This window comes from Nicotiana sylvestris, chromosome 11, assembly GCF_000393655.2.
Source record: "Nicotiana sylvestris chromosome 11, ASM39365v2, whole genome shotgun sequence".
NCBI classification, from domain to species: Eukaryota; Viridiplantae; Streptophyta; class Magnoliopsida; order Solanales; family Solanaceae; genus Nicotiana; species Nicotiana sylvestris.
The window spans coordinates 136572573-136644661 of NC_091067.1; the positions used below are offsets into that span (position 1 = coordinate 136572573).

General features: G+C 39.4%; 2 protein-coding genes across 2 annotated transcripts; both read right to left on the minus strand.

Annotated features, from left to right (window-relative positions):
- Positions 1-23375: 23375 nt before the first annotated feature.
- Positions 23376-25136, minus strand: LOC138881701 (uncharacterized). Its single transcript, XM_070161950.1, has 3 exons — positions 24758-25136; positions 24561-24646; positions 23376-24491 (listed from the first exon to the last, which is right to left on the minus strand). Exons 1-3 carry the CDS (start codon positions 25134-25136, stop codon positions 23376-23378), a joined length of 1581 nt encoding a protein of 526 aa, XP_070018051.1.
- An 888-nt stretch (positions 25137-26024) lies between these two features.
- Positions 26025-26483, minus strand: LOC138881702 (secreted RxLR effector protein 161-like). Its single transcript, XM_070161951.1, has 2 exons — positions 26339-26483; positions 26025-26233 (listed from the first exon to the last, which is right to left on the minus strand). The coding sequence occupies exons 1-2, from the start codon at positions 26481-26483 to the stop codon at positions 26025-26027; spliced, it is 354 nt and encodes a 117-aa protein (XP_070018052.1).
- Positions 26484-72089: the final 45606 nt, after the last annotated feature.

Below are 72089 nucleotides of genomic sequence, written 5' to 3' on the forward strand. Positions count from 1 at the left end.
TCGGCATTGTTTAGTGACTATCGGTGTTTGGAGACCTGAGCGGATCTTTTGTGCTTGGCATGTTAGATTCTGGATGGGATACTAGGTTCAAACTGGTTGTCTCCGTGTTGTGTCATTCTGGACTATTGCGCTAAGGTGGCACTGTTGGCTATGCCGGAAATGCCACGGATTGAGTGACGAGGTCCGTAGGATTATGCCCTAGTGGAGTGGTTTTATATTTCGAAGGCCCAGTAGATGGCTGGGAAGGATTGTCTTTCTTATTTGGGCTTTCGTGATGGATGTCAGTGTAGAGGCTTCTACCATTGATTCAGTTCCGGTAGTGAGGACTTTTCGGATGTGTTTCTTGTGGTCAGGCATGTCGCCGGGCAGGGTTGTTGATTTCGGTATTGATTTGATGTCGGGCACCATATCGTATGGCACCGACAGAGTTAAAGGGGTGGAATGAGTAGATTCACCTTGATAAGGAGTTTGTTGGCAGGCCAATATAGATGCGTGTTCTAATTTGAGTCGGCTTGGTTGGCTCCGAATTGTACTATTGAGTGATGTGTTGATTCGAGTGTTATTGAGCTTAGTAGTAATCAGGGGAGATCAATGAGTTACCTTTCTGTGTTGCGAGATGTTATGATTTGTTGGTTATGGGCACATATGCTGCGGTTCTATTGGGGTTTCATAGTGGAAGTCGAGCGGGAAGAGTGATTGGGTGTTGCTCAGTGAATGGCGTATCAGTTATGTCCTTTCGGGTTAGTATGGTGTATGTTATTTGATTCAGTGTGGGTATGATGATTTGTTTTGGTTCCAGACATCAAATTGTGCGTGGTTGTCGATTTCGAGAAATGTGACTAATGTGGTTCATGTGGAGCAGTGTTAGATATGATCGCACATCGCAGTGAAGTTATGTGGAGGTATGACCTTGCAGGTTAGATTCATGTGTTCTTTTCCTATGATGTGAGATGGGTTCTTAGCATTGTGTTGTGGTGGTACTAGTGAACTTGAGGTTCAACTCTTTCATTTGAGTCATTTTCATGATTTGAGTATGTTCGGACTATTGCGTATTGATGCGTGTATTATGCAAGTTGTGGATTAGGCCTGTATGGATATGTCACGTCACCAAAATCATGTGTTGGATTAGAGGAGATCGTTGGGATCATTAATAAATGCGAACAAATGCGATTTTAGCATTTTGGAAGGATAATATCGAGGTTCGGGTTGGAGATTTGCTATGGTATTTGCCAAGAAGTGGCTTCATGAATGGTTGATCTAAGAGATGGTTATGGTTTATTGCGTGTTTCATTGATCGTTGGCAGTATATGAAAGTGTTGGAATGAGACTTTAGTTGATAGGAGGTTTTCTACCGGTATTCGGTTGTTGTGGGCAGCTGCTGTGAATAGAAGTTATCGCTGCAAGTGTTGAGTTATGTGGTATATCATGTAATTGCACCGGAGATAGCATATATGGTTTGTTACAGCATGTTCGAACTTATTCACAATATAAATGTGAGATTCTGATCGTGTGGAGATTTTAGAAGAGGAAATGTGGTTCTATGGTTTATGGACTAGGATGGATTGTGAAATTTCAGTTATATTGTGTTATCGAACCTATGTAGATAGGGTGACGTGGGATCAACCCCGGGTACGTGCATGGTGAGGTTATTCAACAATTGGTTGGCTTTTGGAATAACTCTGGGCACGTTCGAGGACGAACGCATACTTAAGTGGGTGAGGATGTAACGACCCGACCGGTCGTTTTGAGCTTTTTCATTTCGCTCTCTAGTTCTCGGGCATGACTTGCCCCGTGTAATGCAATGTGACTTATGTAAATCATTGGTGCTGGGTTTCAGGTTAATCAGAATTTAATTTGCAAGAACAGTCTCAGTTGAAAGCTTAAAATTTGAAAGGTTTGACCAATATTTGACTTGTTTGTATATGATCTCAGATTGGAATTTTTATGATTTGGTTAGCTCCGTTAGGTGATTTGGGACTTAGGAGCATGATCAGAATGCTTTTTAGAAGTCTGTGGAAGGTTTAGGCTTGGATTGGCGAAATTGAGATTTCGGCGCTTTCCGGTTGATAGGTGAGATTTTGATATAGGGATCGGAATGGAATTCCGAGAGTTGTAGTAGTTTCGTTGTTTATTTGGGATGTGTGGGCAAAATTTTAGGTCATTCGGACAAGATTTGATAGACTTTTTGATCGAAAGCATAATTTAAGAGTTCTTAGGCTTGAATCATATGTTAAATTGGTGATTTGATGTTGTTGTGAGTGTTCCGAAGTTTTGAACAAGTTTGAACGATGTCATAAGATGTGTTGATACAATTGGTTTGAAGTTCCGGGAGTTCCGGGTAGGTTCCGGGATGTTTCAGGTCAAAAATCATAGTTCTAGCAGGTCCAGAAGGGTTGCAGGCCTCGGAACTCACCCACGCGGTCCACACAAAAAGAAGTGCGACTGCAGTATGTGTTGTGCAGACCGAACAAAAAGAAGTGCAGCCGTGGTAGGTGTCATGCGGACCGCACAAAATGGTGTGCGGCCGCGGTGGGGAATGATTTGCTGGTCCTAATTCGGAAGCTCATATATTTTGATCTACAAGGAATTTCGAGATGAATTAAAATCGAATGTTGTAGCCTTTCGTGTCTAGTTTCCAGAAAGGTAAAGATAACGCAATTTGGACATCTGTAATAAATGTTATGGCCAAAATACTAAAGCCTGTCACTGCAGAGGAAGGCCTGTGCGGCCGCGGTTGTTTTTGCGCGGACCGCACTGGCTTGTGCGGACCGCGGTTGATTTGGTGCGGTCCGCGGAGGTGAAAATCTGTGGGGTACTGTATAAATACGAGATTTTGGGTTTTATTTGATATTTTGACCTAGAGAGCTAGGATTTTGGCAATTTTTCGAAGGTTTTTCAAGAAATTCATCGGGGTAAGTGATTCTAACTCAGATTTGGTTAGAGTACATGAATTTATCATTGAATTCATCATTTAATCCGTGATTTGGGATGGAATTTGGGAAGAAAATTGTGAAATCTTTCAAAAACATAAAATGATGATTTAAAAGGACCAAATGGTATCGGAATTGGATAATTTTGGTATGGTTAGACTCGTGAGGGTATGAGAATTCTGAAAATATAAATTTTACCCTATTCCGAGACGTGGGCCCAAGGCTCGGGTTTTGGTAATTTCGGGAATCGTGCCCTTTGTTGATTGTTTTCGCTTGGGCTTTGTTTCCTTAGCATATTGTGACGTATTCGTTCTGATTTTGGATGGATTCGATGCTTGTGGAGGCCGATTTGAGGGGCAAAGGCGCCGCGAACTAGAGATTTAGCCGCTTCGAGGTGAGTAATGATTGTAAATGATGTCTTGAGGGTTTGAAACCCTGGATTACACTTCGTAGTGATATATTGAGGCAAGATACGCGCTGGATGATGAGTGTGGGGTCTTTTACTACTGGGGATTGTGACTTGGTCCGTCCCGATTGATGATTTTGCCGCGTATTTTGCTGAAATTCATTTGGTATCATCATAATTTGGGCGGATTGCCATATTTGGGCTTCGTGCCAACTATTTGAACCCTTCGGGGATTTTTATCACTGTTTCCTCACTGCTTGACTTATTATTGGAACTCAGTCCTGTTGATATCTACTGTTTTACAAACTTAACCACTTTTACTCAGATTTGAAACTTAAATGATACTTTTACATCATATTTTGGGTTGAGAACTATTGTTTTACTAATGCCCAAGGGGCTTGCGATGATTTTTGGACTAAGTGAGGCCGAGGTCATATGTGAGGATATGCTGAGTGATATGAGGCCGAGGGCCTGAGATACTTTATATGCCACGAGGTGGCTTGAGTGATGTGAGGCCGAGTGCCGAGTGATGTGAGTCCGAGTGCTGAGTGATGATGCCACGAGGTGGCTTGATATAGCGCTTGGGCCGTAAGGGGCCCCTCCGGAGTCTGCACACCCACAATGAGCGCGGGTACCCATTATGATCTAAGAGTGAGCCCGAGGGGCTGATACTGTTCTGAGTGATTGATACTAAGCCCGAGGGGCTGATACTATACTGAGAGTGAGCCCGAGGGGATGATACTATTCCGAGTGATTGATACTGAGCCTGAGGGGCTGATACTGTACTAAGAGTGAGCCCGAGGGGCTGATACTGATCTGAGCAATTGATACTGTGCCCGAGAGGCGGATTTCTACTTGTTATTTACCCGTTAAATTACTTGTTTTACTTGTTTAAAAAAGGGATATCATTTGATTTCTTCACTGATTTACTACTTTAAGTGATTTTACTGATTGATATGGAATTGCTTTGTGCCTTTATGTGTTTTCATACTTTCAGCCATTATTTATAATTGTTACTCACTGAGTCGGAGTACTCACATTACTCCCTGCACCATGTGTGTAGATTCAGGCATTGCAGAGTCTGCTCCTGAGTGCTGATTATCCCAGTCCAGGCAGTGATTCGGAGACTACGAGGTAGCTGTTGGTGTTCGCAGCCCCGTGCCTCCCTTATCTTATCATTTTTATGTTTGTTAGAACTATTGTATCGGATTTAGTGTTCAGTAGACTTGTATCCAGATTTCTTAGTTGCTCATGACTTGTGACACCCCGGTTTGGGCTGTGTCGGAATGGTTCTTACTGAGGTTATCATTAATTCCACAAATTTTGGATATTATATCATGCTTTAGAACTATTTATGATATTTAACTATTTAAAAGAGGCGTTCTGTTTGGTCGGCTGGCCTTGTCTTCACGAGAGGCGCCATCACGACCAGGTTCGAAAATTGGGTCGTGACAATACGCTACAAATATAAATTAACTAATTTGCCAGACACATAATTCTTCAGAGACACAATACGCGACATACATGAATAAACTTTAGAGAAATAAAATTATCAAATTATGAATCCCAACCTAATAATCTTTCCATTGATTAATTGACCTACACATGTATATTGTATCTTTTGTCATCTACCCAGCTTCTTAGGCGATTAGCATATCGAGTAGGTGGAATTCGAGAGAATATTCAATGCCATATTATCAATATTTCTACGGAAGCTTTCTTAGGCCCAATTGTTAAAATGGTATTCTTGTTTGACAATGCCAATTTTTTGTTCGATTTAATTCTCTGTAGGTGCTAATGTAATCCATGCTATAATTCACATACAGGTGAAGCTAAGTCAAATTTAAAAGTTTCCTACACGGCAAGATTCTTATTTGTGATCATGTCTAAGTTTGTCCCAACAGCTGATGGGGGTGAATAAACCTGATAGTTTTAGTATTTTGTTATTTATCAAGGAGAAGAAAAACTCAGAATGAAATTATGAAAAAGAGCAACTCAGAAAAGAGGTATACCTGAGATTGGCAAACGAGCGAGGTTGAAAACTAGGGTAGACCTGCGATTCACAAATCAACAAATTTGTAACCTTTGCTTTGAGAAAATCAAATTTTGAGAGATGGATGGAGGGAAGCAGAGAGGCGTGCGTTATTGTGGAAACTAGGGCAGATCGATGAGTTGTGTTTGTGTTTTGGGAAAACAGAGTCTTTTTAGTTTTTGGAATTTTTAATTTTAGAATATTAGTTTTGGCGTCTATTTTTTAGAAAATAATTTTTTTAACATTTCAATATTATATTTGGCGGCATTCTCTCCCGCTCATGGCCCTCAATTAGAATTTGGGACCAGTTTTTAATTTTTTCAGGGGCCAGATTTAGCACATTCGCAATAAAATACAGATTTAAGGACCACAATATAATTTCATCCCAATACATATACTTTTAGAGACGGGATTATTAACTCGTCCCTAAATGTTGGTCGCAGATATGCCTTTTTCTTGTAGTGCAATTTCGCTTCTGCGGCCTCTTAGCTGCTTCTGCGACGCCGCATCTACGGTCCCCAAACCACAGATACAAAAATACCAGAAGCAGCAAAAATACAGCAGCTGCAACATTTTCTAAATTGCCTCGTTAACCATCCGAAATCACCCCGAGGCCCCGGGGACCTCAACCAAAGGCATCAACATATCCTAAAACCTTATTCAAACTTATACCAATCTTCAAAACACCTCAAACAACATCAAAACAACCAAAACACATCGGATTCAAGCCTAAGTTTCTAAAATATTCCGAATTCGACTTTTGATAAAAAACCCAACCAAACCACGTCCGAGTGACCTGAAATTTTGCACACACATCCTAAATGACACAACAGAACTACTGCAACTCTAGGAATTCCATTCCGACACTCAGATATAAATCTTGCTATCGAACCGGAAACTTCAAAAACTCAACCTTCGGCATTTCAAGCCTAAATTGGCTAGGACCTCCAAAACACAATCTGAACAAGCTCCTAACCCCAAAATAACCCAACGGAGCTAACGGAACCATCGAATTTCCATTACGAGGCCGTCTTCACACTGTTCCAACTATAGTCAACTTTCCAACACTTAAGCTCTCATTTAGGGACTAAGTGTCCCAACACTCTCCGAAACTTAAAACCGGACATCCCAGTGAAAATAGTAGAAATAAACTTGGCAAAAGTAGTTAATAGGGGATCGGGGCATTAATTTTTAAGACGGCCGGCCGGGTCGTCACATCCTCCTACACTTAAACATTCGTTCGTCCTCGAACGAGTATAGAGACATACCTGAAGTAGTGAAAAGATGCGGGTAACAATGCACATATTTTGCTCGGTCTCCCAGGTCGTCTTCTCGACCGACTGACCCCGCCACTGAACCTTCACTAATGCAATGTTCTTTGACCTCAACTTTCTGACCTGCCTGACCAATATTTATACTGGCTCCTCAACTTAAGATAGATCCTTTTCCAATTGGACTGAACTGAAATCCAACACGTGTGACGGATCATCGTGATACCTCCGGAGCATCGAAACATAAAATACCGGATGAACTCCTGCCAAGCTGGGAGGTAAGGCAAGATCATAAGCAACCTCCCCAAGACGCCTTAATATCTCAAAAGGGCCAATAAACCTTGGACTCAACTTCCCTTTCTTCCCAAATCTCATAACACCTTTCATAGGCGAAACTCGAAGCAGACCCCGCTCTCTAACCATATACGAAACATCGCGAACCTTCTGGTCCGCGTAACTCTTCTGTCTGGACTGGGCTGTATGGAGTCTATCCTGAATCACCTTAACCTTCTCCAAAGCATCCTGAACCAAGTCGGTGCCCAATAGTCTAGCCTCGCCCGGCTCAAACCACCCCACTGGAGATCTACACCGCCTGCCATATAAAGCCTCATACGGTGCCATCTGAATGCTGGGCTGATAGGTGTTGTTATAAGCAAACTCCGCCAATGGCAAGAACTGATCCCAAGACCCTCCAACCTCAATCACACATACACGAAGCATATCCTCAAGAATCTAAATAGTGCGCTCGGACTGTCCGCCCGTCTAAGGGTGAAATGTTGTACTCAACTCCACTTGAGTACCCAACTCATGTTGAACGGCTCTCCAGAACCGTGATGTGAATTGAGTACCTCTATCTGAAATGATGGACACTGGAATACCATGCAGACGAACAATCTCCCGGATATAAATCTCTGCCAGCCGCTCTAAAGAATAAGTAGTACACACAAGAATAAAATGAGCGGACTTGGTCAGCCGATCCACAATCACCCAAATAGCATCAAACTTCCTCAAAGTCTGTGTCCAACTACAAAGTCCATGGTGATCCGCTCCCACCTCCACTCCAGAATTTCTATCTGCTGAAGCAACCCACCCTGTCTTTGGTGCTCATACTTCACCTGTTGACAGTGGAGACACCGAGCTATGAATCTAACTATATCTTTCTTCATCCGCCTCCACCAATAATGCTGCCTCAAATCCTGATACATCTTCGCGGCACCCGGATGGATGGAATACCGCGAACTATGGGCCTCCTCTAGAATCAACTCTCGCAGCCCATCAACATTGGGTACATAAATCCGACCCTGCATCCTCAATATATCATCACCAATATTCACATTTCTGACATCACCATGCTGAACCTTGTCCTTGAGGACAAACAAATAAGGGTCATCATACTACTTCTCCCTAATACAATCAAATAAGGAAGACCGAGAAACCACACAAGCTAGAACCCGACTGGGCTCCGAAAGATCCAATCTCACAAATTGGCTGGCTATGGCCTGAACATCCATTGCCAAAGGCCTCTCCGATGCTGGTAAATAAGACAAACTCCCCAAACTCTCTGCCCGATGACTCAAAGCATCAGCCACCACATTAGCCTTGCTCGAGTGGTACAAAATAGTGATATCATAGTCCTTTAGCAACTCCAACTACCTCCTCTGGTGCAAATTTAGATCCTTTTGCTTGAACAAGTGCTGTAAGCTCCGATAGTCAGTATAAATCTCAAAGGGAACACAATATAAGTAATGGCGCCAAATCTTCAAGGTGTGAATAGTGGAAACTAACTCAAGGTCATGAACAGGGTAGTTCTTCTCATGTATCTTCAATTGTCTGGACATGTAGGCAATCACCCTACCGTCCTACATCAACATCTCTCTGAGGCCAACCCTCGAGGTATCACAATAGACCGTATAAGGCCCCGAACCTGTAGGCAGTATCAAAATTGTGGCTGTGATCAAAGCTGTCTTGAGCTTCTGAATGCTCTCCTCACACTCCTCCGTCCACTGAAATAGATCACCCTTTTGGGTCAACCTGGTCATATAGGCTGCAATCGATGAAAAACCCTCTACAAAATGATGGTAGTAGCCCGCCAAACCAAGGAAACTACGGATCTTGGTAGCTGAGGATGGTCCGGGCCAACTCTGCACGGCCTCTATCTTCTTTGGATCCACCTGAATACCCCCACTCGATACCACATGGCCTAAGAATGCCACTGAATCCAACCAAAACTCACATTTCGAGAACTTAGCATATAACTTCTTCTCTCTCAAAGTCTAAAGCACAACCCTCAGGTGCTGCTCATGATCTTCCCGACTCCGGGAATACACCAGGATATCATCAATAAAGACAATAACGAACGAGTCAAGATACAGTCGAAACACACTGTGCATCAAGTGCATAAAGGGTACTGGGGCATTGGTCAGCCCAAATGACATGATAAGGAACTCGTAATGACCATACCAAGTCATGAAAGTAGTGTTCGGGATGTCTGGCTCCCGAATCTTGAATTGGTGGTAACTTGAGTGCAAATCAATCTTAGAAAATACTTGTGCGCCCTGAAGCTGGCCAAACATATCATCAATACGAGGCAAAGGATAAAGGTTCTTCACTGTAACCTTGTTCAACTGGCAATAATCAATACACATGCGCATAGAACCATACGTTTTCTTCACAAACAAGACAAAAACACCCCAAGGTGATACACTGGGCCAAATAAAACCCTTATCAAGCAATTCTTGTAACTGATCCTTCAACTCCTTCAACTCAGGAAGAGCCATACGATATGGAGGAATAGAAATGGGCTGAGTGCCCGACAACAGATTAATGCCAAAATCAATATCTCTATCAGGAGGCATGCTTGAAAGTTCAGCTAGAAATACATCAAGAAAATCCCATACTACTAGAACTGAATCAACTGAAGGGGTATCAATACTGATATCTCTCACATAAGCTAAATACGCGTCACACCCCTTCTCAACCATACACTGAGCTTTAAGAAAAGAAATAACTCTACTGGGGGTGTAATCTAAAGTACCTCTCCACTCAACACGTGGTACACCTGGCATAGCTAGCATCACGGTTTTGGCGTGACAATCAAGAATAGCATAATGAGGCGACAACCAGTCCATGCCAAAGATAATATCAAAATCAACCATGCTGAGTAACAATAAATCGGCTCTGGTCTCAAACCATTAAGAGCAACCAAATACGACCGATAAATGCGGTCCACAACGAGAGAATCTCCAACAGGAGTAGAAACATAAACAGGGGAACTCAAAGAATCCCGAGGTACAACCAAATTCAGAGCAAAATAAGAAGACACATAAGAGTAAGTAGAGCCTGGATCAAATAGAACTGATGCATCTCTGTAGCAAACCAATATAATACCTATGATGATGGAATTAGAGGTAAAAGCCTCGGTACTGGAAGGAAGGGCATAGTATCTGGCTTGACCTCCCCCTCTAGGGCTACCTCTACCTCCTCGACCTCCACCTCTAGCTGACTGAGCAGGTAGGGTAGCAACTGGAGCTGTAATCATAGCCTGATAACTCTACGGGCACACTGTGGCTGAGAAGTCTGTGGAGGTGCACTCCTCCCAAGTCTAGGGCAATCCCTCACCATGTGGCATGTGTCACCACACTCAAAACAAGCTCTGGGAGGACGTGGTGGCTATGACTGGCTAGGGCCAGGTCTGCTATAATGACCTCTGAAAGCACCCAGCGCAGGAGGTGCGCTAGATACCGGTGGTGAATAATAAGGCTCCTGAGGTCTAGGAGGAGTTGGAGCACTACTGGCTGCTGGAAGAGCTGAATGAACATGGCGACTCATATAACCCCTACCATAATGACCTGAAGCTGGGGTACGGGCACCATAATAATGGTCCGACTCTCGAAACCTCTTGGCCTCCCTCTCCTCTCTCTCCCTAGCATACATACCCTCAATCTTCCTCGCAATGCTCACCACCTGGTGATAAGAAATATCCATCTCCAACTCACAAGCCATGCTAGATCTGATGCTGGGAATAAGCCCTTCAATAAACTGGCAAACCCTCTTGCGAACAGTAGAAACCAAGGCTGGTGCATGCCTAGCCAAACTGGTGTAACGGACAATATACTCTGAAACAGTCATAGAACCCTGGCGCAAATGCTCAAACTCTGTGCGCCATGCATCCCTGAGGCTTTGAGGAACATACTCTCTCGGGAACAGATATGAAAACTGAGTCCAAGTAAGTGAAGTAGCCTCATCCGGAATGTCTAACTCATAGGCGGCTCCTCAAAGCTGGAAGGTAGTGAAAGAAACCCTACTCGATCTTGAGATACCCATGGTATGGAGAATGCGGTAACACTCATCAAGAAATCACAAAGAATCCTTCGATGCTAGACCATTAAATACAGGAGGCTTGTACTTCTTGAACCTCTCAAGCCTCAACTGCTCATCCTCGGAAGCCGCTGCCCTTTCCTCGGGCTAAACTGGCACTACAAGTGGTACAGGAATAATCTCAGGGACCTGATCGACATGCACTCGCTGCTCAGGAGTGCAGGCGGTGGGAGTCTGTGCTCCTCTCCCGGCCTGAAAAGTAGCTGTATCAAAGGGAAGCAACCCTGCTTGAGCCAAAGTGGTGTAAAATTCTCATGAACTATGCTAAAGTCTCCTGAAGACTGGGGTAGTAGTAGCAGTAGGTGTGTTAGGTGCCTGGACTCCGGCTGGAACTACTGGTGGTACCTCGGCGACAGCTCGCGCAGGTGCTCTGGCTGCACCACGTGTGCGTCCTCGACCTCTACCCCGGCCCCGGCCTCTGACAGCTGTAGTAGGGGCGTGGGTGCCTGATCATCTCGGGTAGCACGTGTCCTCACCATCTGTGAGAGAATAGAAGACAAAAGTTTAGAATTGTGATGCCAAAATATCGCACGACAAGTAAATCAAATGAAGTGGAATCTTCCTAACAGTTACATATCCTCTCGTAGATAAGTACAAACGTCTCTGTACTGATCAGTGAGACTCTAATAAATCGGCTTGTGATCCATGACTCCTATGAACCTAGAGCTCTGATACCAACTTGTCACGACCCCGGTTCGCCCTCCTTGAACCATCGTAATAGCACCTACTCTCTACGACTAGTTAAGCCTAAATTGCGGAAGATAACCAAAACTTGCGGAAGTAAACAATTTAAAAACAGAAATAAGGCAATAACAGTATTTAATATGCCGTTCGGCATACACCATATATAAATCTCAAAACCAATATCCAAATCCAAGACCCGGAAACCCACGAATCACAAGCTAAGAAAAAGAAATACTACATAGCTCTAACTTCGGAATTTTGTCTAGTAAGAACAGAAGTATAGAAGGGAAAAATAGTAAAAGCAGGAATAGAAAGGGACTTCTCGGTATGCGGACACGGCAGATGTACCTCGGAGTCTTTAAGCAATCGCCTCCCTCTAGGATGGTAGGACTAAGTAGAAGTACCTGGATCTGCACATGAAAAATATGCGCAGAAGAGGCATGAGTACACCACATCGGTACTTAGTAAGTGCCAAGCCTAACCTCGGTTGGGTAGTGATGAGGAAGGTCAGTGCCCTACTGAGATTAAATAAATATAGAGATGACAGGATAAGATAAGCAGTATAATTGAGAATCTACAGTAAGAATCTACATAGGATAATAAGAGTACAATAATGGAAACAAAGATGAAGTCAAACAACAAGGAAGTAACCGGGGATCTCACAGTATCCCGACGATCTCTTAGTACCCTCAATATATGCCAGGGATCTCTTGGTATCCCGAGGATCTCTCGGTATCCTCAATATATGCTAGGGATCTCTTGGTATCTCGAGGATCTCTCGTTATCCTCAATATATGCTAGGGATCTCTTGGTATCCCTAGGATCTCTTGGTATCCTCAACATATGATAGGGATCTCTTTGTATCCTGCACCTTAGTCCAGATCATAAATACGTACAGGGGATCTCCCGGGATGCCGTCCCGCAGTCCCAAATTTAAAACACATAGAAGCAACACAAGAATACTCAATTAAATGCAAAATTTCGTACCAAGTAAACAGTTAATTCTAGCCTAACATGCTTCACTTAATGCAATTAAGGCAGTTTAAGCAAATAAGCAATTAAATCAACTAAACGTGCTTTTCTAAACAACAACAGGCTAAATTCGCAAGTAGAATAAAGCAGGAAAAAGGAACTCAATTGAAATACTTAAAGTAAAATCGGATTTTTCAACAATTAGCTCAAGTACGCACTCGTCACCTCACATACAAGGCATTTCAATTACAAAATATATCATATCCTAAGGGGAAGGTCCCCCACATAAGGTTAGACAAGCCACTTACCTCGAACCGACTCAAAGTCAACCCGAAACCACGCTTTTGCCACGAGTACTCGACTCCAAATGGCCCAAATCTATTCAATTCAATTGCATAATGTAAATAACACCTCAAGTAACTGATTCTATAATTAAAGTCTAAGTTAATACGCGAAATTATGTAAAATGACCAAAACGCCCCTCGGGTCCACGTCTCGGAATCGGGTGAAATTTATAATTTCAGAAACCTCGTACTCTCACGAGTCTATTCATAATAAGAACACTGAAATCAGAATCTAAATGACCCCTCAAATCCTCATTTAAAGGCCTCTTAAACTCAAGCCCTAATTAACCATTTTTTCTCAATTTCTCACCACTAATTAGGTCTTTAATCACATAAAAATGAGTTATGAAGTCAAGGATGTTACCTCCAAGCGATTCCCCTTTGTTTTCCAAAAAAAGCTCTCTCAAAAGCTTCAAACCCGGATGAAAATGGTTAAAGAATCCCTCAAATTCGCGAAGGCAACTATTTATATGTTCTGCCCAGCGATTTCCGCATTTGCGCTTCTGCAGAGACTTAGTCACATCTATGACTTTTCATTAAATGGCCAATTTCCACACCTGCGGTCTCCAACTCGCAGGTGCAATTCCGCTTCTGCGGAAATATCCCTCGCATCTGTGGAACCTGCTAACCTCCCTCAATTTCAATTCTGCGCCGCCGCATCTGCGGTTCTGTAGTCCCCAAACCACAGATGCAAAAATACCAGAAGCAACAAAAATACAGCAGCTGCAACAATTTCTAAATTTCCTCGTTAACCATCCGAAATCACTCCGAGGCCCCCAGGACCTCAACCAAAGGCATCAACATATCCTTAAACCTTATTAAAACTTATACCAATCTTCAAAACACCTCAAACAACATCAAAACAACCAAAACACATCGGATTCAAGCCTAAGTTTCTAAAATCCTCCGAATTCCGCTTTTGATCAAAAACCCAACCAAACCATGTCTGAATGACCTGAAATTTTACACACACATCCTCAATGACACAACAGAACTATTGCAACTCTCGGAATTCCATTCCGACCTTCGGATAAAAATCTCTCTATTGAACCGGAAACTTCAAAAACTCAACCTTCGGCATTTCAAGACTAAATTGGGTACGGACCTCCAAAACACAATCCGACCACGGTCCTAACCCCAAAATCACCAAACGGAGCTAACAAAACCATCATATTTCCATTCTGAGGCCGTCTTCACGCTGTTCCGACTACGGTCAACTTTCCAACACTTAAGCTCTTATTTAGGGACTAAGTGTCCCAAAATTCTCCGAAACTTAAAATCGAATATCCTGGCAAATCAAAATACCAAAAATAAACTCGGGGAAAGCAGTTAATAGGGGATCGGGGCGTTAATTCTTACGATGACCGGCCGGGTCGTCATAGTTCACCCTCTATCTGTTTTTCCGTTTTTTTAAAATTTGAATTCATATGAGTTTAGTTGCTCTTAGGATATGGAAAAGGATGGGGCCTGTTTTGGTGTATTCAGTTGACTTAATGAAGAAGCAATAGGAGCTCCAAGTTCTTTGGAAGAAGAAGGAGCTCAACGTTTTTTTGTAGGTCTTTTTATAATAAAAAAGAAAAGGCGCTCAGCTCCTTAGGCGTCAAGGTATGTGTGTCATTCCGTCCATGTTGTTGAAGCTTAGGGGTCATTTTTGGGGTGGGGTCTATCGAGGAAGATGAACTTCAGGGGGGGAGGGTCGTTTGTGTGATGAAAAACAGCGCTTAGAAACGGTTGATTGTATGTCTAGGGTCTTAGAGTCTAGGTATTTTTAGGCTAATTTTGGTTATATAGAGAGGGTTTTAGGTTAAGGGGTATGGGTTTGGTATTATTGGGCCTTAAAATTGGGCCAAAGACTAAAAAAATGGACTACAAGATTAAAATGGGACAAACTAACCCAAGACTAACTCTTCCTTCTAAATATACAATTTTTAATATAAAAATATAAAACTAGTCTTAATTAATTGAACTAAACTATATTAAAACATGAAAATATTTTTGTGTTTTCAAGATTATATGAAAATAAAGATAAGGTACTATATTGTATATTTTTTATTTAAATTTATGAAAGATACTAAAATATTTTTGTAATTTTCATTTTTTGTCACGAAATAAAGTAAAAGAGTCAAAATTAGTTAAAATAGCGATATTAGGCCTAAACTAAATATTTACACTAAAAATGTGTTAAATCTTGGGGAGGGTCAAAAATTACATGTCTACATCAATTTCTAGAGGGGTTCACAACCACCTCGGTACTTCAGGATGCTTTGATCCGTCTAGTGGGCCTTATGGAGAGTGTTACTCAGGCATGCATACTTCCTGTAGCACCAGCCTTCTCTCGGGCTGAGGGAGGAGCACAGACTCCCACTACTCACACTTCGGAGCAGATGGCTCCCCAGTTTCAGACTCCAACATCTCAGCCAGTTAGGGTAGTCCCGCCGAGTATTGTACCACAGACCGGTGATGTAGCATCTATGTCTACAGATGCTTTGTGGAGGTTGAAAAGGTTCACCAAGATTTTCATAAGCACCTATGGCGGTACATCTTTAGAGGATCCCCAAGACTATTTGGATAGTTTCCATGAGGTTGTACGGAACATGGGGATAGTTCATAAGACCAATGGGGTCGACTTTGCTGCTTTTCGCTTATCAGGTTCTACCAAGAAATGGTGGAGGGATTTTTGTTTGGCTAGGCCAGCTGGGTTGCCTGCTTTGACTTAGGGTCAGTTTTCTCAGCTATTTCTAGAGAAATTTCTCCCTATCACTCAAAGAGAGGACTATCGGAGGCAGTTTGGGCGCCTTCAGCAGGGTTCTATGACCGTCACTCAGTACGAGACCAGATTTATTGACTTGTCCTGTCATGCTCTTCTTATACTTCCCACAGAGAGAGAGATAGGGTGAGGAGGTTTATTAAGGTACTCGCTCAGCTTATCAGATTGCAGATGGCTAAGGACACAGGGAGCGAGATTTCTTTCTAGGATGCGGCCAATATGGCCCGGCGAGTTGAGGCAGTTCTATATTAGGGGAGTGGTCAGGGGTTTGACAAGAGGCCTCGTCATTCGGGTATATTCAATGGTGCCTCGTTTAGAGGTAGAGATTCTTTTGGTAGGGGCCATTCTCCTAGGCCGTTTCACTCAGCACTTCAGGCATCTCATGGAGCTTTAGGGGATCGTGGTCCTTATGTACCTCCCTCAGGACAGTCAGCTCATAGTGCACCGCCAGTTCCTATCAGAGCACCTCCTCTTCAGAGCTATTATTATGGTCAGTCGGCCCACCTGGTTCAGTGTACGTTTCCTCAGCTGTAGTATTTAGATGGATGTTTTGAGTGCGGTGAGCATGGTCATATCTGTAGGGCTTGTCTGAGATTAGTGGTTCTTCGATCGCAACACCAAAGTTCTCGTGGAGGCCACTAGAGGTAGAGGCCAGCCAGCAGGAGGCTGTCCCAGAGATATAGTTCAGGGTGGTGGGCCCCAACCCCAATGTTATGCTTTCCCAGCCAGTCCTGAGGTTGAGTCCTCCGATGCTGTTATCACAAGTACTGTATTGGTTTGTAGTAGAGATGCTTCAGTTCTATTTGATCCAGGGTCTACATACTCCTATGTGTCTTCTTATTTTGCTTCATATTTGGTTGTGCCTCATGGTTCTTTGAGTGCTCCCGTATATGTGTCCACGTTAGTTGGTGATTCTATTGTAGTAGATCGTGTCTATCATTTGTGTGCGGTTGTTACTGGGGGTATTGAGACTAGCATAGACCTCCTACTCCTTGATATGGTTGATTTCGATGTTATTTTGGGGATGGATTGGTTGTCACCTTACCACGCTATATTGGAATGTCATGCCAAGACTGTGACCCTAGCCTTGCTGGGTTTGCCTCGATTGGAGTAGAGAGGGACACCTGGTGATTCTCTCAGTAGGGTTATTTCTTATATGAAGGCTCGGCGTATGATTACAAAGGGGTGTTTGGCTTACTTGGCATATGTTTGTGATTCTAGTGCTGAGATTCCTTCTATGGATTCCATGCCAGTTGTTCGGGAGTTTTCAGAAGTATTTCCTGCAGACCTGCTAGAGATGCCACTCTATAGGGATATCAACTTTTGCATTGATTTGGCTCCTGGCACCTAGACCATTTCTATTTCGCCATACTGTATAGCCCCGCCAGAGTTGAAAGAATTGAAGAAGTAGCTACAAGACTTGTTTGATAAGGGCTTTATTAGACCTAGTGTCTCGCCCTGGGGTATGCCAGTGTTGTTTGTTAAGAAGAAGGATGGGTTGATGAGAATGTGCACAGATTATCGGCAGTTGAATAAGGTAACCATCAAGAATAAGTATCCATTGCTGAGGATTGATCAGTTGTCTGATCATCTTTAGGGTGTCAAAGTGTTTTTGAAGATCGATTTGAGATCTAGCTACCATTAGTTGAGTATTAGGGCATCTGATGTCCCTAAGACAGCTTTTCGCACTCGGTATGGGCATTATAAGTTCCTAGTAATGTCATTTGGGTTGACAAATGCCCCAAAAACTTTTGTGGATTTGATGAACTGGGTGTTCAAGCCCTATCTAGATTCCTTTATGATTGTTTTCATTGATGATATCTTGATCTACTCCCATAGTAGAGAGGAGCATGAGCAACATCTTTGAGTCATTCTTAAGACTTTAAGGGACAGCCAGTTATATGCTAAGTTTTCAAAATGTGAATTTTGGTTGAGTTTAGTAGTATTCCTGGGTCAGGTTGTATCAGTAGAGGGTATTCAGGTGGATCCTAAGAATATTGAGGCAGTCAAGGACTGGCCTAGACCTATATCAGCTACAGAGATCTGGAGTTTCTTGGGTTTTGCGGGTTATTACTGTCGGTTTGTGGATGAGTTTTCATCTATTGTAGCCCCGATGACTAGGTTAATCTAGAAGGGTGCCCAGTTTAGGTGCTCGAACGAGTGTAAGGCGAACTTTGAGAAGCTCAAGACTGTTATGACTACGACGCCAGTGTTGGTGTTGCCCACAGGTTCAGGGCCATATACAGTTTATTGTGAGGCATATCGTATTGGACTATGTGCAGTGTTGATGCAGAATGGCAAGGTTATTGCATATGCTTCACGGCAGTTGAGGATTCACGAGAAGAATTACCCAGTTCATGATTTGGAGCTAGCAGCCATTGTTCACACGCTGAAAATTTGGAGGCATTATTTATATGGCGTGTCATGTGAGGTGTTCACAGATCATAAGAGTTTATAGTATTTGTTCAAGAAGAAGGAGCTAAATTTGAGGCAGAGAAGGTGGTTGGAGCTAGTAAAAGACTATGATATCACCATCTTATACCACCCCGGGAAGGCCAATGTTGTTGTTGATGCTTTGAGTATGAAATCAACCAGTATGGGCAGCCTTGTATATATTCCAGTCGGTGAGAGACCGCTTGCTTTGGATGTTCAGGCTTTAGCTAATCAGTTCGTGATGTTGGATATCTCTGAGCCCAATCGTGTTTTAGCTCGCACAGTCGCTCGATCTTCATTATTTGAGCGTATCATGGATCGGTAGTATGATGACCCTCATTTGCATGTCCTTAAGGACACAGTGCGGCACTGTGGTGCCAATAAGGTTGCAGTCAGAGATGATAGAGTTTTGAGGATGCAAGGTCGTGTGTTGTGTGCCTAATGTGGATGGATTTCGTGAGTTGATTCTAGAAGAGGCCCATAGTTCCCGATATTCTATTCATCCGAGCACCGCTAAGATGTATCAGGATTTGTGGTAGCATTATTGGTGGAATGAAGAAGGATATTGTTGCATAAGTAGCTCGGTGTTAGAATTATCAGCAGGTAAAGTATGAGCATCAGAGACCTGGTGGTTTGTTTCGGAAGATTGAGATTCCTGAGTGGAAGTGAAAGTGGGAGCGTATCATTATGGACTTCATTGTTGAACTTCCATGGACTCAGAGGAAGTTTGACACAGTATAGGTTATTGTGGATAGGCTGATTAAGTCAACGCATTTCATTCCTGTGGCAGTTTCCTATATTTTGGAGCGGTTGTCAGAGATCTATATCTGTGAGATCGTTCATCTTCATGGTGTGCCTGTGTCTATCATTTCTGACCGAGGTACGCAGTTTATCTCGCACTTTTGAAGGGAAGTACAACGTGAGTTGGGTACGTGGGTCGAACTGAGTACAATATTTCATCCTCAGACGGACGGACAGTCCCAGCGTACTATTCAGATTTTGGAGGATATGCTCCGGGCATGTGTTATTGACTTTGGAGGTTCTTGGGATCAGTTCTTGCCGTTAGCGGAGATTGCCTACAACAACAGCTACCAATCGAGCATTCAGATGGACCCTTATGAGGCACTATATAGTAGACGGTGTCGATCGCCAATTGGGTGGTTTGAGCCGGGAGAGGCTCAGTTATTGGGTACAGATCTAGTACAGGATGCCTTGGACAAGGTTAAGATCATTCATGATAAGCTTCGTACAGCTTAGTCTAGGCAAAAGAGTTATGTTGATCGTAAGGTTCGTGATGTGGCATTAATGGTCGAAGAACGAGTGTTGCTTTGGGTGTCGCCCATGAAGGGCGTGATGAGATTTGGAAAGAAGGGCAAGCTAAGCCCTAGGTTCATCGGCCCTTTTGAGATTCTTGATCAAGTGGGAGAGGTGACTTACAGACTTGTGTTACCGCCGAGTTTATTAGCTGTGCATCCAGTATTTCATGTTTCCATGCATTAGAAGTATCATGGCGATCCATCCCACATGTTACACTTTAGCACTGTCCAGTTGGACAGAGATTTGACCTATAAGGAGGAGCCGGTAGATATTCTAGACCGGAAGGTTAGTCAGTTGAGATCGAAGAGTTATCCGTCGGGTCGTGTGCAATGAAGAGATCAGCCTGTAAAGGTAGCTACTTGGGAGTCCGAGTCCGATATGCGGAGCCGATAACCCCATCTTTTTACCAACTTAGGTACTTTTCTATGTCCGTTCGAGGATGAATGGTTGTTTTAGAGGTGGAGAATGTGATGACCCAAAAGGTCATCTTTTGTTTTAGAACCCGTTTCCATATTCTAAGGCCTTGAACCTCCTTTCATCTCTTATCGATTTGCGTGCGTAGTCCTGACCCGATACCAGAAAGCTTTTGTATGAAAAAATTGAGAAATAATGATTTATGGCTTAAAAAGTTGATTTTAGTTAACCTCCGTTAACATTTTGGGTAAATAGACCCAGACCCATATTCCGATGGTCCTAGAGGGTCCGTAGTAAAATATGGGACTTGGGCGTATACCCAGAATTGAATTCCGATGCCCTTAGCCCGAGAAAAGAATTTTTAAAGAAAATTGTTTCCTGGAAAATATAAGGACTTTTTGAAATAAAATGGTGTGTGATATTGATGGTATCAGGCCCGTATTTTGGTTCCGGAGCCCGATACATGTTTAATATAATGTTTAAGTAGTATATGTGAAATTTGGTAAGAACCAGAGTTGATTTGATGTAAATCAGACCCTTGGTTGAGTAAATAGAAATTTTGAACTATCTTATGAATTTCTTGAATTTGAGATTAAATTCATAGTTGTTGATGTTATTTTTATGATTTGATCGTACGAGCAAGTCTGTATAATGTTTTTAGACTTGCGTGCATGTTTGGTTTGGAGCCCCGAGGGCTCGAGTGAGTTTTGGATAGGCCACGAAGTGTTTTGGGACTTAGAGAAAATTGGTTGTTGCATCTGGTATTGTTGCAGGCTCTGATCTTGCAATTGCGAAGTCAGGCTTAGCAATGCGAGCCTAACAGGCTTGACAATTGCGAGGGCTTTATCACAATTGCGAAGAAGCCCATGCCTGCCTTGTTCGCATTTGCGAACCTCCCTTCGCAATTGCGAAGTCAACATGGAAGGGCCAGTCATCGCAATTGCGACAAAATGCTCGCAATTGCGAGAGGAGCAGACATGCAGCAGGTTCGCAATTGATCTGCACCTGATCAAAACATCTTTTGGACGGGATTTTCACTTCATTCTTAAAAATTTCGAACCCTAAACATCCCTAGGAAGTGTTTCAAAGACCCAGACTTCTCCAAATCATAGGTATGTGATTTATAACTCCTCTTCTTTAATCTAATTCATCTTTTTACATGATTTCATCTCAAAATCTAGGGGTTTTCATGGAAAATTGGGTGTTCTTGGGTAGAAATTAGGATTTTCAAATTTTGGGTATTTGAACCTCAAATTGACGTCGGATTCCAAAAATAAATTGCATATTCGAGCTCAAGCATGAATGGGTAATCGAGTTTTGGTCCGAACCTCGAGTTTTGACCAAGCGGGCCCTAGGTCGATTTTTGACTTTTTGGGGGAAATGGTAGAGAAACTTTAATTATACATTGGAGTTGAATTATTTAGCACTTATTGATGTTATTGAGTTAATTATGACTAGATACGGGTGAATTGGTGGTAGAATCGAGAGGTAAAGCGGTGATTGAGTGTTGAATTACCCATTGGTTTGAGGTAAGTGTTTGGTTTAACCTTGACTTGAGGGAATAGGAATCCCTGACTTATGTTTTATGTGAAAATTCATGTGTGTGGCGTATAGGTGTGGTGACGAGTATCCATGCGCCACCAAATTTTCATTTTTAGTTTGTTCCTTGATGTTTTAGACTTCAATACCACACAAGAGGGGGGGGGGTGTGTGATTTGTGTGGTACCCAATTTTTGCTTAACTTGATTATAGAAGAACCTGGTTCTTCTATGTGTTCCAACTACTACTGTTGCGGAATAATAAGTATAGAAAATAAAGAACACAGAGATTTTACGTGGAAAACACGTGGCTCAAAAGGTGAAAAAACCACGACCTACCTTCCAGTAGGATTTTTCCAAACTCTCCACTAGAATCACTGAGCAAAAAAATGCATTTACAAACACTCTTTTGTAAACCTAGGATTAACTCTAATCCCATTGTGGCACACAACCTCAACTGTTGCGACAACTTCAAGTTAACTCTAACTTAAAAACTCTAAGTACCTAATACAATTGCTTCTATAAAAGCTGAAAGGTACAATGTAAAATCACCTACTACAATTGAACTAGAATAAAAGATAGTAACTAGGAACTGCTTCTTCTATCTGGTTCAAGTAGTTTTAGGATTGCACGCTTGAATCACACATAAATTGCTTGCAAAATTACCTTGCTATTTTGCTCTCAATTCACGTTTAACTTCTGCATATGTGCATTGCCTGTAAAAGAGAACAACACTAATATTTAAGGAGTTAGTAATTCGAGATTGACTAGGATGCAGATGCTACTCTTACATGGTGGAAGGGTTCTAGTTGATCTCATACTCTAACTCAATCCTCTTCCTAAACTGTGTTCTCTTTGTGTAAGGAGTCTTTCTCCATATCCAATATGCAACCTTTTCGATCATGATCAGGAGATATTACTTCTGATAAGTTCGATTTATCTCCTTCATGTGCATCTCACATGTTTGAGTTGATCACGATTGTGCTTCACAAGATGGACCTGGTCCATGTCTGAGTTCTTTTGTCAGTCTTCAAAACTTCATATTTACTTGGGCCAACAAATTCTCCCTTTTTGATGATGACAAATTATGTGCTTTTCCCTCACTTAGACCTTGTAAGAACTAAGCTTATTCATCAATACAAAGTTTATAAAAATTCATTTATCATCAAGGACCGGGTTAATTAGGTTATAAACATCACATATTCATAATATGTAAAGTACAACATCTCTTCCCCCTTTTGGCATCATCGAAAAGTTGCATAAAAAAAGTGTGAGTCCCAGATTTTAATAAGTACTCATGGCCACTGGGGCAACTGCAAGTGCAATCATGGATTAATCATCAGTAATTAGGTAAACATATTTAAACTATCAAGGAAATATTAATAGTCTATAATAGCAAAAACAGTAGATATCATTGATAGAAGATATGTTGATACCACAATCCACAAACAAAAAGCAAAAATATTCAAAACATGAGCAAAAAGAAAGAGAAATCCCTAATCTGGGTCACTGATGGTACTAGACAGGTTCAGGAGATAATGGCTAGAATTCCTAAGGCTTGGGGGAGCTAGAGGGTTTATTTTCGGCTTGGAGAAGATTTAACATATTGTGAAGAATCCCATCATTCTTCTCCTTTTCCTTGGTAAGCTCAGTTCTGAGAGCATCACTCTTAGATTCAACCTCTGCTAAGCGAGCCTTCAGCCTAGCTATCTCAACATTCTCTGCCTCACTTTCCTGAACTAAAGCCCTGACTTTACTGTTGATAGGTGTCTTCTTGGATGAACTAGGTTCATTTGTAATGGCATTAACTAGATAGTCACAAGCAATCAGAGTATTAATCCCAAAGTAGTCCTTGCTTGTGGCCATTTCCCATTTCTTCAGAGGCACCTTTCATCGATCCAGAACAGTAGTCAGAATAAATCCATAGGGGGTGGCATGGGCCTTGGAGCCATTGATAACCCTGTCTAGTTGCTTGATGATGAATGCAGGCCAGTTGATTTGCCTTCCACATTCAAGGCACTCCATTAGAACAAAATCCATATAGTTAGCAATATGCCTTCTTTCCTGCCTAGGCAGTAGGCACTTGTTGACAAACTCAAAGAGGACTTTGTGTTGTGGCTTCATTTCACTCTTGTGCACAAACTTGGCCTCGTTCACTTCTTCAACATCACAGAATCTCCTAGTGATTTCCAGGGCAGTAGGAAGGGAATCCAAACTTGGCCATCTTTGCATGGTGTAGTCATCACATCCCTCTGTAGGGATGTCAAGAATCCCTCCCAGCTTCTCTGCATCAAATGTCACTTGAACTCCTTTTACTTGGCTGGTCACTCTGCCATCTTTGACATCAGCATTTGCCATAAATTTAATGATCTCATTCCTGGCCAGCCTTCCATCCATCTGAAAGACCATGTCCTTCCAGCCCTGAATAGCTAGGGCATCAACCAAACGAACCATTCCTGGTTCCACTAAGTCTTTCAGCAATCTTCCCTTCAAAAATATTCTTTTGACAAACTTGGCCAGTTTGTCTTGTTCAACATCAGACTCACTTTCTTCTTCACCACTCCATTCCTCATCTTTAGAAACTCTAACTTGTTTGCTTTTCACTGTAGACCTTGTCCTTTTGGCCAACGGAGGTTTAGCAGCCTTAGACACAGATGAAGACTTCTTGGAAGAGGTCTTGGTCTTTTTGGGCTTGGGAGTCTGAAACTCCATTGTTGTATGTTCCTCTTGATGGACCTGTTCCATCTCCTCAACATCAACAGCTTCAGAGGACTCTGCAACCTTACCTTTTCCTTTATCCATCCTCTTCTTCTTACTTTCAACCAAAGCCTTTTGTAGTTCACTCTCACTCTGTTTCACCCTGCTTCTTGGGTCTCTTCCCTTTGGTAAGGGAGTTTCAGTAGTTGTTGGGGAGAAAGCCTTTCGTTTCTTAGAAGGTTTAGTAGCACTGGGGGCTTTTGATGTTGGAGTTCTCCTTTTCTTTGGATCATAACTGGCACCTACTTTCTATAGAAGGTCTGCTAGGGTCTCCTCAATAAATGAACCAGGTTCATCTGCCTGTTAACTTAGATTAACCAAATCTTTAGCAGCCTCCCCTGAACCACTTCCCCCTGACTTCTTGCCACTTTCTTCCACTGTTCCATGTGCAACCCCACAGATAGCTAGTAACGATAATTCAGAAGTGGGTGAAGAACCAGCCACTCCTTTCCCTTTTCCCCTCACATCACCACATATACCCTCTCTCTCTTTTTATTTTGCAATTTTCTTTTTACCTCCACTTCTTCCCAATTCAGTCATTTCCACATCCTTGATAGTCCCAACCAAAACAAACCTATTTTCTAAATTTTCAGCCAAAGCGGAACTTACATTAGAAGGGGGGTTTTGAGTCTTCTCAAAGTCAGAAGACCCAGGTCCTCCCCCCTCACTCATAGATTTGAATGAATTGTCTGAGTTATCAGAATCTTGGGCTTGGGCAGCCTTCAATTGTGCGTTTAATTTCTTTGACAATGCACCAGAGGCTGTAGTTTTTCTAGCTAGCATTTTAATACGTCTTTTCTTAGGCTGGGGGTTTGTACTGGGTGGAAAAGGCGTAGAGGAACCAGAAGGGGATGATGGTGGAGGAGTCCCTGAGTTATCTTGAGGGTTCGACATTGTAGCTGAAGGCTTGAGAGATTTTGTGAGTTAGGCTTTTAGAAAAGAAAACAATTTAGAGTGAAAAAGAATTTTTGACGGTTTGGAATAATGAGGGTGGAAGAAGGTAATAATGGGTATTTAAAGAGGAGTCATTTAATGGATACCGTAGCTTTAGTAGTCAATTAGAGGTATAATCAACCTGAAATTACAAGTTGAACGAACGGTTAGGCTTCCCTAAATTTTAGGCATTTTTTGTGGTGATAATTCTAATAAGGGCGGAACTGGTTCAAAAACAAACGGATAGGATTTTATAATGTGTTGAACAATGGTAGGACTATGCTCATGATTTAAATATCTAAATTTCTAATTGTGCAGATTATAGAAAACATACCTTGTCAGGCAGATGAACCAATACTGATGAACTAGGTTCTTCATTTAAAATTCTCTTGATCATACATCAATTTACCACAATAGAGAAAATTTTGTTAGAGACCAGTGAGTCATATTAACACATGTCACAGGAGTATAATATTTACAGTATGAAGCTAAGTAAAAAATTAATCTAGATATTTACACATGTTCTAAATTTCCTAGCCAATTTTTTTTTTCATTTTTTATTCTGAGCTGGTCCCATTAGGTGATCTTAATCATCCCTAATTCTACCCTGTTCCTTTCAAAGCTTTCTCTACTCAGTGCTTTAGTAAAGATGTTAGAAATTTATTTATCGGTAGCACAAAATTCTATGGTAATCAATCCTTTCTCATAGTTTTCCCTTAAGAAGTGATGTCTAACATCTATGTGCTTAGTCCTCTTATGATGAACTAGGTTCTTTTTCATACTTATAGCACTAGTGTTATCACAAAAGATAGTAATGCAACTAACTTCAATGCCAAAATCTATCAGCTGCTATTTGATCCATAATAATTGAGCACAACAAGAGGCAGCAACAACATATTCAGCCTCAGCAGTGGATAAAGCCACTGAATTATGCTTTTTAGTGGCCCATGATACCAGACATGAACCAAGAAAATGAGCCATACCTGAGGTGCTTTTTCTATCCACAAGGAAACCTGCATAGTCAACATCATCATATCCTACTAGATTAAAGTTAGTACCTTTACGGTATCAAAGACAAATATCAGTAGTGCCTTTCAAATATCTCAGTATCCTCTTGACAACAGTCAAGTGAGATTCCTTAGGATTTTCCTAAAAATGAGCACAAAGTCCTACACTAAAAACTATGTCAGGTCTGCCAGCAGTAAGATACAAAAGTGAACCAATCATAACCTTACACAACTTCTGATCAATAGATGAACCATGTTCATCTATGTCTAATTTAGTAGCTATTGCAATGGATTTCTCCATTTTATTTGATTCATCCATTTAAAACTTCTTAATCAACTCTTTTGCATATTTTTGCTGATGGATCATGGTTATATTTGGGTTTTGATTGATCTATAAGCCTAAGAAAAAATTAAGTTCACCAATCATACTCATTTCAAACTCACTCCCCATTAATTTGGCAAAGTCCTTACTGACTTTGTCAGTGGTTTCCCCAAAAATTATGTCATCAACATATATTTGTACTACAAGAAGATCCTTACCTTTTTTCCCTCAAGAATAGAGTACTGTCAATTTTACCTCTCCTATAGTCATGTTCAAGCAGGAATTTGGATAGTCATTCATACCATGCTCCAGGAGCCTGCTTGAGTCCATAGAGAGCCTTGCCTAATTTGTACACGCGTTCCGGACACTCTTTGCTCTCAAGACCTAGAGGTTAATTGACAAACACTTCTTCTTTTAGGTAGCCATTCAGAAAGGTACTTTTGACATCCATCTGATGAAGAGTGAATTCCATGTGTGCTGCAAAGGCTATGAGGTGTCTTATTTCCTCCAATCTTGCAACTGGAGCAAAGGTCTTATCATAATATATACCCTCATCTTGGCTATAACCTTGGACCACCAGTCTTACCTTGTTCCTTGTAATTGTTCCATCTTCATCAAGCTTGATTCTGAAGACCCATTTAGTGCCAATTACTGATCTTTCCTTGGGTCTTGTAACTAGATGCTAAACTTGACTTCTCTCAAACTGATTGAGTTCATCTTGCATTGCATTTACCCAATCTGCATCCTGCAAACCCTCAGCAATATTTTTAGGTTCAATAAGAGATAAGAAAGCATCAAAAGCACATAGATTCTTTAATTGTGATCTAATTTTAACTCTAAATGTTGGGTAAGTAATTATGTTCTCAATGGGATGAGAACTTTGATACTTGTAAGGTTTCACAACCAACTGGTTTCTGTTTGATGTTTCTCCCATGTTTTGTTGCTGAGGAACATGCTCATGGACAGGTTCCATTAGGGGATTGGTTTCAGTTCTTCTTTGTTCAATTCCCCTTGTTAAGTTGACTTGGATGGAAGAACCTGTTCCATCACCTGTTCCTTCTTTTGGTGCATCTTCAACTTGAGCTGTGACTTCACTCAATTATTTTACCAGCCCAATAGCGTCATCTTCATGTTCCTGTCTCTCAGAAAGAATGTTAGTTTCATCAAAAACTACATGTACAATTTCTTCTACACACAAAGTTCATTTGTTGTACACTTTATAAGCTTTTCTATGTGAAGAATATCCCAAGAATACTCCCTCATCACTTCTGGGATCAAACTTACCTAGGGAGTCTTTTCTATTATTGTGTACAAAGCACTTACATCCAAATGCCCTAAGATGGGATATATTTGGTTTTCTCCCTTTAAGTAACTCATAGGGAGTCTTCTCTACAAGAGGTCTAGTTATACATCTATTAATGATGTAACATGCAGTATTTACAGCCTCTACCCAGAAGCTATGCGGCAGTTTACTAGAAAGAAGCATAGTCCTAACCATATCTTCAAGAGTTCTATTCTTTATTTCAACTACTCCATTTTGTTGAGGAGTCCTAGGGGCAGAGAAATTATGATCTATACCATGCATATCACAAAATTCAGCATTTTCAAATTCAGTTTCATGATCAGACCTAATTGATGCAAGTTGATTACCTAGTTGTTTCTGAGTTTTCTAACAAAGGTAGCAAACATGTCAAATGCTTCATCCTTAGATGTTAAAAACAGTACCCAGGTAAACCTAGAATAATCGTCAACAAGTACCATCACATATTTCTTACCACATCCGCTCAATGTTCTCATTGGACCACAGAGATCCATATGAACCAGTTCCATCGTACTGGTTGTGCTTACCATTTCTTGCTTTTAAAAGATGATCTTAACTACTTCCCCCTTGCACAAGCCTCACAAGCTTTGTCTTCCTTGAACTTGATATTAGGTAACCCTATCACCAGGCCCTTGGAGAATAATTTGTTGAGTTGATTCAGACTTGCATGACAAAGTCTTTTGTGCCACAAGAGGGGATCATTGTCTAACACACTCAAGCAAGTGAGTTCATTTTCTAAAACAGTAGACAAATATACAATGTAAACATTATTAACTCTTTTTCCCTGCAAAATAATCTTGTCAGTGGTAAGATTAATCACAAAACATTTGGTAGAGTTGAATGCTACCAGGTTACCTCTGTCACATAGTTGTGATACACTAACTATGCTATATTTCAAGCCATCTATCAAGTAGACATTCTCAATGGAATGTGTGTCTGTCTTACCTACCTTTCCAACCCCAATGATCTCACCTTTCTTCCCATTTCCAAAGGAGAAATTACCTCCTTTTAGATCCTCAAGTGAAAGGAATTGGTTCTTGCTTCCAGTCATATGCTTTGAGCATCCACTATCCATGTACCATATTTGGCTACTTCCCTTCACTTAGACCTGCAAAACGAAATCAGGGGTTAGTCTTAGGAACCCAAACTAGTTTGGGTCCCTTTCTATACGCAAAGGGGTGAATTAAATTCCTTTTGGCCCATCCAAGTAGCCTATTTTTCTCTTAAACAAATGTTTTGTTCTTTTGACTGGCCTTTTCTTTTGCATTACATTCACTTTTGTAATGATCTATCTTGCCACAGTGTGTGCAGATTTTGTTTTTAGGAAGTGTGATGTATTTGCTTTTGGTATCCCACTTAGGTGCTGGGGTCTTATAGCCAAGTCCTCTCTTGTTGCTACTGTGGTGCTCTTGTAGCCAAGATAGTGCATCAGAGGATTTATTCCATTTGCAAGTTCTATCTAGTTCATGCTTCACCTTGCCTAGATCTTCTTTTAGAACTCATATCTGCTCATCTTTCTTGTACAACTCATCCTTCATCTTTCCTATATTTTCTTCTAAGGTCAGATGTGTGTGATCATCTTTCTTCTTATATGTTCCTAATTTTAGTTTTAAATTTTCAGACCTAAGTTCTAAGACACTGGTGTCAAGTTCAACAACCTGGTTCTTCAACTTAGCATTTTTACTATCACTTTCACTAACCCTAAATTCCAGATTTTTGCACTTGGCTTTTAGGATCACACATTCCCTAGACAATTGTTCCTTCTCATTGTTTATGACCTCAGACTCATCAATTAAGTCTAGCAATAATTCAGATAGTCTTTCTTTAGACAAAAATTTAATCTTATCTTTAAGATGAATAACACTTACCTCTTATTCATCGTCTAATTTTCCAATGGCCATAAGTGCTTGTTCATCACCAGCTTCATCTTCTGAATCCTCCCCAAGCAACAACTATAGCCTTTGTTAATCCTTTGTTCCTTTTGGGTTGAACCTATTCCTTCTTCCTATTTTTTTTTGTTCAACCCTTTCCTCCTTCCATTCAATTTCCCACTAGGGATAATTTTTGATCATGTGGTCAGTCTTACCACATTTGTAGCAGCCCTCATTGGTCTATTTTTCAGGAGCCCTTGGTTTGTTGAAGGTTGCACCTCTTGAAGAACCCTTTCTTCTCATTAGGTAGCAGCCTTCGTTGGTCTATTTTCAGGAGCCCTTGGTTTGTTGAAGGTTGCACCTTTTGAAGAACCCTTTCTTCTCATTAGGTCAGTCTTACCACATTTGTAGCAGCCCTCGTTGGTCTATTTTTTAGGAGCCCTTGGTTTGTTGAAGGTTGCACCTCTTGAAGAACCCTTTCTTCTCATTAGGTACTTCTTGAATGTCATGACCCAAATCGATAGGTCGCGACGGGTGCCTGAGTCCTATCTGTTAAACACCCTAAGCATGCGTCTAAGATATGAACCTGTATAACATCTGTTGCATTACAAAAATAACATACGTGAAGGAAACCTGCCATCAACTCATAGGTACATATACATGTAGAATATAGTGGGTGAGCCGTCAAGGCTGCTATACACAACTATACATCCAAAACCGAAAGCCGATAAGGCCACATACAACCCAACTAGATTGACTGTCCACAGACCTCTAATAGAAACATAAATATACAAATACGGGACTGAGCCACATCATACCCATATACATATATATAAATATATACAAACGTATCGCACCAAAATCAAAAGCAGATCCGGAATAATTGGAGCACGCAAACTCTCGCTGATCAGGGATCCTAAGAAGGGGGACAGTCAGCTTGCCTACCTGCACCTACGGGCATGAAACACAGGCCCCGTGCAATAGGGTGTCAGTATGAAAAATATACTGAGTACGTAAGGCATGAAAATTAGTACGTAAATGACATAGATGAAACATGGAATAGGGAAACACATATTTAAATATGAATAACTTTATAAATTCTGAAACGTTTATAATGTCATGCACGTGCGTATAAATGTCATGTCATGCATAAGTATGGGCGTACATAATATCATCAATCCACTGAGGGCATCCCATCATATTATCTTGGCCACTGTGGGCAACATCATCAATATATACCCTCTGATCAAGTGGTGCTGCGTATATAACGTCGTAACCTTTTCCCACATCCCATATACATATATTTACATATATACGTGTATAAAATGACATCTGGTCATGGGTCAATGCACATGTATAAATGAGTGAAATGCATGAAAATACATAATAATCTCAGCATTCCTTCTGGATAAACTTTTTCAACCGTGTCTTATTCTGAGACCCATGAACAGAAGATAATAATATTTTTCATGGGGAATCAAGAATATAGACACCCCTACCATTTCTATGAATAGAGTAATTTATGGAAACTGTGTGTTTGCTTATTTTTCCAGTATAATTTGGACCATGCCAAAAGAAAGAAGGATGACCTTAACTTACCTGGAGTAGGGAAAACTCTGTATAATATTTCGCTAGAAAACCTTCGTTGACTGAATGAAATTTTCCCCTGCTTCTTATAAATTCACATAAGAAATTGCTTCTTGTTCTAATTTTGGAATTGAAGAAAACGTTTATGGGTTCCTTGAATTTTTGAGAGGAAAACATTTCTTTTTTGTTCCTTGAGAATTTGAAAGGACTAATGTTTCTGTTCTTTGAAGTTTGGAAAGAACAAAATTGTTTTGGATTCATTTAGTTCATTTTGAATCTTAGCAGATACTTAGTTAGTCATCATTTTTCATTTATGCCTAGGTTGCTACCTAGGCATAAGTGACTTCTTAGTCACATTCTTGACATGGTGGATTCTTGCCACGTGATTGGGGGATAATTATTACGTTTTTATCCACTTATTAGTTAATCAGGTAATGTCCCATTACCCGGTAATTAATCAATTACCCGCATAATTTAAAGATTGCCCCAAATTACTTAAAATTCAACTTATTTTTAATATATATATATATTCTGTACATTATACTACCATGGTCATATGGTACCTTGTATGATACTAGTTCATAATTATCGGGTATTATTGCTCGACCCGTATTTTATTCCAAATTGGCCACTTTCAATGAAACTCGTTTTCTTTAATCCGTGTACCCCTTTATACTTCTTAACACTTATTTATTGTTTTTTATAAATAGCGTAAGTACGTTAACGTCAAGATGATCTCATCCCCGAGTCTACGTCGGTTAACTGAAAATAAAATTTTAACGTACGAAAACGCGAGATTGTAACATCCTCCCCCCCCCCTTAGAAACATTCGTCCTCGAATGTTTAACTCTCCAAGATTTATTTAACCTTGGAAGCGTCGCCTTTGTAACAACGCTACTACCAACTCTTCTTGTAGAAACTCAATAATTTAACGCCATATAGGACCACAATCATTAATAACGACGATGGCCTCACTCGACCAATAACAATAGCTAGCACAAGAATTCGTACACACACCTTCAGATTATGACCTCTTAGTCAGACCCTTCTCTAGAGGAGGAAATAAGTAGGGATATCTAGACTTCATGTCTTCCTCTACCTCCCAAGTCATTTCTTCCACATTATTGTTGCTCCAAAGTAATTTCACGAAGGTTACCTCCTTGTTTCGTAGCTTGCAGATTTGTTGGTATAGAATTGCAACCGGAATTTGAATTTCCTCGTATGACAAGTCCTCTATAATCTGGACATTATTTGTGGGCACCACTCGGGTAGGATTGCCAATGCACTTCCGTAACATAGATACGTGAAAAACCGGATGGATAGACTCCAATTCTGAGGGCAATTCTAACTCATAAGCTACTTGTCCCACTCTCCGAATGATCCTATAAGGCCCAATATACCGTGGGCTAAGTTTACCTTTCTTGCCAAGCCTCATCACACCCTTTATAGGTGACACCTTTAAGAATACCCAGTTATCAACCCTGAACTCTAAATCTCATCGCCGCACGTCAGAATATGACTTCTGACGACTTTGAGCTGTCAATAGTCGATACCAGATAAGCTTTACTTTTATAGAGCTTACTGAACCAGGTCTGGACCATGTAATCTAGATTCTCCAATATCAAACCAGCCTATAGGCGACCTACACTTCTATCCATAAAAAGCTTCATATGGAGCCATCTGAATACTGGAATGGTAGCTATTATTATATGCGAACTCAACAAGCAACAGATGATCATCCCAGCTACCTTTAAAGTCCATTACATAAGCTCGTAACATATCCTCCAGTGTCTGAATATTACGCTTAGCCTGTCCATCCGTCTGGGGATGAAATGTTGTACTAAGACTTACTTGATTCCCCAATCCTTTTTGGAAGGACCTCCAGAAGTTAGCTGTAAATTGAGCTCCTCTATCCGAGATAATAGATATAGGGACACCATGCAGTCGTACTATTTCCTCAATATGAAGTCTTGCATAATCCTCTGAGGAATATGTAGTTCTAACGAGTAGAAAATGGGTTGACTTTGTAAGCCTATCAACAATCATCCATATTGAATCGAACTTACGCTGGGTACGAGGTAAGCCTACGATGAAGTCCATATTGATTACTTCCTATTTCCAAATTGAAATCTCCATAGCTTGCAATAACCCACCGGGTTTCTCATGCTCAATCTTAACTTGCTGATAGTATGACACTAGGCAACAAATTCTGCTATATCCTTTTTCATTCCATCCCACCAATACACTTCTCTGATATCATGATACATCTTTGTTGCTCCTGGATGGATAGAATAATGAGAATAGTGAGTTTCTCCAATAATCTGCCGACATAGCCCTGGAACATTAGGCAGACATAATCGTCCACGATATCAGAGGACCCCATCTTCTATAATTTCAAACGGCGTCTTCTCTTTCTGAAGGGTGGTATCCCTATAATGAACTAACACAGGATCCTCGTACTGGCGTTCCTTTACTTCAGTTACTAAAGAGGATGTTGTCGTATCCTGAAGAGTAATTCCAACGTCACCTGAGTCCAGTAACCGAACTCCAAGACTAGCTAGTTGATGAAACTCATGGGATATTCCCCTCTTTTCTGGCTGTAAATATGACAGGCTACCCATAGATCAATGGCTGAGGGCGTTGGCTACTACGTTTGCCTTCCCTGGATGGTATAAAATATCAATGTCATAGTCTTTAAGTAGCACCAACCATCTCCTTTATCGTAGATTCAATTCCTTTTGCTTGAAGATGTACTAGAGGCTCCTATGGTCCGTATAGATATCAAAATGAATGTCATACAAGTAGTGCCTCCACATCTTTAGTGCATGAATCACCGCAACTAACTCTAAATTGTGGGTCGGGTAGTTCTTCTCGTGCTTTCTTAGTTGTCTAGAAACATAAGCCATAACCTTACAATGCTGCGTCAACACACAACCTAATCCAACACCTGAAGCGTCACAATAGATCACATAACCATCGGTCCCTTCTGGAAGCGTTAGAACTGGTGCTGACGTTAATCTGTCCTTTAATACCTGGAAACTCCATTCGCAAGCATCAGTCCATTGAAACTTTGCTCCCTTCTGAGTCAACTTTGTCAAAGGTGCTGAAAAGGAAGAAAATCCTTCCACAAACCTCTTGTAATAACCTGTCAAACCGCGAAAGCTACGAACCTCCATCGGTGTTGTGTGTCTATGCCAAGTTTTTACTGCCTCAATATTTTGTGTACCAACCCCGATACCTTTACTCGAAATAACATGCCCAAGGAAAGCTACAGAGTTCAACTAGAATTCACATTTAGAAATTTTGCATACAACTTTCCTTCTTGTAGAACTCTGAGCACAGTACGCATGCTCATCCTCTGAATGAGAATACACCAATATATCATCGATAAATACAATTACGAACAGATCAAAAAAGGGCTAGAACACACGGTTCATCAAATCCATGAATATTGTTGGGGCATTGGCCAGACCGAATGACATAACCCGAAACTCAAAGTGCCCATATCTACTCTTGAATGCTGTCTTCGGAATATCTTCATCCTTAACCCTTACCTGATGGTACCCGGACCTCAAGTCTATCTTTGAAAAACAATTGGCACCTTGTAACTGATCAAATAAATCATCAATTCTCGAAAGCGGGTACTTATTCTTGGTCGTCACCTTATTCAGTTGCCTATAATCAATACACATTCGTAAGGAACCATCTTTCTTTTTCACAAACAACACAGGTGCTCCCCACAGTGACGTACTAGGTCTGATAAAACCTTTTTCAAGCAAGTCCCTTAGTTGTTCCTTTAACTCTTTCAGCTCTACGGGGGTCATTCTATAGGGATGAATAGATATTGGGTGAGTATCAGGTAGTAGGTCAATAGAAAACTTAATTTCTCGCTCTGGCAGGAGACCCAGAAGCTCATCGGGGAAACATTGGCAAACACATTCACCACAGGGATGGACTGAATGGTTGGTGACTCCACTTCCACATGTTGAACCCGAACTAAGTGATAAATACAGCCCTTTCTAATCATATTCCTTGCCTTGAGATAGCAAATAAATCTACCTCTCGGCGATGCTGTGTTATCTTTCCACTCCAAAACAGGCTCCCTTGGAAATTGAAATTGGACTATCTTTGATTTATAATCAACGTTGTCATGATAAGAATCCAACCAATCTATACCCATTATAACTTCAAATTATACCATATCTAACTCGATTAAGTCTGCTACGGTAGGTCGACCATGAATTACTATTATACAATCAATATATACTTGCTTAGCTATCACCGAGTCTCCAACAGGTGTTAATACCTCAAAAGGTTTAACCAATTCAGGTTTTATTCCAAACTTACCAGCAACTAATGGAGTAATGTATGATAAGGTGGAACCTGGGTCAATCAGTGCATATACATCATATGAGGAGACTGATAATATACCCGTAACAACATCAGGCGATGACTCCTGGTCCAGTCGTCTTGCCAATGCATAAATGTGGTTCTGAGGGCTGCTCGATCTAGATGCTCCGCCTCTGCCTCTACCACGACTTATTAGTGCTTGGGGACCTTGACCAGGGGGGCATATTGATGATGACGAATCAGTTGCAGAACCTGACGGCTGAGCTATGCTTGCATCACCTCTCATCGGATAATTCCTCATAACTTGGCATGAATAACCACAAGTATAACAAACACCTAACTTCATATGGCACTGCCCGGTATGTTTCTTACCACATTGAGTACATCGTGGCAAGGGTGGCCTCATCTGATTTGACTTACCCCTATACTGACAACCTGAGGCCCTAAAATTCTAACCAGACCCTGAATATATAGAATGATCAAATCTCTTACTGCCAAACTGAGGGGGCACGCTAGCCGAGGTCTGGGATGGATACCTCGAGTATTGTTGCCTCTGACCACCTCAAAAATCAATAGAAGGACTCGAAGACCTCGCTTTCTTATTTTGGGCCCTATCATGCTCACGATCGGCCCTCTGTTTCTATTTATGCTCCTCTACACCCTGAGCGTATGCCTGAATACGAGAAATATCCATGTCTGGCTGAAGTGAGACCGACATACAATCTTTAAGCAAGTGAGGCTCTAATCCCATCACGAACCGGTGAACCCGATCCTCCATGTTAGATACAATAGTGGGAGCATACTTGGCCAACAAACAAAACTGAAGACTGTACTCCCAAACACTCAGGTTACCCTATCGAAGGGTTAAAAACCTATCAACTCTGGCTCGCCTAAGCTCTGGTGGTAGATTGACGAAGAAAGCTTTCATAAACTCCTAGCATACTATTGGAGGGGCATCCTCACCTCTGGACAATTCCTAAGACTCGTACCAATTAACTACAACATCTTGGAGTCTATTGGAAGCTAGCTCAACTGACTCAGTCGCAGTAGTCTCCATTACCATTAACATCCTCTACATTCTATCAATAAATACTTGAGGGTCCTTATTTGGATCTGCTCTAGTGAATACCAGAGGGTCTAAATTAATAAAGTCATGAACCCTCGCACTCACGGACCTATCTGCGTGACCAATACCTACTTCCTGACACTGAGCTTGTGCGGCTACTATTGGTTCAATAACTGAATAACATCTCTTATCTCCTGACCCGACGCATCTGGTTGAGGTACTGAATGTATAGGGGCAGGCGCTAGAGCTGGTGCCCCTCAGAGCTTTTTTGGAAAAGGTGCGGTATGTGAAGTCTGAGATGGAACCTTACCATGAGACTCTCCCTAAGCCCTGGTAACTCGTGGCACTCGACTAGTAGTCTCACCAGCCACGGACTTTCCCTTCTGGGCGGCCGTACTCTTTGGAGGCATCACTGAAAATTTAACATATCGTTAGGAACATGAATTCTTGTATCGCACGATCTGAGATAAAAAGAGAGGATAACATCCTATATGTCCCGTATCCTCCTATTTATAAGTGTGGTACACAACACACCCATAAACAAGACTATACTAGACACCATCTGTAGACAACCCTAAGACACAACTGCTCTGATACCACTTTTGCCACGACCCAAACTGAGGGGCCGCGGCGGGAGCCTGAGTCCTATCTTTCAAACACCCCTAAGCATGCGTCTAATATATGAACCTGTATAACATCTGTTTCATTACAAAAATAACATACGTGAAAGAAACCTGCCATCAAGGCATAGGTACGTATACATGCAGAATACAGTGGTCGAGCCAGCAAGGCTGCTATAGATAACTACACATCCAAAACCGAAAGCCGACAAGGCCACATACAACCCAACTAGACCGACTGTCCACAGACTTTTAAGAGAAACATAACTGTACAAAGACGGGATTGAGCCACGTCATACCCATATACATATATATATATATATATGCAAATATATCTTACCAAAATCAAAAGCAGCTCCGGATCAAATGGAGCACGCCAACTCCCGCTAATCAGGGATCCTAAGAAGGGGGACCATCATCTTGCCTGCTTGCACCTGTGGGCATGAAACGTAGGCCCCGTGAAATAGGGTGTCAGTACGAAAAATGTACTGAGTATGTAAGGCATGAAAATTAGTACGTAAAAGGCATAGATGAAACATGGAATAAAGAAACACATCTTTAAATCTGAATAACTTTGTATATTATGAAACGTTTATAATGTCATGCACATGCATATAAATGTTGTGCCATGCATAGGTATGGGTGTACATAATATCATCAAGCCACTGAGGGTATCCCATCATATCATCTCGGCCACTATGGGCAACATCATCAACATATACCAGCTGATCAAGTGGTGCTGCGTATATAACACTGTAACTTTTCCCATATTCCATATACATATATTTACATATATACTCGTATATAACGCCATCTGGTCATGGGTCAATACACATGTATAAATGAGCGAAATGCATGAAAAATACGTAATAATCTCAATATTCCTTCCGGATAAACTTTTTCAACTCTGTATATTCTAAGACCCATGAACAAAAGATAATAATATTTTTCATGGGGAATCAAGAATATAGACACCCCTACCATTTCTATGAATATAGTAATTTATGGAAACTGTGTATTTGCTCATTTCTCCAGTATAATGTGGACCATACCAAAAGAAAGAAGGGATGACCTTAACATACCTGGAGTAGGGAAAACTCCGTATAATATTTCGTTGGAAAACCTTCGTTGACTGAACAAAATTTTCCCCTGCTTCTTAGAAATTCACAGAAGAAATTGCTTCTTGTTCTAATTTTGGAACAAAATGTTTCTGGGTTCCTTGAATTTTTGAGAGGAAAATGTTTCTTTTTTGTTTCTTGAGAATTTGAAAGGACTAACATTTATGTTCTTTGAAGTTTGGAAAGAACAACATTGTTTTGGATTAATTTTGATTCATTTTGAATCTTAGTAGATACTTAGTTAGTCATCATTTTTCATTTATGCCTAGGTTTCCACCTAGGCATAAGTGACTTCTTAGTCACATTCTTGACATGGTGGATTATTGCCACGTCATTGGGGGGGGGGATAATTATTAAGTTTTTTTTCACTTATTAGTTAATTGGGTAATGTCCCATAATTCGATAATTAACCAATTACCCGCATAATTTAAAAATTGCCCCAAATTACTTAAAATTCAACTTATTTTTAATATACTATATATATACTCTGTACATTATACTACTGTGGTCATATGGTACCTTGCATGGTAGTAGTTCATAATTATCGGGTATTATCGCTCGAACCGTATTTTATTCCAAATTGGCCACTTTTAACGAAACTCATTTTCTTTAATCCATGTATCCCTTTATCCTTCATAACACTTATTTATCGCTTGCTATAAATAGCGTAAGTATGTTAACGTCAAGATGATCTCATCCCCGAGTCTACGTCGGTTAACTGAAAACAAAATTTTAACGTACAAAAACGCGAGATGTAACATTGAAGTCCCTTGTGATCATAGCCATTTCATCATCCTCTAAGACTGCACCTTCAGCTATTCTGAGTGCCAGACTTCTTTCCTACTTGGGAGCATCCATCTTCATGGTTTGCCTTCTAAGTTCATAGGCAATGATATTTCCAATCAGCTCATCCAACATGAGGGTAGCAATGTTCTTTGATTCCTGAATAGTCGTGATTTTTCTTTCCCAAGTTACTCGCAAGACCCTTGTCAAGATTTTCTCAACCTTGTCTTCATCAAGGATATTTCTTCCAAGAGACTTAAGTTCATTTGTTAGTATTGTGAACCTTGTGTACATCTCTTGGATGGTTTCTCCTTCCTTCATGGTAAAATTCTCATATTGAGAATATAGCAGTGTTCCTCTTGATCTCTTTATTTGAGGAGTTCCTTCATGGGCCACTTGTAGGGTGTCCCATATCTCCTTAGCAGTCGTACAACTTTGAATCATGTTGTACTCGTCTGGACCTAGTCCACACACAAGCCATTTCATGGCCTTGGCATTCTTTTCCCATTTCCTCAAATCTTCAGCAGTACAGTCAGATCTTGTCTTTGGCATATCCACTCCTTAAGTATTCTTCTTTGTAGTAGCCAGGGGACCATTAGTAACTATGTACCAGAGTTCATAGTCTTCTCCTATGATGTGACCCTTCATCATATTCTTCTACCAGGAATAGTACTGGCCATTAAAGAGTGGAGTCCTAGCAGTGGATTGCGTTTCCCAATTTCCAGGTGGTGCACTCATCTTGATCTATTCCTAAGGTGTTAGCCTCTTCAAGGATAACCGCTCTGATACCAATTGATGTTTTAGACTTCAATACCACACAAGAGGGGGATGATTTGTGTGGTACCCAATTTTTGCTTAACTTAATTATATAAGGACCTGGTTCTTCTATGTATTCCAACTACTACTGTTGTGGAATAATAATTACAGAAAATAAAGAACACAGAGATTTTACGTAGAAAACACCTGGTTCAAAAGGTGAAAAAACCACGATCTACCTTCTTGTAGGATTTTTCCAAACTCTCCACTAGAATCACTGAGCAAAAAACTGCATTTACAAAAACTCTTGTAAACCTAGGATTAATTCTAATCCCATTGTGGCACACAACCTCAACTGTTACGACAACTTCAAGTTAACTCTAACTTGAAAACTCTAAGTACCTAATACTGTTTGGTTCCCTTCAAATCTGCCCAGAAATATTCGGATTTAAGATCCAAGAACCTGAAACCCTAAAAATTTCCAATCTTGGAATTTTTTCCAATTTCAAGTAAAAGATTGAGGTTCAATCGACCTTAGTCAAAGTATTTTCAGTGGAAAATACTTCAACTAAGGTCTGTTTGATTTCAAACAAAAATCCGAAGCCGAGTTGAGTTCGAGTCTGATTAAAATTCAGAGGTATTTTTCTATTTCTTTTGTGTATTCTACGTGTATTGTTGTCTGTATTAATAGCTTGTTAATTTTTATATTTGTGTTTTGATTAATTCTGTCATTTCTGTTTCTTACCTATCTACTTGATCAAAATATGAAACTGTTTCAGTTGGTTGTGATTGTTCATAATGTAAGTAATCGACTCGATTAAGTTCGTCGATTAGTTATATTATGAATTCTCATTTATGATAAAGATAATAAAAACAGTCTGCTTCTATTATTTTAGACCAATTATGGACAAATGTTGTAAATAGTCTACTGATTGATACTTGTCAATTAAATCATGTTTGTTTACAAATCAGTAAGTTCATCAAGTAGGTGTTATGTATGATTTTTGAACATTAAGTTCAGGGCAGTGTCAATACTGACAATATTCCTGCATTTGTTGCTCTTTGTTCGATTTTGAATTTCAGTTGAAATGTTCTTTTGAGATCTGTGTATTGTTAATATGTTTGGATGCAAGTTCAGTGTTCAATCTGAATTTAGCTCTTATACATCAGCTATTGCATTTCCCTGTTTAGCATAATATGTAAAGACAAAATGTTTGTTTGATTTAGGAATTGGTTATTAGTTGCTAAACAAGATTAATTCAGATAATTTGGTTAAGGTTTAAGCAGTTTTGGTCTGGGGCAGTAATAACAGTAATATTAAGGGGTTTTCCGGGGGTATTTGAGGAATGAAACAGTAGGGTAATGTAATAATAATAGTGTGCTTATAATGGAATGATAGTGGCTATAATTTAAATGGGATAATGGGAAACAAAGGGTAATGGGCTGCTGAAAAACAGGATAAATAGCACTTAGTTTTAAAATATTCAAAAGTAGTTTTAATGGAAAAACTTTCTGATTTTTAAAAGATAAAAGGGTGCAACCAGCCCTGTATAAATACAGGAGCTGGACAGACCTTAGAAAAAGAGAAAAAAAGAGAGAATTTTTAAGAGAGTTTTTTAAGGAGTTTTTTTAGAAAACTTGAATACAGTTTTCAGGCAGAAGAGAGTTTCAGACAGAAGGAGAGTTTTAATCAATTTTCAGAGGGAAGGAAATCAGTTTTCAGAAGAAGATTAGTTTGAGAGAATTTAGGAGAGGAAGAAGAAACAGAAAAGGAAAAAAAAAACAGTCATACACACACACAGATTTACAGCAGCAGAAACAGAAAAATCAGAAAAAATGGGAATTTGAAACTGAAAAGAAATTGAAATCTGAAATATTGTTTCTTTTGTTGAATCTGTTCAACCTTACTTGGTTCCACTGATTCAGTTAACATCTGAAGTGTCTTTTTAAAAAATAACTATACTGTGCATCTGTTTTCTTCGGATCTTATTATTGTTTAAATCTGTGGGAATACTGGTATTTGGCTGAAATTTGTTACTGCTGCTACTGCTGAAATTTATTCCTTCCACCTTCATTTTCAGGTACATGTCTTTTAAATTTTAAGTTGGAAAGAGATTCAACATGACTCATCAATGAAGTTTGAATTGAAATTCTGTTTTCTATTTGTCCAAGTTCATCAATTTAAATTTCATTTTTATTTTATGTTAGTTAATTAGTAGTGAATTCAATTTGATAGCTATGAGCTAATTGTCTTACTTTGAAAGTTCGTATAAAGATTTGTAATAATATTAGCTCATTATCTCATTAGTTTAATCATATTAAATTGTCGAAGTAGGGAATATGGTATGAATGTTGGTCATTATTTAAATTTTGTTGTTGGTTAAGTAAGAAGTGATGTAGAAGTGCCAAGAAAACTACAGTAGTGATATTTATTGTTAAATAAGGTTAAGATGGTGTTGTTGGTATATTTTTAATAAGATAATAGATGTGTGTATAAAAGTTGGCGAAAGGTGATATGATGTAGCTTATTACAATGTTAAAACGTTATGAATGTTTACGATATACAGTTAAGTTGCATGTAAGGTAATTTTATTGAATTAACTTGTATAATAATTCAGCCATTATAACTCGATGCCTATCTACCTTCATAAGACAAATTGATCAAATAATTAGGCCTATTAGATTAAAAGCGAGTATATGAGAATGAAAAGAGATGTACAAGCATAAATTGCCACGCTTTACATCAATGATAATTAGAAATAAAATTTGCATTAAGTAAATAATGAAAATTCTCGGAAAATATTTCCTTCCTTTATGAATCATTTATTTTCAGTTTCATATGCAATTTATTCTTTGGCATATATATATATGTCATATTTGTTTAAAAATAGTATTAATCATATTTTTATTCTGTCCTTTGAAATTGAATAGTTGGAATGAATATAACTTATATTCGGAAAATATAATCAACGGTCAACATTTAATAAATTGTAAATTCTTTTCAAAGAATTTAAGGGCACCTTAAATGGGAATTTATCATGATTTTCACATAAAAATGTATAGATATAATAAACAATTTGTGGAAAATCCCTAATATCATTACGAATATTTTGCACAATTAGGGATACGTTCGCGTACCCTGATTATATTTTTAAAAGCAAAAATTCGGATTATGCGTACGCGCAATTTCGAACGAATATTTAATAAAAGGATTTTTCCAAAAGGCGTTAAATCAATTTCATAAAAACCCGAGATGTACGGTTCATTATTCAAGAAAAACAAATATTCTTGATTCGACATAATTTCGAAAAATGATTGTTTAATAAATATATTATCAAAAATTATTGTGTACACGTACGCGTGACACAATTCTGCACATTTTTAAATTTATAACACGAATATACGTACGCGTAATTCGATTCAAAGAAGGGTCCTTAATCACAATAAGTAAAAGCGGTAGAAAAATCACGTAACAAAAAGTATTTAATAAAAATCAAGATAATTAAGCCAATAATAAAAACAGTTAAGCGACCGTGCTAGAACCACGGAATTCGGAAATGCCTAACACCTTCTTCCGGATTAACAGAATTCCTTACTCAGGATTTCTGGTTCGCAGAATAATAAACAGAGTCATATTCTCCTCGATTCAGGGATTGAAATTGGTGACTTGGGACGCCTTAAAATTCCCAGGTGGCGACTCTTAAATGATTAAATAAATCCCGTTTCGACTGTCCTTTAATTGGAGAAAACTCCCCACGCGCCCCGCGGGCGCGGCAAAAAGGAGGTGCGACATTTCTCATGGCGAGCGCCATTATCGCATAATGCACTTTTGCTTTTACAGCATTTTCGAGCATCCAACAACTCTAGAATACTGGGGCATGGAGGGAAACAAAGGCAAAGAAATAGTTTCACGCCAATCGGAGAATCCTATACAAACCTATTTGGAAAGTTAAAACATTCTGGCCTGATTGAGCTGCTCCACGGCTATACTCCGGACCCATATGCAAAAGGTTTTGATCCTACTGTACGGTGCATGTACCACTCTAATGTCCAATGGAATAGCATTGAAGATTGTCGTGCTTTGAAAAGGGAAATAGAAAGAATGATTCAAGAAGGGATAATTGTGATCCAGAATAGTGAAACCCATCATATCACGTAGAATCCTTTACCTGCACATGATGATGCACACTCTGTGGGGATGATGTGTGGTGATAGGGAGCATAAGAATTCTCTTTGGAACTTGCTGACTAAAGTTAATAATATTGAAATTGGTAATGGTCTTAGTAATATTGATGTGGAACTCAGTGGCTAAGATGTCGAGCATGGTAATTGGAAAGACGTTCTTTTCTTGGCTAGCTAGGGAGGAGTTCTGGTGGTTTATTTGGTTATCATTATTATTGTCCGGGTTATTTCAGGGTTGTAATCCGGATATATCTTGTGACTCAAACCCTTCTATCCTTTTATTTTTCCTTGTTCCTTTAGTAGTAGCAACTCATTTAGTGCTATCTAGTTTTATTCCAGGGTTGTACCCCAGTTTATTTTGCTTGTCTTGTTGTTCAGACCCTTTCACCGTCTGTCTAATGCAATTTTCCGTTTTTTATTATTTCTAGTTATTTTTGTTTAGTTCTCTTTTCCTTTTATAGTTCTTTTCATGCTAGATCTAGTGACATGACATGCACGCATAATTCTAGGACCGGTCTTAAAAGTTAGTTTAATCATGAAGCAATGAAATAATTTTGAAGATGATATGGACACTTGAGGGAAATAAGTACAAATTTGGACATTTTGAGATCATTTGAAGCTCGAACCATGTGAAACTGGGGCATATAGTTTGGAAAGTTAATGGGACAACAAGAATTTCTTACAAGAGAGTGCATCCCAACAATTTGAAGCAAGAAACTTTGAGTTCAAGTGCATCTCAAGTTACAAGATAAAGTCAAGAATATTTTCTCCGAATTGACGGAGGATATCCATTGTGAAGAGGGAATCACCCAACGAGGGTTCTGTACTTGACAAGGCGCTAAAGAAAAGTGGAAGGCATATCAGTGATATCAATGCCGAAGCCGCAAAAGAAATATTGTGCATGATCTTCAATTTTCATCCTCAAGTTGCGTGTGTTGTACTTGACATTTTCAGGGATTGGGAGGCCCTCTTTCAGCTACCCAAACACGTATACCATTCGATACCCTTTTGAGCCTGTACTGATTTTTTCGACCTCCCCACTTTTGGAATCAAGTTAGAGTTATACCAAAAAAAAGATAAAAAAAAAATTCATGTCCCCATAGGCAGCCTTACGGTTCGGTCACACCAAATAAAATATTTCATAATCCCACAAAGTCGAGAGCGGGTCAGTCTTTCTTAGTAACTCCATCAAAAAGAAAAACAGAAAAAAGAAAATCAAATTCCATTTTTTTAGAAATGAGGGCAAAGTTTTTAGAATGGATTACAAAAGTTGTAAATAAATTAACCCTGTTATCTTAGTTATTTTGAGCCTTTATGATATCATTTCTTTCTAACCCTGTCCAAAAGCCACATTAAAGACCTCCCAGATAATCTTTGAGAGTGTTGAGTTTAGACATTCCAAGAGTATATGATGTTTTTACCATGGTTAATGCCTTGTTATCTGCAGAATTAGAGGAAATAAGAAGAAAAGTTTCACGCCCCGAAATTGGGGGAGCGAGACCGACACCCAGTGCCTTACCTATCCTTGCGTACCAACTTGCAACTAAGAGACTCTGAATATATGATGTCATACTTTTGGCCATGGGACACATTGCAAGACAAGAAAGAATGTTGACTAAATAAGAATATAAAGCATGGCCAACAAGGCCGTCATATTTATTACAACTGACAAACCAACCAAATATACATACAAGGCCTGAAAGCCCAACCTACTTTACTAACTGACAAGATATGTCTACAAGCCTCTACTAATAGATATACTGTGATCGGAACGGTTATCCAACCTACTCATGACATATATACGTATATATACAAGATATACATAAGGCTCTAGACCCAGAAACTCTGAAAGACATGGAGCTCACTGATCAAGCTGAGCTCAGGCAACACTTATTGAAGAGGCCTACTCGTTTGTCTGTCTGACCTGCACGCATGAAATGTAGCGCCCCCAGAAAAGGGACGTTAGTACGAAATAATGTACTGAGTATGCAAGGCAATATACTGAAAGCTGAAACTGAACTTATAATATAATAACTGCAAGTAGCTGGAAGTCAAAGATAATCTGAAGATATGCTTACCTGCTAATACTGACTCAATTCTCTCAATATAGTAAGTAAGATAGTTGTCCGGCCCTATAAGGCTCGGTATACATATATATCTGCTCTGCCGTAGTAGGCTCGCTCATAAGCACTTGGCCATACTAGGCTTTGTATCACGACCAACTGGGCTCGCTCATAAGCGCTCGGCCACAATAGGCTCGGTATATATATAATTGCTCTGCCGTAGTAGGCTCTCTCATAAGTGCTCGGCCATACTAGGCTCTATATATCGACCAACTAGGCTCGCTCATTAACGCTCAACTACAGTAGGCTCGGTATATAACTTACCATCTGATCAAAGGTTGCCCAATAGGGGCCTGCCCATCGATTATAACTCGATGGTAATGAAACTGCTTTTAATACTATATATATATATATATATATATATATATATATATATATATATATATATATATAACTTCTCTGCTCTCTTGAATGGAATAATGAAATACTCAAATGAATATAAAGTCCCGATAAAGAGAATATTGTAACTTGCGAGACTAGCAAAATATATGTAAATTTCGGGATATGAATTTTTCTTTATGCTTCGTTATCAAACTTGTGTAATGACAAGATTATGCCAAAATGAAAGAAGAGCTTAACTTTAACATACCTGAGCCAATTTTCTTGAGAAAGATTACACCGTACTCCCTAAAATTTTCAAAAAGCTCACTCTACATTGACAAGGTGGAGTGCTTTGAAAGCTCGTTTATCATACTTGCATCACCTTCACTGGCTACAATGTAAATTGTTGTTGTCCAATGATTTTCACTGCCTGCTGAAATGTAGGCTTAAGGATTTCTTTCGCCCCAGCATATCATAAACTACTTCTTTCAATCCTAGATAGACAACACAGTGCAGTGAATTCCAACCCAAATTATCATGTTCCTCCCATAAAGATTTATTCCATTACGATACTGATCTCACGAAATTTGGATATGTGTATGTCACATATGATACATGGTTATTCCATCTGCACTCTTGAGAACTTCATATAGATTAGTATGAAATAATTTAATAGGAAAAGCTCCTAGCTTGACATTAATATTCCAAGGATTCGTTGGCCTTGAGTATGGTATGATAATTGGGATTGATTCATTTTTAACACAAGAATCTTGATTAGAGCTCTATAAAAACCTTAAAGAGTGCTACTCTCTCCACACGCACCTGAATTAGGCAAACTAGTAATTTTAAATACCAACTAATTAATGCCAAACTTGGCACAACTCAACCACAAAAAGAAAACATTACTTACCACATCAAGCCACATAATTTAATAAAGGCATGAGTCACAATGTAGGAATTGGGAGGCTACCACATGGGGGTAGGGGTGGGGTGTTTTAATCTTTATCAACTTATTAAGTAATTAGGTAGTGTTTCGTTACCCGATAATTAATCAATTACCCTCAAAATTGAGAATTCTTCCCACTTACTTAAAATATTACTTACTTTTCACATACCTTATACACCTTACTATTATGGTCATGTGGTACCTTGTATGGTACTAGTCCATAAATACCGAGTATTATAGCTCGGACCGTTTTTGTCCCAAAATGTCAAACTTCGACGAAACTCATTTCCTTCGATTTGCTTACCCTTTAACCTTCACTAATTTATTTATTCCTTGTTTGAAATAATATAATACTTATAATTCCAAAATAATCTCATTCCCGAGCTTACATTGATTAACTTATGACGAAACATCAACGTACAAAAATGGGGGATGTAACATCTTACTTTCGAGCTCTCATTAATTAATTTATTTATGGAATATTTTCATGTACGAAAATATGGGGTCTAACATCATTCCCCCCTTTAGAACATTCGTCCTCGAATGTTGACCGATGCGCTTATCATTCTCATACCCCGTAGCTCTTGCGAATACTTTAGTACTCCTCTTGCCATCTAGGTAACTGTTTTGCGAATAAGTCCAAAGGCCAGGGCATTCCCCCCTTTAGGCCCCTTTTTCACACCACGACTCTTGGTCGAAATTCTTCCAATCTCGCAACTGTTGCTACCTTTTGTCATGCAGCCTGTATGACTTTTTCCTTGTATGTGAGCCTATGCGACTCTTGTCTCCTTTTTCCTCTAGCTTTTAGCCAATCTCTAGGCTTCACTTTGAACATATATAGAATTATGAAAAACTGTCCCTCTAAGTGTCTATAGATATGTTTGATGTTCTTCTCTCGATACTTTTTTGAATTTACGATTATTGCTACATCTTGTTTCATAGACCTGGTTATCCATTCATATGATTTTACTGCATCTATGTAGGTCGTACTATACCATAACTCTTACCTTGATTTCTCGTTACTGAGGTCTACTACCAAATTCCAGGATATTTTCATTTTTTATCCCATACGTATAAATCTATGTCCTCTAATGCTTCAACATTACTGTTTATCTTAAGAATGGCGGCCTAATCTCCTCTCATATTTTATAACTTTTATCTATTCATTGTTGATTTACCTCAATTTTGATCCATAATCCACCCCTGATAACTTAAACTTTTATGTAATATTGCCGCTAGGATTCATGTTTTATCGGGGAACATCTGAAATGATTAGATTGATCCACCTGGGGCGATACCATGCTTTCATAAATGTATCTCACAACATCCCAATGTGATCACCTTGCGTGGGTATATAATCCTGTCCAATTTATGAGATCCCTTTCTTTTCTTCATCAGATCATTACTCAATCGAAGGCCTAAATTATACCCTCATTCTATTACCAGAGCAACATTCCATCTCTTCTAAATGCCACTAGTCTTAGATTCCTTTGAGCTCATTCATGCTATATTGAGATTTTTATAACTTAGAGGAATCATTAGCTCTTTTGTTTTCACGGGCTTAATTTTGAGGACTTATCCATTTTTGTCATCCTCTCCCTTACCTTCTTCCTATCTTTACTCTTGTCTTTTTAAAACCTTGTCGTTCTATCATACTTTAGCTTGTGATCGATTCCCTTAGGCTTTTCTGTAACATCAAGAGAGATATCGCATCGTCTCTAACTCTTATTTTACTCTCTAATTAGACCTTTCGGTACTTAGAAACCATAGGCTGGAAGATATGCTACTGATGATGCTGCTATCATCCCTGGATACTAAATCCCAGTGCTTCTAGTCTTTTACTTGAAGTATGGACCACTCTCATCCTTCTATACTTGAGTATTTCGTACGTTGTGCACCTTTACCTTACTTTCCTTAAAGCCTCACATCACATCTTCTATCTCTTTCGTACCTCTGATTTTTAAGGGAGATCCTGCAATGTTCTCGATCACGATGTTTCTATTTTTCTGGGTCCAATAAACAAACTCCTTTACTTGGGTGATGTAACTCTTTAGTTTCCTCCTTCTTTTGATCGGCCTTTACGTCGACTTAAGCTATCTTCCGATCTGGGGTTCATGGTATTAGTTATTTTGTTTAGCCTTTCATGGGCGCTGAGGAATATGCATGATACAATCCTTTAACAATTTAATCTCTCATTCATGACCTGGGTTCAATTCTTTCTTTTAACATATACCAGAATCTTCTACGGTTGTATATGCTGCATGCATAAATCTCTGAACCCTTAAGTGCATCCATAACGTAACCAATTCTGGATCATTGATCGAATAATTTCTTTCATTCCATCTTAGCTTTCTTTTAACGTAAGCTATTTTATGGTATTTCTGCCCCATTGTTGTGTCCATACTTAGGTTATCTTAGTGCCCACACATGCCCGAGTTTTTGTGCAACTCATATGATCTCAGATATTACTTTTAATTTTACTTCCCGTTCATTAGCCACAGTAGGTGCCACTTTCCTTTGAAATGCTTACAATGTTGTTGCGAGATTGTTGATACACGACCATTTCCTCTTTAGGTTGTTGTGCTTAGGTTGAAGCCTTCTTTCTTATCTCCCCAGCTAGTCTTTTGTTGTAGTACTTAGGTAGAACCCTTGACTCTTATAAAGATGTGAGATTATTACGGACCTTTTTTATGTCCTTACTTGCCTATAATCATTCGTAGTTGCTTACTTCCATGCCCTTGTGCTTGTATGGTTGCTTCTAAATTGATATTTTGACTGCCTTCCTAGTGGCACTTTCTTTTATCCACAAAACACTCATACGGTACCTTTAACTACCCTTACTTTTGTTTGAATATATCTCAAGTATTATAATGATATTCTTCGAGGCTGAATTCCCCATGTTGGGTTCTACTATGTTTATCTTACATGATCCGATGACTCATCTGTAACCTCCTGTTTAGCCATAACTAGGATCTCTCTGGCCAATTACTAATTATTCGTTGGCCCATTCTCATATCAATATTCCTCGTAATTTTTCTTGGGTTATTTCCTTTGTCTTAACTTATGTCTCGCACTGGCCTTATATATTGATAGCAGCTCGGGCAGGAACCTTTACTTCCTCTCCTTGACATCGAGCTTGCACAATATTCTTAAATCGTAGCGTATCTGTAAGATTTGGATATGTTCCATCTCATTCTTCTTTCATTTATCGCATTCTTCCTTTACCATGCCGTAGTCACTAGAACCACTTAATTCTGACTTAATATCACATCACTTCATATTCCCCCCTTTGAGGTGTACTAAGAGTTGAAGCCACGAGGATCTACCTATAGATGTCTTACCTCTCCATCTTTGGCGTCGTTTCTCAATATCAATGATCCTTACTCGCCTTGCGGCAATCCTTCTATACCAAGGATGACAAAGTCCCACTTAATGTAACTGGTACGTACAGTCCCTTAAGCTTAACTTTGCTAACATTGCTTGCTTTTAGGGAAGCGTCTTCCTGAATGAACATTCTCTAAATTTCTCATGAATCTTCTTCTATTGTCCGTCCTATTATTGCCGGAACGCGATCTGAATTTCTCATGATGTTGACTATTACCAAATCACTCAGTCCCTAATTCATATTTAGTATATCTTGTTTACCAGCCCATACTGATTTCTATTATCCTGGGTTTAATTCTCCCTTCACGTTAGAGTCACGAACTTATTCCTTGAGATGAGGATATGACTTTATGGCATATACTCTTTTGTTGTCCTAAGGCCTGTCACCTCTCGTCTCTTCATTGACTTGACTAGACTCTGTAATACTATCATTTCTTCTTCTTCTTCTTCTTTTTTTCCTACAGTCGTTATCCATGTATCACACCTAATCCATAATGCTTTGTTATCTTTCTTCTCATTACTCTGCTAATATTTCTGCATATCTCTTTTCTTGTGAAAACTTCAACACGACATTCTTTCGCTTTTAGCTCTCCTTTCTTCATTCCTTGACTCTTCGGGTTGCTCAACGTCCTTGCTCTACTAGGGACAAGAGTTATACTAAGGTAATATTTATCTCTTCCAGGCTTTCAGTGCCTATCATCTGATTTTTTTTTATCATGCTAGTATTCACACCTAATTATAATATTCTAGAGTGCATCATCTGAGTGTCCCACAAAGAGATCTATAAGCACATTTGCAATATCCTTCTGCAATGTCAACTAATACAAGTAATCCATTCACCAATTTGGGTTACCCTAACCCCAGCTGGATCTTGATATTCTGTCCTTCTCTTAACTATACTTGTTAGCCTCCACAAGGCATAACTAAAATGGGTGTGATCAATTGTACATACCTCTGTTACTATTGAATATAACTCAAAAAGCTTATGTTCTTCTGCCTCAATTATAAACGATGTTAACCTTCATTAACTGGGTACCTCGTACCCCTTTTCACCTTGCTCCTTTTACTTGCTGAAACTTGTACTTATCTTCTTAATCTCTCATTGTCCTTCACCATAAAGATGGATAGGCATTCTTGCCTTAAGACTTCTTATCAAGAGGCTTATACCTTTCAACACACTCATGATCTGCTAAAGACCTCACATTTATTTATCGTAGGCATCATACAAGAATCAAATTCCTCTGACTCTGCTCTTCCACAACTATATCTCTTTCAAATCTTCTTTACGGATGAAGGTAATGTCTTATTACGAATAAAATTGAATTTCGGAACTTGGATTCTTATAAGTGAGCTCTACCACATGATCTAGAGTAAGAAGAAAGAGCGACAATCCTAAATGCCCTGTAGCCTCCTGCTTATAAGTGTGGTGCACGACACACCCATAAACAAGACTCTAGTAGACATGGCTTGTAGACTCCATAGGATAGAACTGCTCTGATACCACTTTTGTCACGCCCCGAACTTGGGGGAGTGAGACCGGCACCCAGTGCCTTACCTATCCTTGCGTACCAACTTGCAACTAAGGGACTCTGAACATATGATGTCATACTTTTGGCCATGGGCCACATTGCAAGACGACAAAGAATGCTGACTAAACATAAATATAAATCTTGGCCAATAAGGCCGTCATATTTATTACAACTGGCAAACCAACCAAATATACATACAAGGCCTGAAGGCCAACCTACTTCACTAACTGACAAGATATGTCTACAAGCCTATACTAATGGATATATTGTGATCGGAACGGCTATCCGACCTACGCATGACATATATACGTACATATACAAGATATACATAAGGCTCTAGACCCAGAAACTCCGAAAGTCATGAAGCTCACCAATCAAGCTGAGCTCAGGCAACACTTATTGAAGAGGCCTACTCGTCTGTCTGTCTGACCTTCACGCATGAAATGTAGCGCCCCTAAAAACGGACGTTAGTATGAAATAATGTACTGAGTATGTAAGGCAATATACTGAAAGCTGAAACTGAATTGATAATATAATAACTGCAAGTAGCTGGAAGTCAAAAATAATCTGAAGATATGCTTACCTACTGATACTGACTCAATTCTCTCAATATAGTAAGTAAAATAGTTGTCCGGTCCTATAAGGCTCAGTATACATATATATTTGCTCTGCCGTAGTAGGTTCGCTCATAAGCCCTCGGCCATACTAGGCACTGTATCTCGACCAACTGGGTTCGCTCATAAGTGCTCGGCCACAGTAGGCTCGGTATATATATAACTGCTCTACCATAGTAGGCTCACTCATAAGCACTCGCCCATACTAGTCTTTGTATCTCGACCAACTGGGCTCGCTCATAAGCGCTCGGCTACAGTAGTCTCGTATATAATTTACCATCTGATCAGAGGTTGCCCAATAGGGGCTTGCCTATCGATTATAGCTCGATGGTAATGAAAATACTTTTAATACTATATATATATATATATATATATATATATATATATATATATATATATATATATATAACTTCTCTGCTCTCTTGACTGGAATAATGAAATACTCAAATGAATATGAAGTCCCGATAAAGAGAATATTGTAACTTGCGAGACTAGCAAAATATATGTAAATTTCGGGATATGAATTTTTCCTTATGCTTCGTTATCAAACATGTGTAATGACAAGATCATGCCAAAATGAAGGAAGAACTTAGCCTTAACATACCTGAGGCAATTTTCTTGAGAAAGATTACACCGTACTCCCTAAAATTTGCAAAAAGCTCATGCTACATTGAGAAGGTGGAGTGCTTTGAAAGCTCATTTATCATACTTACATCACCTTCACTGGCTACAATGTAAATTATTGTTGTCCAATGATTTTCACTGCCTACTGAAATGCAAGCTTAAGGATTTCTTTCGCCCCAGTATATCATAAACTACTTCTTTCAATCCTAGATAGACAACACAGTGCAGTGAATTCCAACCCAAATTATCATGTTCCTCCCATAAAGATTTATTTCATTACAATACTGATCTCACAAAATATGGATATGTGTATGTCACATATGATACATGGGTATTCCATCTGCACTCTTGAGAACTTCATACAGATTAGTATGAAATAATTTAATAGGAAAAGCTCCTAGCTTGACATTAATATTCCAAGGATTCGTTGGCCTTGAGTATGGTAGGATAATTGGGATTGATTCATTTTTAACACAAGAATCTTGATTAGAGCTCTATAAAAACTTTAAAGAGTGCTACTCTCTCCACACGCACCTGAATAAGTCAAACTAGTAATTTTAAATACCAACTAATTAATGCCTAACTTGGCACAACTCAGCCACAAAAAGAAAACATTACTTACCACATCAAGCCACATAATTTAATGAAGGCATGAGTCACGGTGTAGGAATTGGGAGGCTTCCACATGGGGGTAGGGGTGGGGTGTTTTAAACTTTATCTACTTATTAAGTAATTAGGTAGTGTTTCGTTACCCGGTAATTAATCAATTATCCGTAAAATTAAGAATTATTTCCACTTACTTAAAATATTACTTACTTTTCACATACCTTATACACCTTACTATTATGGTCATGTGGTATCTTGTATGGTACTAGTCCACCGAGTATTATAGCTCGGACCGTTTTTGTTCCAAAATGTCAAACTTCGACGAAACTCATTTCCTGAGATTCGCTTACCCTTTCACCTTCACTAATTTATTTATTACTTGTTTGAAATAGCATAATACTTATAGTTCTAAAATAATCTCATTCCCGAGATTACGTTGATTAACTTATGACGAAATATCAACGTACAAAAATGCGGGACGTAACATCTTACTTCCGAGCTCTCATTAATTAATTTATTTATGGCGTATTTTCATGTACGAAAATATGGGGTCTAATAAAATAAGAGAGTCTTATTTCTGAAAACCTTCACAAGCACCATAATGCGATGGTGAGTTGAGAGAAAGAACAAACTGAGAGAGGCTTGATGGAGAAAACCCTTCGAGCAGTATAAGTCGAATAAGGATCGTGAATCAGATTGGATAATCGGAGCATTGAAGCCCAGTTTCACGGTTTAGGGGTATAACAAAAGTTGAACATCAGACTTGCTTGATAGATTAGGCTACAGGTACATGTCATGGTCATTAGAGTTGGTATCCACACCTGATAAGTTTCTACTTTGTAGTTTTGTTGTTAGGAATCATCTTTTTCCATTCTCCTTTACTCCATTCTTTTTTCTTACTTCCTTTTCCTAAGTCTGTTTGGTCAGAACAATTGAGAAATGACTTAAAAATTTGCCAACAACTTTCCAATTGTACAAAATGGGATCTGGCTAGCTCATCAAAGTAGCATAAGTCAGGAAAGAATAGCATGCGCACTGAGTTGGTAACAATCAACGTGCTTTGGGATTCATGTGAAATACAAAGGTTTGGTATATGTTAATTCATGAACAATGCAACAGATCAAGGATGTTGGGTGAACGGATCAAAGGTATTTTCTATGATAAGTTTGACAGAGAAAGTGGTTAACCAATGACAAGCAAGGTCTTCCAAACGGAAATCAAAGTTATCATGGCAAGTGAAGGAGCAATAGACCTCAAGGCCAAGGCCAGTGGTTTAAGTTAGAAAAGACCAACATGTGCACTGAGTGGATGACAATTGACGTCCTTTGGGATTCATGTGAAACATAAAGGTTCAATATATGTCAATGCATGAGCACAATGCAACAAATGAATGGTGTTGGGTTTGAACGGATCAGAGGTATTTTCAGTGATAAGGGTGAAAGAGAAAGTGGTCAGTCAATAAGCAGGCAAGGTTTTTCGAGTTGAAATCGCAGTTATCATGGGAAGTGAAGGAGCAATCGCCCTCAAAGTCAAGCCGCAAACCAACCACCATGTTTAAACTTACAAGTTTTATTTGATTGAAACAGGGGCAGGAAATTTTGTTTGTTCCGGAGAAACCCTCTGTGAGGAAAGCAGGTGCCAGATAGGCTCGGCAGTAAGTTTCTAGTACCCTCCTGGATAATGAAATTTAGTAAGTTCTGAGACCCTCGCAAGTGACAAGGTCTGACGAGAGTTTTACTTTTGGGAAGTATAATTTAGCATTTAAGTTTTTCACTTTTGAGATGAGACTTGGTTTGAAATTTTTCAAGATAAGGAAATTTAGCTTAGAACTTATTTTGATAACAAGAATTGGTTAACACTCACAGATGTTCCCAATATCAAACTGGGGCAGAAAAATGTCTTTTGTTTTGTCTGTTTTGTTGCAATCAGGAACCCACCTGGAGAACAAGGGAAGACGACACAAGTTCAATGGAAAGCGGGTCAAGCTCAACAATCAGGCGCCCACCTGGAGGAAAAAGGAAAATGGTTCAAGCTTCAAGGGAAAACAGTTTCAAGTAACAAGAGGAGATGGGTCAAGTCCAACAGTCAGGCACCCACCTGGAAAACAAAGGAAAATGATTCGAGTTTCAAGGAAAAGCAGGTCAAGTTCAGCAATCAGGTGCCCACCTGGAGAACAAGGGAAAGTCGTTCATGTTTCAGGGAAAGACAGGTCAAGTTCAGCAATCAGCTGCCCACCTGGAGAACAAGGGAAAACAGTTCAAGTTTCAGGGAAAGACATGTCAAGTTCAACAATCAGGCGCCCACCTGGAGAACAAGGGGATCCAGTTCAAGTTTCAAAGGAAAGCGGTTCAAGTTCAGCAATCATATGCCCACCTGAAGAACAAGGGTAAACAGCTCAAGTTTCAAAGGAAGATAGTTCAAGTTTAGTAATCAGGCGCCCACCTGGACAACAAGGGAAAGCAGCTCAAGTTTCAGGGAAAAGCGGTTCAAGTTTAGCAATCAGGCGCCCACCTGGAGAACAGGTAAAACAACTCAAGTTTCAAAGGAATACAGTTCAAGTTAAAGGTGTTTAACGGGCCGGGTTGAACCGTAACCGGATCGGCCCAGACCGGTTAAAACCGGAACCAGACCGGCCCGGTACATAGGGGGGTGGGTGGGGCTGGGTAGGAGGGGTAGAGGGGGTTGGTCCGTTTAAATTTTGGTAACGGTTAACCGGACCGGTCAAACCCGGTCCACGTGAACAGTACCGTGTACCGGTTAAACCGGCCCGGCCTGGCCCGGTACAATCTTTGTTTTTATTTTTTTTTAAATTTTTTTGAATTAAGTGGGGCCCACTAACCGTTGGCAACGGTAAGACCTGGAACGGATTCGTTGCCCAACGGGTTAATTGCATTAATAGCCTCTTTTTTATTTAAAATTTAACCTTTTTTCAATTTACAAAATTAACCTTCTCTAAAACTATAAATACACCCTCTATTCATTTCTTCACTCAACTCTCATTTCTCAATATCATTTTCTCTCATTCTCCAATTTTCAAGATTTCAAGATTTCAAGTCTCAATCTCAAATTCTCAATTCTCAATTCTCAATTCTCAAATCTCAATTCAATTTAAATCATGCCTCGTACTTCTAGAGTGCGCTCATATGTTTGGCAACACTTTGAGGTGGTAGAAGAAAATGAAGAAGGTCAGAAAGTAAAGTGCAAGAACTGTGGTCAAGTCTTAAATTTTCGTTCAGAGTCTGGCACAGGCAGTTTAAGGAGGCATATCAAGTATTGTCTTGAGCGTCCTCCGGAAATTCGTATTTAAGATTTTAAGACAATTTGTGTTATTTTAAAATTATTAGACGTATTTATGCTTAATGTTTTAGTTTGTTAGATTAATTTGAAGTATTGTTAATTTATTATGCATGAAAATTTAGTTTTACTATTTTTTGTTAATTTACTTTTTAAATGTAAACTTTAATTTTGAATATTGAAATAAATGTAGCAGTTGCAATTTATATTAATACTTTTGTATTAATATAACTTGTAATCTTTAAATTAATAAAAAGTATTAATATAACTTACAATAGTTATACAAAATACAAAAAAAAATACACTAAACCCGGCCCGGCCCGACCCCCTCAACCAGTAACCCGTACGGTTCAATTTTTACCCGGATGAACCCGAACCCGTTAAACACGTTAAGCCCCAACCCGTAACCGGCCCGGACCGTAACCCGTACCGGTCCAAAAAATAGCAACCCGGCCCGGCCCACCCATTTAACACCCTTAGTTCAAGTTCAGCAATCAGGCGCCCATTTGGAGAACAAAGGAAAGCAGCTTAAGTTTTAGGAAAGTAGTTCGAGTCTCATCAATCGGGCGCCCACCTGGAGAACAAGGGAAGGCAGTTCAAGTTTTGAAGGAAGACAGTTCAAGTTTTGGCAATCAGGCACCCACCTGGAAATCAAGGGAATTCACTTCAGAATGCAATTCAAGTCAGCAACAAAAAAGGCTCGCGGCAAGAATGCGGGTCAATAGGCCGAGATGACCAACAGAAGTAGTCTCAATCCAGAATAAAAAAAGAGGGGAAAAAGAAAAAAAAAAGTGAATCCAAAATATAGAAAAAGAGAAAGATGTGAACTGCTCAAGACGTGGTTGAAGTCACAAGCACCACATGTCCGACCTTGATCCGAAAAGCTGAAGAAGAGCGAGCTAGCACCTACAGCTAACAAGCGCCAAGGTTCAAATCTAGAGTCTGCATGAAGAGTCATTCAAGACTCAAGATCAAGATTCAGAAGACTTATAGATAAGAATCTTGTAACTCATAGTTGACAGGCTTAGCTAGTCTTGTTCATTTTTTGATTTTTGATGTAATAATAGGACCGCGGACTGAAACCTCGACGGAATGGCACCTCGACCGGCTCTCCACCTCGGTCTACTCCATCATCTCACTCACTTCTGAACTACACATGGCCTGATTCCTTTATAGCCAAGGATATGTAGGCAGCTCAGATACTAGGTCTCGGTCACATTCCCTTTTCTCTTAGTTTTAGTCTCTTCAAATAAGGGTCGGGTCAAAAAACCTGTCTAGTCGTTCTTTGTCTGAAAACACTTCGCGTTCCCAGTCAAAGAGGGGCAGCTGTAGACATGTAATTTTTGACTCTCCCCAAGATTTTACACATTTTTAGCGTAAATATTTAGTTTAGGCCTAATATAGCTATTTCAACTAATTTTGACTCTTTTACTTTATTTCGCAAAAAAAAAAAAAACTACAAAAATATTTTAGTTTGCGTATCTTTCATAAATTTAAATAAAAAATTACACAAAAATAGTACCTTATCTTTATTTTCATATAATCTTGAAAACACAAAAATAGTTTCATGTTTTAATATAGTTTAGTTCAATTAAATAAAACTATTTTTTTATTTTTATATTAAAAATTTTATATTTAGAAGGAAGAGTTAGTCTTGGGTTAGTTTGTCCCATTTTAATCTTGTAGTCCATTTTTTTGTCTTTGGCCCAATTTTAAGGCCCAATAATACCAAACCCATACCCCTTAACCTAAAAACCCTCTCTATATAACCAAAATTAGCCTAAAAATACCTAGACTCTAAGACCCTAGAAATATAATCAGCCATTTCTAAAGAGGGACAAAAGCTGCAGCGCCATTTTCCATCACACAAACGACCCCCCCCCCTTTTGAAGTTCATCTTCCTCGACAGACCCCACCCCAAAAATGACCCCTAATCTTCAGCAACATGGACGGAACAACATACAGACCTAGACGCTTAAGAAGCTGAGCGCCGTTTCTTTTTTATTGTAAAAAGACCAACAAAAAACATTGAGCTCCTTCTTCTTCCAAAGAACTTGGAGCTGCTGCTTCTTCTTCATTAAGTAAACCGAATACACCAAAACAGACCCCATCCTTTTCCATATCCTAACAGCAACAAACTCACCTAAATTCAAATTAAAAAACGGAAAAACAGAGAGAGGGTGAACGGGCAGAAACAAAGTGAGAAATTTTGATGACAATAGTCATCCACTTCAATTATCGCTGAAGAATCGAGATCTGTCGAATTCTAGATGCATCTCCGTTTTTCTTGAAAAAGCGTCATTTTTTGATGAGTCGAGGTTTTTGGTCTGCGATTCGAGTATAGGCTTGAGGTGTTGCCGCTTGATTCAATTAATAAAGGGAGATTTCATGTGATTGAAAATGGTTCTGGTACAGACTTGAGGTCCATTTTTCTCTTCAATATTTTACCTATTGATTTTGTCACATATTTGTTTGAATGGTAGATTCATTTGATTTCCATGATTATTTGCGATATATTTTGATCTTTGGGTGAAATTTGCTCGAGTTTTGTGGCCGGATTCGTTAATTACGTGAAAGTGGCAATACAAATGTTTTATTTTGCTGTGCGTGTGATTTAAAGTAGGACAACTAGCATTATTCTTGTGTTACTGATTCAACCAAAACGTGATTTAGCTTGTAATTAAATAAGAGATTCCATCATGAAAACTTGTTTTTGGATTGATTATTCAGTTGTTTTTAAAGTGTAAGGCAATGGGTTTGGAGTGAAATTTTAAAGTGATTCATTTTTGAGTTTGGACTTAATATTAAGAGGAAAAAACTTAATTGTCCAATATTTTAAAAGATTTTACAATGTCATAGCAGTAGCACTTGATTAACATTTCTAGCATTTACATGTTTACATTCATAATAAAACTTGTAAGAGTTATCCCACCTGTGTTCCTAAAATTTAGAAAATTTCTCTGTATTTAAAATGCTTAACTGATTTCACGCTCCACTCATAAATGACTTTTCCTTATCTTTTATCTCTATTTTAAAAAATGATTTTGTCATAGATGATAATTTAATGATGATTTTGTCATAGACGACCATTTTATCTTGTTATATTACACGTAGAAAAGCCTTTAGGCACGTGTTAAAAAATACAATTGTGATTGTGTATACGTTCGCGTGACATAATCGCGATTCTAAAACCAATTCAGAGTATGCGTTCGCGCAACTTCGGTCAAACTTTCTTAATAATAAAATTATTTTAATAGGCCACCAATTTAAATTTATTTTATATAGTCTGAGGTGTGCCATCCATAATTTAATCATTCATGGCCCTCATATTAATTTCATAACCCATTTATAAAAATGACAAATGCTCGTAGTTGCTTTATGTCCGTCTAATATACCATCATGATTGCGTACACATTCGCGTAACATAATTACGATTCTAAAAACAATACCAGAGTACGATTCACATAATTATGATTTAATGTGATTTTAGATGTGATTTAATAATGATTTTGTCATAGACGACCATTTTATCTTGTTATATTACACGTAGAAAAGCCTTTAGGCATGTGTTAAAAAATACAATTGTGATTGTGTATACGTTCGCGTGACATAATCGCGATTCTAAAACCAATTCAGAGTATGCGTTCGCGCAACTTCGGTCAAACTTTCTTAATAATAAAATTATTTTAATAGGCCACCAATTTAAATTTATTTTATATAGTCTGAGGTGTGCCATCCATAATTTAATCATTCATGGCCCTCATATTAATTTCATAACCCATTTATAAAAATGACAAATGCTCGTAGTTGCTTTATGTCCGTCTAATATACCATCATGATTGCGTACACATTCGCGTAACATAATTACGATTCTAAAAACAATACCAGAGTATGCATTCGTGCAACTTTGGCCAAACTTTTCTTAATAATAATAAAGCGTTGTTAATTGTGGACACGTACACGTGACATAATTTTTTGATGCGCCAAACAAATGGGTACACGTATGCGTGACTTGTTTTTAAGATAATTTTTCAATTAAAAAAGGCAAATGCACATAGGTTCTAAAAGTAAGTAATTAGACAATTGGATTCAACCAAGTATAATCAAAGCGACCGTGCTAAAATCACGGAACCCGGGAATATCTAACACCTTCTCCCGGGTTAATAGAATTCCTTACCCGGATTTCTATGTTCGCAGACCGTAAATTGAGTCAACTTCCTCGATTCGGGATTTTAACCGGTGACTTGGGACACCATAAATTATCCCAAATGGCGACTCTGATTTTAATTTAAATAATTTCGTTTCGACTATCACTTAAATTGAAAAAAACTCCCTTATATCCCTTCCGGGGTAGGAAAAAGGAGGTGTGACAATTGAGATGGCCCTGCTGGAACGGTCTGGGCCGGAACCTCATCATTGAACTCCACCTGAGGTTTCGACGTTGGTGCTACTGCTCGAGCTCTGGGATGAGCTCTGCCCCTACCTCGGCCTCTAGGGGGCTCGGGCTGCTGATTAGCTGATGAAGCGGTATGTGTTCTAGCCATCTGCGAAAGAACAGAGTAGAGAGTTCAATTAGCGTTGAGAGATCAAACTGCACGACAGTGATGAATAGAAGTGAAATTATTCCTAACTCTATAGCCTCTAGGGGATAAGCACAGATATCTCTGTACCTATCCCTAAAACTCTACCAAGGTTATCCATGAATTGTGAGACCTGAGCAACCTAGAGCTCTGATACCAACTTGTCACGACCCGAATTTCCCACCATCGGGACCGTGATGGCGCCTAACATTGTACTCTCTAGGCAAGCCAATATTTCAGAATGTCCTACCTTTTTTCTTTATTTCTCAAATATTTAGGACTTAAGAAAATAAACCAACGGAATAAATGCGAAAGAAAACAGTTTAAAAGCTTGACTTTATGCAATAACGAAAACCGAAGTAAAATCCACCCAGGACTGGTATCACAACTCACGAACTGTCTACGAATACTACAAATAATGGTCTGAATGAAATGTTTACATCTGTCTCGAAAGTAGATAAAACAGAAAATAAAATAGGATAGAAGGGGACGCCAGGGCCTGGAACGCCTGTAGAACTACCTTGGGTCTCCCGTACGCAGTGATAGCAACCAACCTCACGATCAGTCACTAGCTCCAAAATCTACATAGAAAGTGCAGAGTGTAGTATTAGTACAACCGACCCCATGTACTGGTAAGTGCCGAGCTTAACCTCGACGAAGTAGTGACGAGGCTACGGCGGGGCATACAACATATATAACCTGCAACAGTTTATGCTAAACAGAAAAGGAAATACAACATGTAATAAAGCAATAATTGGCATTAAGTAAATCCGGAACCCAACTGCTCTACTAGTATTCAGCTATAACCAATCCTTAAGGGTGTTTTAATATCACAATAATAAACCTCAACGGATATGGACACATAACAACAACTGATGTTGCACGCATCCCAATCCCATCATATAATCAACAACAGTATCAATATTCACCCTTATTCCTCCTTGTTGCGGCGTGCAACCTGATCCTACATATCCACCCTTATTACTCCTCAACACATATCACCCTTATTCCTCCTGTTGTAGCATGCAATCCGATCCTACCTATCCACCCTTATTACTCCTTGTTGCATTATGCAACCCGATCCCACCAGAGAATCACATTCTCTCTTATTCCTCCCATTGCAGCATGCAACCCGATCCCAATATATAAATCAACACCAATCACAAAAATAAAGACAAGTGTTTCACAGATTAATTAAAATCATCCATTGTACTTATACCTCAATTCACACAACGGAATATCACTACAATTATGAAAATTCACCAGTGTAAACTACTCAGCGAGACCAACCAAGGTGTACCATAAGGAACCAACAAACCAATATAAGCCAACAATGTAATAAAGCGAAACCATGAAACAATTAGATACTTCCATAAAGAGAGCAATAGTTAATATGAAGCAATTAGACATGGAAACATTTATGAGCAAGTAACAATTAAGGCATGGAAACAGTTATAAACAGGTAACAATTAAGACAAGAAATAGTATACTAGGAAACGAGGAAGGGAACAAACTAAAAATGGAAATTTTGGTGGCACATAGATACTCGTCACCACACCTATAATCCACACACATGAATTTTCACATAGCATATAAGTCGGGGATTCCTATTCCCTCAAGTCAAGGTTAAACCAAACACTTACCTCAAGCCAATGGGTAATTCAACACTCAATCACTTCTTTACCTCTCGATTCCACTACTAATTCACGCGTATCTAGTCATAATTAACTCGATAACATCAATAAGTGCTAAATAATTCAACTCAAATGCATAATTAAAGGTTCTCTACCATTTTCCCTAAAAAGTCAAAAATCGAACCCGGGCCAACTTGGTCAAAACTCGAAGTTCGGACCAAAACTCGATTACTCATTCACCTCCGATCCCGGATATGCAATTGGTTTTGGAATCCGACCTCAATTTGAGGTCCAAATCTCCAAAATTTGAAAATCCTAATTTCTACCCAAGAACACCCAATGTTTCATGAAAACCCTTAGATTTTGAGATGAAATCATGTAAAAAGATGAATTAGATTGAAGAAGAGGAATTAGAAATCACTTACCTATGATTTGGAGAGGTTTGGGTCTTTGAAAAACCACCTAGGGATGTTTAGGGTTCGAAATTTTTAAAAATGAAGTGAAAATCCCGTCTAAAAGATGTTTTGATCAGGTGTAGATGTCGCAATTATGACAGGAGCTTCGCAATTGAGAAGCTCGCAAATGCGAGACAGGCTTCGTAATTGCGAACCTGTTGCATGTCTGGTCCTCTCGCAATTGCGAGCATTTTATCGCAATTACGATGACTGGCCCTTCCCTGTTGACTTCGCAATTGCGAAGGGAGGTTCACAAATGCAAACAAGGAAGGCCTGGGCTTCTTCGCAATTGCGATAAAGCCCTCACAATTGTCAAGCCTGTTAGGCTCGCAATTGTGAAGCCTGACCTCACAATTGCGAGATCAGAGCCTGCAACAATATCAGATGCAACAACTAATTTTCTCTAAGTCCCAAAACACTTTGTGGCCTATCGAAAACTCACCCGAGCCCTTGGGCTCCAAACCAAACATGCACGCAAGTCTAAAAATATCATACAAACTTTCTCGTATGAACAAATCATCAAAATAACATCAACAACTACGAATTTAATCTCAAATTCATGAAATTCATAAGATAGTTCAAAATTACTATTTTCTCAACCAAGGGTCCGATTTATATCAAATAAACTCCGATTCTCACCAAATTTAACAGATACGACTTAAATATTATATTAAACCTGTACAGGGCTCCAAAACCAAAAAACAGGCCAAATACCATCAAGATCACACACCATTTCATTTCTAAAAGTCCTTATATTTTCCAGCAAATAATTTTCTTAAAAATTCTTTTCTTAGGCTAGGGACCTCGGAATTCGATTCCGAGCATACTCTTAAGTCCCATATTTTACTACTGACCCTCCGGAACCGTTGGAACACGGGTCCGGGTCCGTTTACCCAAAATGTTTACCGAGATCAACTAAAATCATCTTTTAAAGCCATAAATCATTATTTCTCAAATTTTTCATACAAAAGCTTTCCTGTATCGCACCCGAACTACGCATGCAAATCAAGAAGAGATAAAAGAAGGTTTTCAAGGCCTCAGAATACGAAAATGAGTTCTAAAACAAAAGATGACTTTTTGGGTCATCACAACAATAGAGTGAGAGTCAGTCTTACCTACCTTGCCAACAACAATGATCTCACCTTTTTTTCCCATTTCCGAAGGAGACATTACCTCATTTAAGATCAACAAGTGAAAGGAACTGGTTCTTTCTTCCTGTCATATGCTTTGAACAGACGCTATTCATGTACTATATTTGGCTGCTCCCTTTCACTTGGACCTACAAAAGGAAATCGGGGGTTAGTCTTAGGAACCCAAACTAGTTTGGGTCCCTTTATATAGGTAAAAGGGTAAATCAAATTCTTTTTAGCCTAACTTGGCAGCCTATTTTTCCCTTGAACAAATTCTTTGTTCTTCTGAATAGCCTTTTCTTTTGCAGTATATTCACTTTTATAGTGACCAGTTTTACCACAGTATGTGCAAATATTATTCTTAGGAAGTGTGAGGTACTTGCTTTTGGGATCCCACTTAGGTGCAGGGTTCCCAAAGCCAAGTCCTCTTTTGTTGCTACTATGGTATTCATGTATCCATGAAAGTGCATTGGAGAACCTATTCCATTTACAGGTTCTGTCTAGAACATGCTTGACCTTGCTTAGATCCTCTTATGTGCTCATCTCTTTTGTACAACTTATCTTTCATCTTCTGTAATGACCTGACCGGTCGTTTTGAGCTCTAGCACATCGTTCAGTGGTTTGAGGCCATAAGCAGCATCACTTTAGGTATTATGACTTGTGTGTATAGTCGGAATTTCATTTCGGGTAGTTCGGAGTTGATTTGGAAAGAGAATTCTCATTTCGGAAGCCCTAAGTTGAAAGAATTGACTAAGATTGGATTTCAGAGTCAACGACCTCGGAATCGGGATTTGAAGGTTCCAGTAGTTTCGTAAGATTATTTCGGACTTAGTCGTATGTCCTGATCGGGTTTTGGAAGACCCGGGAATATTTTGGCGCCTATTGTGGAAGTTAGCATTTTGGAAGAAATTTCATAAGTTTGGGTTGAAGTGCATTTCAGTATTATCGATGTCCGTTTGGAATTCCGAGTCTAGGAGTAGCTCCGTATGGTGATTCTGGAGTTGGGAGCGTGATCGAAAGTGAATTCGGAGGTCTGTAGCTCATTTGGAGTCATTTGGCTAAAGATAGAAATTCTAAGGTTTTTGAGAAATTTGACCAAGAGTTGACTTTTTGATATCGGGGTCGGATTCCGATTCCAGAAGTTGGAGTAGGTCTGTAATATCAAATATTACTTGTGTGCAAAATTTGAGGTCAATCGTATATGATTTGATAGGTTTCGGCATCAAATATATAAGTTTGAAATTCTAAAGTTCATAAAGCTTGGATTGGAGGTTGATGCATGGTTTTAGCATTATTTGTTATGATTTGAGGCCTCGAACAAGTCCATAATGTGTTTTGGGACTGGTAGGTATGATTGGTTGGGATCCCGGGGGCCTCGGGTGGATTCCGGGTGGTTAACGGATCGAGAATGGAATTTTTGAAAGGCTGAAGTTGCTGGTATAACCGCACCTGCGAGAGTTGGGTCGCAAGTGCGGAGCCGCAGAAGCGGCCAAAGGAGCCGAAGATGTGGTTTGGGCCAAAAGTAAAGGGGACCGCAGATGTGGTCGAGCAGCCGCAGAAGCGGTATCGCACCTGCGGCAGTTGAGTCGCACAAGCGGAAGGGAGTGCCTGGTGAGATATCCACGGAAGCGGTCCAGGGACCACAGGTGCGGAAGTGCTGGAGGCAGAATGGTTCTTTTAAAATCGGGATTTGGCCATTTTCTCTCATATTTTCTTGGCTTGGGTGATTCTTGGAGAGTTTCAAGAAGGTATTTTCATCATCAATGATAAGGTAAGCTAATACCACATATCTTGAGTTAAATATATAGATTATGTATGGATTTTAGCATGTAAATTTGTAGAACACTTGGGGTTTGAGGGAAAACCTAGAAAATTGATATTCTTGGAATTTGACCACGATTTTGGGTATGAAATTGAGAGTAAATTATATATTTGAGATCGTGAGGCTATGTGTAAACTTTATCTTCAAAAAAATTCGAAATCTGGGCATGTGGGCCCGAGGCAATTTTGTCAAATTTTCGACCTTGGTTAGGGATTGTTATAAATTGGATTGTAATGAGTGATTTAACACATATTAATGGATTCGCATAATTATTAGCTAGTTTTGGAGAATTGTGCATCGATTCGAGTCTTCGAAAGAGCGTGAAATGCCGGTTATCAATCTTCGGAGCGAGGTGAGTCTCCTTTCTGACCTTATAAGAGGGAATTGTCCCCATAGGTGAGTTAATTGGTTATGTGCTCCTATTTGTAGGGGATACGTACGCATGAGGGGTGACGAGAGTCCGTGCGTAGCTACTATTATGCTATTGTCCGGGTAGTCTAGGACCCAAAAGCATGCTGTACTTGGAAATATTTGTAACCCTATCGACGGTTTGAATTACTTAAATCACATCGTATTAGTAAGTGAATTTCTAAAAGATTGAGCTTCATTTTCTTAAATTGTAAAAAGAGAATTGGATTTTCCTTAGATAGTCATTCCCTAATGAAGTCTTGATTAATTGTTTGAATATATGATTCTAGGTGTACCTGCGTCGCATGTATGATTCACAAGCATGGTGTTTGTTTATTTTATGTTGGCCGCATTGCATGAATGATTCGTGAGTGGAGTAATAGATGTATCTATGGTCCGCGCCATTCGACACTCGGCAGTGCACATTTTACATTTATGTTGGATCGGGCCGTACGACCTCGACATGCTATGTACATGCTTGTATTGTTACTTGGGATTTACAAATGTTCTCATTTGCCTTTCCTAGCCGGAGATAAATTGATAAAGATAATGAAAAGTAAATTCTTTGGAAATTCATTATTATTTGGGAAGTTGTTTACCTGCTATCTGGCTTTATGAATTATAATTTTTGTTTTAATAAAATTTCATGATCTCCTCACATTTTTACTAGTAAGTGTCGAAGTCGACCTCTCGTCTCTACTTCTTCGAGATTAGACGAGATACTCATTGTGTACACGATGTTTTTGTACTCATACTATACTTGCCGTGCATTTTTGTTGCACAAGTTCATATGTGGCTAGTGGCTTAGTGGCATAGCAGCATGGTTAATATGAAGACTTAGATGAGTTGCATTTATCGAGACGTCCGTAGCCAGCAGAGTCTCCTTCAGAGTATTGTACTGTATTTTCATTTCTGTCCACTTATATTCCGGACAGTTACTGTATTTTATTTCATTCCCTAAAAATTGCTCATGTACTTGTGACACCGGGTTCTGGGATGATCACGAGATTTTTCAGTAGTTAAATTTTGTAAAGACACCCTCTTTTATCCAGTGGAGTTTATTATTTATTATTTATTTGTTTAAAGGATATGATTTCAAAATAATTTAAAATTAGAGATTGCTAGTGAATTGTAGTTGGCTTTCCTGACAGAGGTGTCCGGTGCCATCACGACCCTCAGTGGAATTTGGGTCGTGACATTTTCCCTACATTTTCTTATAAAGTGAGTTATGTGTGATTAGATGTCTTTTTACCTGTTCCTAATTTAAATTTCAGATTTTCAAATCTAAATTCTAGGATAGTTGTGTCAAGTTCATGAACTTGGTTCTTCAACACAACATTTTCACTTTCAGTTTCACTAGCCTTATGTTCCTGGTTTTTGCACTTAGCTTTTAAAGCTACACACTCTTTTGACAGTTGTTCCTTTTCAATGTTTACACCGTTAGATTCATCCATTAGCTCGATGAGCAACTTTGATAACCTTTTCTTATACAAAAAATTAATCTTGTCTTTGAGATAAATGATAAGTGGGGATTTTGACTACTTATTAGCGCCTTTTAGCTTTCATTTTAGTCCAAAAGAATTTAATTATGTTCCCAAAAACTGATGAAATATTCTTAATGAAGGAATATTGGAAAATGATCCCCCAAGATGAAATCCAACTCAAAAAGGAGCGATCTGAACTCGAAGAAAAAAACAGGCACATAAGCTCAACGTGCAGACCGTAGATTGTGAAGAAACTCAAAGCAGAGACATGTGCAAAGTGCGGTCTGCACAGCCGCAGAAACTGGGCAAGAGCAAAACTTCAGAGAATATGCATCTCAAGTTCAACAAAAGTGCGGACCACACAATTATTGTGTAGCCGCAGAAGAATAGCTACGCGGTCGTAATCACAATTGTGCGGTCCACAGAAGACCAATGTGCGACCGCACTCAGAAATGTGCGGACCGTAGAAAAACAGAAGTGCGGACCACACATGGAATTGTGCAGTCGCAGAACCTCCGAAGGGCATTTTTGTCCAAAAATTCCAAGTTTGTATAAATAGAAGAGGTTCACTTTTTTGGGTCAAGTTTTGACATCAACAGCCACAGTAGACGGTTTTCTTTACTCTCTTTAGTAGTTTGTGCTATTTTGAGCTTTTTGAATATAGATTTCATCATTTTAATTAACAATATGGGTTTAATTATCATTTCTTCTTCTATTTCATCTAACTTAAGCATGAGTAGCTAGATTTTTACTAGGGTTATGACCCAACCCTAGAGTGTAATCTTAATGGGTGTTTGATTTATTGTTTGTTTATGGTTGTGTTTTTATTATTTAGCCTTGTTCTTGCTTTTAATTTTAGAATCAGTGGTTGCAAATATTAGTCATGCCTATTTGACCAGGCCTCTACTTGAGAAAGAGAGACTTAGTCTAGGAAAACTTGGCTAACAAGAAATTAGGTAAATCAAGAGATTGATAGTCTCAATTAAAGGGTTGAACCTAGAGATAGTAAAACTCAACTTGCGCTTTGTATCAACCTTTTTGTTCAACACCCATTTGGACTTGAGAAAGCCAAATTGGGCAAAATCACTCTCTGATCGAGAGGTATTGAGTGGATACTCAAGTGCTGATAGCTATAATACACCCCGACCAATAAAACAAGATTTAAAGTTTACAACCCGTTAGGCAAACACCTAGTTGAAGGTCAAAGCCCTAGGCCTTTTATATCATTTGAAAAACAACAACAGAAACAATTTCTTAGTTTCAATTCTTAATTTTGCAATCTTAGATTAAAATAACACCAATTTGTGGAAGTGTAAATTGAGATAGTTCATACTCATACACTGCAATCTATACTCATATTCCCACGTATACCTCCCTATGGAATTTAACCCCAACTCTTTGTTGGGTATTACTATGCAATCTCGTTTCATAATCTTGAATTGAGGTGTGAACTTGGACGAGATCAATTTTTGGTGCCGTTGTCGGGGAGCTAAAAATGGATTTAGCTATATATTTGGTTTTGTGTGTGAATTCTCTTCTTTTCCTTCTGTGTTACTGATTTTTGTGAATCAATTGTAGGTGCAACAATGCCCATCAACAATAATCAACTTGGAAACATGCCTTTGGGGGGGAATGTGGTCGTGGAAGATGACCAAGTTGAAGAGGTTCCTCTTGAACCTCAAGCAAATAGAAGAGGCCGACCGCCTCAAGATAATGTTCCAGTCCCCCCCACCTCCACCAAGAGCAGCTCCACACCAGGTGTTGTCGAATGAAGGGTATGAAAGTGCCATAGTCCCGCCCTGCATTAGGGCGGACAACTTTCAAATCACGAATGTAATGCTCACATTGCTTGAACAACGAGGATTCTTCACCGGGGCTCCGAGTCAAAATGCATACACACACTTGAAGGGGTTTGTGGACACTTTTTGGGGGAGTAAACAGACAAACGTCTTCGAGGATGCTTTAAGGTTAAGGCTATTTCCTTTCTCTCTATAAGGGAAATCCCTTGATTGGTTAGAGAGATTGCCAAACCATTCCATCCATACATGGGATGAGTTGGCGGAGAAATTTATTTCCAAGTTCTTTTATCTCAAGCATATGGCTACTCTTAAAGACGAGAATCTAGCATTCAAACAAGAGCGCAATGAGTTGTTGCTTGAAATGTGGGAGAGGTACCGAACAATCGTCAAAGAGTGCCCCAGTAATGACATGATGAAGGCTATGATTCAACAAACTTTCTATCAAGGGATCAATACTACCAATCAATGCGTGGTCAATTAACTTGCCAGTGGAAATTTCATGACAACGCCGTATGCAGAAGCTTGTAAGATTTTAGATGAAATGCTAGATACTTTATCGACATGGAAAAGTAGGTCAAATGTTCCTCAAGGTGACCCAAATGTGATTCACCTACATAAAGAATTTCATGATCATGGACAAGCCATTGCCAAGTTGGCCACCATAATGAATCAATTAGCCAAGGCTCAACTTCAACAAGTGCAAAGCCTTAAGCAAGTCAATGCCATGGAGGGTGTGAGTATGATGGTGAACAAAAGAAGGCCCAAGGGTCAACAAGTGCAAAACCGTGTGGAGAATTATGTGCAAGGAGATAGTGGGTTTGATCAATATGAATCTTACAATGAACAAGAGGAAGAAGTACAATATGTGAAAAACTTTCAAGGGCAAAGAAACAACTTTAAAGTTCCAAATCAACAACAATGGCGACCTCAAGGTAATCAAGGTAATTGGAGTGGTGGCAACAATCAAGGGAATTGGAATAATAACAACAATCAAGGAAGTTGGAGTGGTGGAAATAACCAAGGCAATTGAGTGGCAATAACCAAGGATATTGGGGAGGTAATAATCAAGGGGGGTGGAACAATAATCAAGGCAATCAAGGGCCGGGTTTTCAAAGGCCCCCAATGTATCAATAACCGAGCAACCCACCTTCTTATCCTTCCCATGGTCCAAGTTCTTC

Excerpts from the sequence above, each read along its gene's own strand:
- LOC138881701 (XM_070161950.1), bottom strand. The coding sequence starts at position 25,136 with ATGTCGAACCCTCAAGATAACTCAGGGACTCCTCCACCATCATCCCCT. Across the intron at positions 24,647-24,757 it reads TGAATTGGGAAGAAGTGGAG|CTATCTGTGGGGTTGCACAT; the intron begins GTAAAAAGAAAA and ends TATCGTTACTAG. Across the intron at positions 24,492-24,560 it reads GGGAGGCTGCTAAAGATTTG|AAAGTAGGTGCCAGTTATGA; the intron begins GTTAATCTAAGT and ends GACCTTCTATAG.
- LOC138881702 (XM_070161951.1), bottom strand. The coding sequence starts at position 26,483 with ATGGAGAAATCCATTGCAATAGCTACTAAATTAGACATAGATGAACAT. Across the intron at positions 26,234-26,338 it reads AGTTTTTAGTGTAGGACTTT|GTACTAACTTTAATCTAGTA; the intron begins GTGCTCATTTTT and ends GATACCGTAAAG.